This window comes from Ovis canadensis, chromosome 20, assembly GCF_042477335.2.
Source record: "Ovis canadensis isolate MfBH-ARS-UI-01 breed Bighorn chromosome 20, ARS-UI_OviCan_v2, whole genome shotgun sequence".
Classification (NCBI taxonomy): domain Eukaryota; kingdom Metazoa; phylum Chordata; class Mammalia; order Artiodactyla; family Bovidae; genus Ovis; species Ovis canadensis.
The window spans coordinates 40,367,759-40,438,988 of NC_091264.1; the positions used below are offsets into that span (position 1 = coordinate 40,367,759).

Here is a 71,230-nt window from a genome sequence, read left to right on the forward strand (position 1 = left end):
AGAATACTGAAGTGGTTTGCCATTCCCTTCTCCAGAGGACCACATTCTGTCAGACCTCTCCACCATGACCCACCCATCTTGGGTGGCCCCACATGGCATGGCTTAGTTTCATTAGGTTAGACAAGGCTGTGGTCTGTGTGATCAGATTGACTAGTTTTCTGTGATTATGGTTTCAGTGTGTCTGCCCTCTGATGCCCTCTCGCAACACCCATCATCTTACTTGGGTTTTCCTTACCTTGGACGAGGGGTATCTCCTCACGGATGCCCCTCCTGACCTTGAACGTGGAGTAGCTCCTCTCGGCCCTCCTGCGCCCGCACAGCTGCTGCTCCTTGGATATGGGGTTGCTCCTCTAGGCGGTTGCCCCTGACCTCAGACATGGGCTAGCTCCTCTTGGCCGTGGCCCCTGACCTTGGGCGAGGGGGAGCGCCTCTCAGACATGCTTCTGCGCGGTCCATCGCAGCTAGTGACGGACCTCAGATATGCAGATGACACCACCCTTATGGCAGAAAGTGAAGAGGAGCTAAAGAGCCTCTTGATGAAAGTGAAAAAGTTGGCTTAAAGCTCAACATTCAGAAAATGAAGATCATGGCATCTGGTCCCATCACTTCATGGGAAGTAGATGGGGAAACAGTGGAAGCAGTGTCTGACTTTATTTTTTTGGGCTCCAAAATCACTACAGATGGTGACTGCGGCCATGAAATTAAAAGACTCTTACTCCTTGGAAGGAAAGTTATGACCAACCTAGAGAGCATATTAAAAAGCAGAGACATTACTTTGCCGACTAAGGTCCGTCTAGTCAAGGCTATGGTTTTTCCAGTGGTCATGTATGGGTGTGAGAGTTGGACTGTGAAAAAAGCTGAGCGCTGAAGAATTGATGCTTTTGAACTGTGGGGTTGGAGAAGACTCTTGAGAGTCCCTGGAACTGCAAGGGGATCCAACCAGTCCATCCTAAAGGAGATCAGTCCTGGGTGTTCTTTGGAAGGACTGATGCTAATGCCAAAACTCCAATACTTTGGCCACCTTATGCAAAGAGTTGACTCATTGGAAAAGACTCTGATGCTGGGAGGGATTGGGGGCAGGAGGAGAAGGGGACAACAGAGGATGAGATGGCTGGATGGCATCACTGACTCAACGGACATGAGTTTGAGTAAACTCCGGGAGTTGGTGATGGACAGGGAGGCCTGGCGTGCTGAGATTCATGGGGTTGCAGAGTCAGAGACGACTGAGCGACAGAACTGAACTGAACTGAATTTTGTTTTATATATCAATTATTTCTAGTCCCATAAACTTTTTGTTACATAATGCATAGTTTTATTTGTTTTTATTTTTAAAATTTTATTTTTTAATTGTTGTTCACAATGTTATATTAGTTTCAGGTGTACAGAATAGTGATTTGAAATTTTTATAGGGTTATACTTCATTTAAAGTATCCAGCAGATTCATTCCAGGGTAAATATCTGAAGAAAAGAAAAAAAAAATCTAATTCAAAAAGGTATATACTCCCCAATGTTCACAGTAGCATTACTTATGATAGCCAAGATATGGGAGCAAACTAAGTGTTCAACAGATTAATGGTTAAAGAAGATGTGGTATGTGTGGTATGTGTGGTATGGAATATTATTCAGCATAGAAACGAATGAAGTTTTCCTTTTGCAACAGCACAGGTAGACCTGGAGTGTATTATTATGCTATGCTGAGTTCTTACCTTATGAATCATTGATACTTAAAATTTCTTACTCAAAATCCTATTGCCAAAATTCTTCTTAGTACACTTGTTCATAGGCAGGTGATCTATATTTTTTATACTGAAATTTTAATTTTATATGTTTAAGATAATAATTGCTGATATTTTCTTTCACTTAAAAATATATGTAGTATATTGATGCATATACATGGCATCTGAAAAAGTTGATTTAGACAATCTTATTTACAAAGCAGAAACAGAGACACAGATGTAGAGAAACAGATGTGTGGATATGGAGTCTGGGGGGGGGGAGGGGGATGAATTCGAAGAGTAACATTGACATATGTTCACTACCATGTGTGAAGTAACTAGCTAATGGGAACATGCTGTATAGCTCAGGGAACTGAGCTTGGTGCTCTGTGATGACCTAGATGGGTGGGATGGGGGTGGGGTGGGCAGGAAGTCCAAGAGGGAGGAATATATGTATACGTATAGCTGATTCACTTTGTTGTACAGAAGACACACAACATTGCAAAGCAATTATACCCCAATTTTAAAATTTCTAAGCTAAAAATAAAAGTAAACAATCTAAAAAAAAATACACTCTATTTTAGAGAAGTTTTAGGTTCACAGCAAAGTTAAGCAGAAGGTGAAGAGATTTCTCACATACCGTTGCTCCACTAACCATATCCTGTGCTACTATCAACATCTCCTGCATTTTTTTTTACACTAGATGAATTTACATTGACACATCATTATCACCCAAAGTTCATCATTTACTTTAGGGCTCACTCTTGATACGTATTCTATAGGACTGGACAAATGTATGACATGTATCTCCTACTACAGTTATCAGAGTAGTTTCAGTTCCCTAGAAATCCTCTGTGCTCTGTTACCTACATTTTCTTGATCACCTCTGGCTCAGATTTCCTGCATTTACTAATTCCTACTCTGCATTTTAAATTATTTTTTTATTTCTACCTTGCCGGGGTCCAGCCTTGGTGGATCCAGGGTAATTCGAAGGTGGGGACAGAATTGGCGTCCTAGGAAAAAACTTATCTAATTACAGATATAGAGAAAGATTAGAAACGGATAGTGTAGTAGGAAATATTAGTGGAGAAAAAGAGGCTGAATAACTTGGTTTATGTGGAATACCAGTCACCACCTATGTAGGCCACAGGCGTCTTTCCGTTCTCCCGGAGAGGAGGCACTGAGGCCTCCCCAGTCCTATCTTAGAAGCCCAGGCAAAATTAACAGGCTTGGTGAATACCCACATTCCAGATGGGAATTCAGCCAGAAAAATGGGGAGCAAGAAAGAAACGACATGGGGGAATCAGTCTTTCTAGAAACTGATCCGAATTTTTTATTTTTAGGTTTGCTTATATACCTTTTGTTACACATAGGGATGAATACAGAGTCACACGGGGGTCAGCAGTCCAGACCTTTATCAAAATCAGGTGCTTTACATAAAAAAAAGATCTTAGGGGTTTTACATTATCTTCTGGCCATGAGGCCTGCTGACATTTTACAACCCTTTCTTTCTGATAACCAAAAAACTTATTTTTTCCAAGAGTGTTTTTTCTTAAACCAGGCGCCACCCTCTGAAGGTAGCAGATAAAGTTGCATTGCTATGGCGTGAGGGTGTAATGGGTTACAACTAAGAAAGGAATTGATTTAACCTAAGGTTAACATGATTAATCTTAAAAGTTAATATTTATTTCTCCTATATGCTAGTTATATTCATTATAAGGGCAAGGAATATGGAGATTTAGCAGCAAACATCAGCCCAACAAATGAAAACCTTTCACCAATGTTCCCCTTAAGATCTATTTACTCTTAAGATAGTGATAAAGTTACATTTTTACATAGCAAGGACACAGTGATTTATAACAAAGTACAGTGATCTATAACAAAAGAGAAAATTCATTAACTCAAAAAGTCTAGTATTGCTAACATCAAAAACTACTATATTTCCTTTTCTATATTCCAAATACATCAATTAATATATTCCCAGGTGCCTAAGGATATGGAGGCCTGGCGGCAATCATTGACTCAACAATGAGAAAAGCCCTATGCTAATTAAGACTCTCAAAATACTCCAAACTCTCTGTGCTGTTTATGGTTGAGAGGTTGTCACACAAGCTAGTCTGTCAGCAGAGAGGTTTGATCTGAGACACCCTTGTCACACCCAGGGCAGGGAATTAACAGTAATTATTGGCACAACAAATGAAAAAACCCTTCACCAATATAATTCCTAACCAACCCACTATACTAATAATTTCTAACTTCCCAAAAGAATCTGCCTTTAGTAAGTCTAAAACATCTTGTGCCTCTCATGGTTGGGAGGCTGTAAACAATCACATATGGCCAGACGAACCTATACAGGCAGGCTAGATAACCTTCAGAGGAATTTGTAAGTTGAAACACTCTTGTCATGCCCAGGAATTTTTATTGACTTGGAGCTGCACGTTTACTCCTTCTCCAAGAGGACCGGTGGGGAACAGCCCCCCATAAAGTCAGAGGTGTAGGCGAGAGCATGAAACAGTAAAGCAGGTAGACTCTGGTTTTGGGGTAGATGCTCGGGAACAGGGGGTTTCCTGAGGCTTGATCATGCCTTTGCGTATGCTAAGCCTCCTTCCTTGTGACCTTTGCCATGGGCGGAGTTCCTCATGCTAGCTCCTGGCACTATCTCACAGCTAGCTTTTTCTCCTTGAATCTTCCCTACTCCTCCAAGTAAACATGCATAAATATCCATTTACATGTAACATAGCTCGACTAAAAATTATAGGTCATGGGAGAGTGGAACATATTTTTTGTTAGAGAGCTACAAATCCAAAATCAAATGTTACAATTTTCCTGAAGAGTTCTCTTAGCAACCCCTTCACCAATGATAGGTCATTGACAACTGGACCCTACTTATCCTCTCAGTCTAACTCAATCTCAGCTTCTCTCATTCTGGAAAAAAATAATTGTCCAACTAATATGTGAAAAAATTAATCCATACTCCATGTATGGAGTCTCTTAAATCATTAAAACAAATCTCTTAAAACATTAAAAGGCCCAGAAAAAGTGCTTTCTATATGATTTGATCTATTCTTTTTAATAAACTAATTGTGAATATAACTGGCAATGTTTTTCTTATGTATTTGTATACTATGTGTAAGACATTTCCTATGTAACAAGATTATTTGAATTCTGTCACTAGGCCTACAAGAAACATATCAACACCCCATATAATGGATGAAAAAACTACAGCTTGGAAATGTTAGATACTTTAGCCAGGGTTATAAAATATAAATACTAGGTATAAAGTACTGAGTCCTGAACCTGGATTTAGGTTTCTTTGTACCAAACTAAGCTGTACGATATTGTGTTGATATTGTGTCTTTTTTCACAATTACATTTTGAGCTCCCTGATGTAGGCATGGGCAGGGACAGTCTCATACATTTCATAGCTGTTCCATAATACCTTCCAAGATGCAATGCATAGACTCAATAATTGCAGAGTGGAAAGTCTGAGGCAATGTGCCTAAAACATTCTCAAAGGCACAATGATTCCAAGTCAAGTCACGCACACTCTCGAGAGTGACGTTTGGACACACTCGGGAAAGCCAGAGGATCCATTTGTTGATTCACTTCCTCCACACGGATTTCCACTGGAGACAGTGAATCTAGAGGAGAACATCGCACTCATAGATGCTGCTACATTACCTCAATGATGTTGTCTCTCCTGGGATTTCTCTCTCATAGATTCATGCTTTCCTTAGCCAGGAGCGTCATGGGCAGAGGGCTGGGGATATTGGGATATTTTGCTATTTCCAGGGCAAACAGGGATGCACAGGAATCCAGCGTGCCTGGCTTAGGCTTATCTGCCTGGAGACACCCTGCAGTCATATTCACTCTCCCATTCCTCACAGGCTATGTCAGGAAAGTCTGTGTGCTTATATAGCAGGAATTCACCTAGCAGGTGAGACAAACTACACCTGTCTTCTAGGGACCCTAAGTATGTCTGTGATTTCTACTCCCTCCCCTCTCCCATTAGGGTTACTAACCCTAAGTAAGGACAAGTTTTTGGTCCTCAAATATCCACATTATTATCTTATTCTAATCCTCTCCTAACTGACTTTCAGTTCTTTCTATATCTAGAGAATTCTTATCCCCTAAGGGTGAGAAGAGGAGACAATGCTTTTGCTGTTATAATGCAGTCCTCAAAATTTAAGGTATTGGAAACAAATTTTGACGTTTGATACCAAAAATTTGACTTTTGGTACTTTTGAGTTCAAAATTCTTTTCTCTAATTTTTGTCATAGCTTTATAAAGCTGTATTAAAATGGGTACAGAATTGGGAATTCCCTGGCATGCCAGTGTTTATGACCCAGTTTTCTTTGCTGTGGTTCTGAGTTCGATCCCAGTTTGGGGAACTAAGATCTCACAAGCTGGACAGTGCAGCCAAAAAAAAAAAAAAAAAACCAAACAGATGAGTACAGACTTCTCTCTTGGTTTTTGTATTTCTGCTATAAAAAATCTATACCAAGGGAAAAAGGTATATATTACTTTCACTGATGCCTGAATTAAGAGGTGGATGGCAATGCCAAGAGCCAAGAGTGGAAACAGTAGGAAGAGAGACATATTAACCATAGTGAAATACTGAAATATTATGATTTTATACAAGTTGCTCTTATGTTCCTTGGCATGAAACATGATCTGAGAAATGAAATGAAGGGGCCTAAAGCATAAGAGAATATGATCTTGGTTAGCCCTGAGATGAAAGACAGGAAAAATTTCTATTGAAGGGGAGTTTATTGCTTCCATGGTGATATGGGGTCGGGGTCACTAGGGAATAGGTAGCTGGGTGGAATACCCCAGTGATATCATGGTAGGCAACTATTGAGAACAGAAAAAATATCAGAAAGTTAGGGGAGAACTCTGAGGTATATGTGAGCTCTGAGATGATACAGCATCTTAAGTCCCAGAGAAGAGAGGAGGGGCAGAGTGTAGGGGGAGAGAGACTATATGATGAACTTGGCCAGAAAATAGTTCTAGGTCGTCTAGCGCGTCCACTCTTCTGCTCTCATAGATGGGCAGAGCACCTGCAACAGGAAAGGCATGAGACTGATGAGTCCTAGGGAGCTTCTGTGCTGTAGTCATGCTGGTTCCCAATTCTCCCACAACGTTTCAACCACGTTTGTGTCTGCAACTTCTTCCCGCTTCGCTTTCTCCTGAAGTGTGTCTGTGGCACTGACAAATATTGATCCTTACCTTCCTTTCTAGGGTGCGACTCACAAGGGACCCTGGTGTCTGGAGGCCCCACCTGAGCGCAGGCCTTGGATGATGAAGATGGTGCCCACCACGATGCCCACGAGGCCCATGGTCAACCCCAGGGCACAGACCACAGTCTCTGTCAGCTCTGACATAGGGGCTGGAATCTCAGGCTCTGGAAACGTGAAGTTATGAAAGTCAGAATACAGAGTGTTGGTTCATGTGCCTGTGTATGAGGTGGGTAGGAGTTGTGTTGTTCATGCTACAAAAACTCAGGGCACCAGGCTTAGGGAAGAGAATGAAGGTTTCTATAATTTTAGAAACCTTGAAGTGTGGAAAACCAGCTTTGGACTGTGAGATTGAGGGACCAAAACTCAGCGTGTTTTGTACTTGGTAGAAAAAGAGAGAGTACTGATAGGAGTGGAGCTTGTACATACCCCAGTGTTTGAGCAGTGGCTCCTCCAGGCCCCAGTGTTCCACTTTGCAGTCATAAACGTCATCATCAGAAGGGAGGAAGGTGAGATAACCAAACTTGAAGAAGGAATGATCATCCTTGGGGAGGAAGCTGGTCTCATAAACACCCTTCGTGACTGCATGCCCGTTCTTCAACCATGTAATGTTGATCACAGGGGGGAAAATGTTGTCCACGTGACAGATGAGGGTGTTGGGCTGACCCAGCATCACGGGAGACTTGGAAAACACAGTCACCTCAGGAACCTCTATGGTGAGGAAACAGCACAGATGTGAAATGGGAAAAGCTTGGCCCTGATTCTGCACTGCCTCCTGGGGGAGCCCGCCCACCAACGTTTCCCAGTCTGAGAGGAGGAGGAGCTCTTGTTTGCCTTCTGCTGGGAGATGCTATACTCTGCCCACGCTTTATCCCCGTGCTGTCTGTGGGCATGCTTGTTAAGGAGGGAGGCGTGTGGGACTCCTCCTTGAGGGATTCAAGGAATATGTTATGGGAGTAAGGGTCCTTATATTACATGGAAATATGTGATCTTTGAGATGGGAGAGGATGAGTGGTCAATAATTACTATGACACCTGGGGACCCTTGGAAAAGTTTCATAGAGTGGTGAAGGATATCCCTCCTTAGAGAAGAAGGGAGTGAAGCCTGATATGAAAGAATAGATTCAGGAAAGAGAAGTAGAATGGTGGACACTTACCATTGATAACTGGGGTAAAGTTGTACCATTTAGTCATGACATCCAAGTTGTGTTTCTCTGTAGCTATGTTACTCAGTGCAACTTGAATGTGAAAACCTGCAAACTGGCCAAACATAGGCAGCCGCCAGACAGTCTCTTTCTTCTCCAGGTCCACATAAAGCAGCTCGTCTTCGTCAAATTCCTGGGTGTACTCGCTAGAGGGACCATGAGATTGGTAGAATTCTGCGCCATAGGTGCCAACGTGGTCAGCTGATAAGTGAGGGTGAGAAGCAGGAAAGTGGAAAACAGAGAGAAAGAACATATTAAAAAAAGTAGAAGAGACTAACTTTCAAAGACTGCGGGGTTCATCTTTAGCACAAAGTCTCTAAGCAAAATTCCCAGTATCGGCTTCCTTCTCCCTCAGTGTTGGTAGCTGTCCTGTTAGAATCCTCGCTGTTTTTGCACTGTAACACGTGTGATTCTTGGGCTTCCTTTGTGGCCTGGTGGGTAAAGAATCTGTGTGCAATGCAGGAGACCTGGGTTCAGTCCCTGGGTTGGGAAGATCCCCTGGAGACGGGAAAGGCTACCCACTCCAGTATGCTGGCCTGGAGAATTCCATGGACTACAGTCCATGGGGTCGCAGAGTTGGACATGACTGAGCTGCGTTCACTTTCACTTTCATATGCTCACAAGGGCAGGATTTCACAGGCTTTGTTTACTGCTATTTCCTGCCTGCCCAGCTCAGTGCCTGGCACATTGTAGGTCTGTAATAAAGAATATAATGGAAAGAAAGAAGAAAGAAGGGAATGAATGAATTATCCTGGTATTAGCTTTCTTCTCGCTTCTTCAAAAGTTTTTTCTCTCACTTAATTTTTCATCAGATAAAAATACATTCATTGTGATTCTTCTCCCCTCAGGCTGACTCAGAGCAGAACATTTACTGCATAGAGATTCCTTCTTTTTTTTTTTTTAACCAAGGAGAAGCCCACATGATTTTACTAGTTTAAAAGAATATCCTCTTTTATAAGATATAAGAAACAGTATGACAAGGACAGTGGCAATGTAACAAAGCATATAAAGAATAAACAATGCTTCTAAGCTGTACATCTTGTTAACTGTAGTGATTCTTAAAGAAGAATGCCTGATTCTTTCTGAAATTAAAAAAATGGAAGTTTTATTTTGCATTTCTGACATTTCCTCCCCCTATTTTTTTTCTTTAAAGTGAAAGTCACTCAGTCGTGTCCGACTTTTTGCGACCTCATTGACTTGAGCCTGCCGGGTTCCTCTGTCAGTGGAATTCTCCAGGCAAGAATATTGTAGTGGGTAGGCTTTTCCTTCTCCTTCTCCAGGGGATCTTCCCAACCCAGGGATCAAACCCAGGTCTCCCGCATTGCAGGTGAATTCTTTACCATCTGAGCCATCAGGGAAGACCATTTTTTTTTTTTTTCTTTAAGGAGGTAATGAAACTTTTTCTGATTCAACACATACTTGTTGAAGACTCAGAGTGAATTATAACCCTTTTCTTCAAATGGACAATGTACTTTTCTGAGGATGCTAAAGAAAAATGGCAACCAACTCAGTTTGACTCTGCCAAAATCTGGACAGTTTTGTCCAGACACATATTAGTCTTTTAATATTTTCTCTTTCCCAGCTTCCTCATTTCATGAATATCAACAGGGTTTCAGACATTGGCAGAGACAAAGAATAAAACATCTATCAGGCATGTCTCTGTCAACAAGGAGTCTGTTGAGTAATGGGAGTCAGGTGAGAAAAGGACCAAGTGCTGTGTACTGATCAGTGTACTGTGATGGGTATATCCTATGTCCTCATCTGACCTCATCTGTCAATCAAACCAAATGAGATTTTCCTTTCATGTTCATTGGTCTTTTCAGGGGTCTGTTTTTCGCCCTTGGAATGAAATGATCTTTTAAGATTTTTTTGGACACCTCTAGCTCATTCCTGAAGTTTCTACTTAGTTATCAACTGTTTTAATCAAGTTCTCTCATTACACATTTAAAAAAATTGCATTATAATTTCCAATCTCCCCATTCCAATGTCCTGCTTTCAAGTTAGTCTATTGCTCATCCTTTACCCCCTTTCTGGATCAGTTATAATTAAAGGCCTTCTAACAAAATTTCTTTATCCTTGTAATGAATATTCTTGACTCCTTTTCAAACATGAATATATGCAATTATTCCTTTTCATCTGGTACTTGTCCTGGGTTGCCCACAGTGAACCGCATCATACTGCTGTGCCAACTGGAACCAATCACTTTTATAGCTTCACCCTCAGCTGGGTCCATTGCCCTGCTCAGCAATACTCCTGCTTTTCTACACCATTTTCTTAGCATGACTAATCTTAGCACTCCGAATGAGGCAGATAGCGTGTCTTTTCATTTTTGATTCCCCCAAAACTTAGCTTGCTATATGCTCAAAATTGTGTACAAAATGTCAATTACTATTCTTGAGGATCAAAGAAACTTTGGGGAAGACTTAAAGACACAGAGGTAGCAGAGCTATATGAAGGTCAGAATCAGCAGTGACCAGGGAAGCATTATGACTTGTGAGCCTTAAGCACTGTTGCTCAGGTGGGCCCACCTCCATAAAAATACTAAAGGCCATATTTTATGACCATATTGGCATAAAGACAAAAATAATACAGGCTAAACTAAAATTAAAACATTTTCTTCTACCATAAATTTTCACTTTTTCTAATTAAAATAATAAAGTATTTTCATGGGGCCTTATAAGCATTCAGGCCCTTGGCACTGTGCCCACTGTGCCTAATGGGTAAGTTGAGCTTGACCAGGACACTCTGGTGTGATGCTGAAGAAAGAAAATGTGGAAGTGCTCTGGAGAAGCAGGTGAAACTTGCTATCACACAAAATTAGAAAGGGAGCAGCCACGGCTAATAAAGTTGCTGAAGATTAGAGTAACCTCCTTTTCTCTTCCCCTTTGAACTATCTGGCCATTCTACTTTGGTTTTACAAACTCACTCTTCTTGTTCATAAACAACAGAGATGTGGGCAAGGGATGGATCTTGGAAGGAAAGGAAGATAAAGAAATGTATGAACAGAGGGTAGAAAGAGGGGGACAGCAAAGGCAGAGTGGCCTAAGGGACCAAAAAAATAACCTGTGCTTGCCCATTCTTCTTGAAGGACTTCTATAGATGGGGTGAAGAACAGGTAATTTGGACTGACAGTTTGAAAACAATACAATTTAATTCAGCAAGTTTTTTTTATCATAAAGTTCTCAATTTTAAAATAAAAAGGAACATTTTTACTTTGTTAAAGAAAAAAAATCAAGCTACACTTATAATGGTAATACTAAAAAATAAGAGTCATCTTTGACATTTGTGTATCTTAATTACTTAGAAAGCATGCCTCACAACTTTATTTGTGAGGTGACATATATGAAGTAACTGAGATCAAGTGATGCCCGTGTGGCAAAGTGCTTTATATAAAGGTACTCGACTGAGCTTGCTCATCTACCCGCTGTGCCAGATGCCAGCATGGCAATGTACGTAGATCTGAGACTAAGAAAAGGTCAACCGTCTTCATATCCACACAGTATTCATAATTCATGGAACTATTCACCCCAAGATAAACTTTAGAAGAAATATATAAAAAGCTTCCAAAGTTGTTCAGATAAATTTGGGAGCGATAGTTTATGGAATTTTTGGTAACAAGACGTCTACTTGTGATAACATCGCTAATCTTTCAGGCAATAAAAAATGAGCTCATTGCCCTAGAGCCTCCAGAACACATTCACTGGCTCCAGCATCAGAAACTGAGTGACGACCTTGGTGAACTCTGCAACAGCACAGGTAAGAAAGAGAGCGTGTCTGGACTCTGGTTTCCTGAAGGATAAACAACTGTAATTTTTAGATTTGCCTAATATTGAAAAGACTCTTGAGAGTCCCTTGGACTTCAAAGACATCAAACCAGTCGATCCTGAAGGAAATCAGTCCTGAATATTCATTGGAAGGACTGATGCTGAAGCTGAAGCTCCAATACTTTGGCCACCTGATGCGAAGAACTGACTCATTGGAAAAGACTCTAATGCTGGGCAAGATTAAAGGCAGGAGGAGAAGGGGTCGACACAGGATGAGATGGTTGGATGGCATCACCGACTCGATGGACATGAATTTGAGTAGGGTCCGGGAGTTGATGATGGACAGGGAAGCCTGGTGTGCTGCAGTCCATAGGATCGCAAAGAGTTGGAAACAACTGAGCGACTGAACTGACTGACTGAATATGGAGAAAGGTGTGAGGGTCTCTACTATTTCTAGGCCAATCTTTCTTGATTTTCCCTCTGATTCCCTGTTCCCCAATGCTAATCTCTACATCCCTCAACTGTGCACTCACCTACGATGTCTTCACCTCCACTGGGGCTCATCATGGTGGTCAGGGCGAGGGCCCCCAGAATCAGAGCTCTGTTCAGGACCATCCTCTTCTCACAGTGGACTCAACAGTGGCTGTTTTGAGTTGCAGAGCAATGATGAGGGCTGAGCTGAGAAGCAACTTTGAAGACACCCAAACCATACTCTGCCAGGTCAGGTTGTGGCCAATCAGAAAAATCCCCTTTGATGACACCTCAGTTGCTAGATGAAGGCTTTGTACTAAGAGGCCTGGAAGGAACTGGGAAATTCCCTGGTTCTGATGCAGCCTCCACTCAGACTGGACCAGAGGGATCTGTCTATGAATGGAGGGACAATATTAGATCAGAGTCTTTTCACATGTGTGTAAGCCCGCTCCTGACAAGAGGGGTGGGAATTTCAAAGAAACTTCATGGACAGATGAGGCCATCACTGATATGGTGTCCCAACAGGATTTTCTGGATTACAACTCCCAAGAACTCTCCCTTGAGTTGGTCCCCTCCCTGGGAGGCCCTGCCACCTCCCACCTCCCCTTTCCCCTGCCTCCATGCTGTGCTGTGCTTAATCTCTCAGTCATGTCTGACTCTTTGTGACTCTATGGACTGTAGCCCGCCAGGCTCCTCTGTCCATGGGGATTCTCCAGACAAGAATACTGGAGTTGATTGTCATGCTGTCTTTCAGGAAATCTTCCCAACCCAGGGATCGAACCCAGGTCTCCCACATTGCAGGCAGATTCTTTACCAGCTGAGCCACTAAGGAAGCCCAGGAATGCTGGAGTGGGCAGCCTATGCCGTTTCCAGGGGATCTTCCTGAGCTAGGAATCGAACCGGAGTCTCCTGTATTGCAGGCAGATTCTTTACCAGCTGAGTTACCAGGGAAGCCCAGTGCCTCCATATGTAGATTAACTGTCTTTCTCTTTGCTTCCATAGTGCAACGGAATTCTCTAAATATTGAGCTGACCCAGGGGAATTTTGTTAGTGGCAGCCAAGAAATACCATTGCCCATCCTCCACCCAGCAGCACTGGTTGGTCCTGGAAGTGCTTTCTGCCACCATGGATGACACAGGCTTGGTCTGAATGGAAGTCCCAGTGGTATAACATAAATGAAACAGACCAGAATAGCACTAAAGGGGATCCTAAAACAAAACTTTTTAGAACCACAGCTTGAAAATTAGGCCAGGAACAAGTGCCAAGATCAAGAAGAGTGTTGTTGTTCTGTCTCCAAGTCGTGTCTGACTGTTTGTAATACCATAGACTGTGGCACACACATCCTTCCTGTCCCTCACCATCTCCCGAAGTTTGCCCAAGTTCATGTCTATTGAACCCACTCACCCCAGTCATCCACCCCCAATGCATTCCAGCTGCCATCAGTCTCCTGATAAAAAAAAAATCAGAGTTCACCTGAATTACAGCCAAACTCTAGGTGTTGTGACATGCAAGGGATCTCTTAATATAGTCTTAATATAGTCCAAAATGACACATCCATACCTATTGGAGACAGATTCCTCAACTCTTAGAGTGATCCAGACCTGTAGACATTATTTACCAGAGACTCTATCTTGTGCTTATTTCTTCCACAAATCAACGCCAGAGAATCAACATTACTCATTATGATGGAGAACTAGTAGACAGCTTTGAGACAGTGAAGCTTTGAATAAAAGAAGCTCACCATGCCATGAATATCAAGTTGTTGTTGTTCAGTCACTAAGTCATGTCTGACTCTTTGTGACTCCATGAACTGCAGCACGCCAGGCTCCTCTGTCTTCCGCTATCTCCTGGAGTTTGCTCAAATTCACACCCATTGAGTCGGTGATGCCATCTAACCATCTCATCCTCTGCCCCCCACTTCTTCTTTTGCCTTCAATCTTTCCCAGCATGAGGGTCTTTTTCATTGAGTTGACTCTCTGCATCAGGTGGCCAAAGTATTGGAGCTTCAGCTTCAGCATCAGTCCTTCCAATGAGTATTTAGGGTTGATTTCCTCTAGAACTGGGTGACCATCAGCTAAAATAAGATATTTGAACTGAGTCCAGAGTTTCCTAACATAATAGCCAAAATGTCCAGGATATAATAAAATATTGCTCTTGTCATACCAAGAATCAGGAAGAGAACCTTGAATGAGAAATTACAATCAACTGATACCAAGACAGGTCAGATATCGGAAGTGTCTGAGAAGAAATTTAAAACATCTGTCAAAAAGTGCTTTGATTAGCAATTATAAATTATCTCAAAACTAATGAAAATCATAGAAAATTTAAGTAAAGAAGTAGAAGTTATAAAAAAAGAGCCAAGTAGAAATCACAGAACTAAAAAATAAATAAAATAATTGTCAAAAAGATTCAATAGTAGACTGGAGACAACAGAGAATAAAATCAGTGAACTTAAGGACAGATTAATAGAATTTACTCAATTTGAGCAATAGAGAGAAAACAAACTAAAAAATATAAACTGAGACTCTGAGACTTATGGATTAATAACAGAATACCTAACATTTTAATTATCAGAGCCCAGGAGAAGGGAAAGGGAGTATTGTTGAAAAGTAGTCAAAGAAATAACGGCTAAAGAATCCCCAAGTTTGGATAAAGACATAAGAATCCTACAGATTGAAGAATCTGAACAAAACTCAAATAGGTTATACCTAAAGAAATTCACACCAAGAGACATGGATTATTAAACTTCTGAAATTAAAGGGGAAAGAAGTCTTAAAATCTGTCAGAGAAAAATGATACATTATGATAAGGGAACATCAAATTTTATGACAGATGACCATGGATTTGTCACCTGAAGCCACAGTGCCCAGACAGATGTGACACAATGGTTTGCAAGAGTTGAAAGTAAGGAACTGCCAATCATGAATTTTTCTGTATCTGACAAGACTATCCTTCAGGAATTAAGGGGAAATAAAGACATTTCTAGACAAGAGAAAACTAAGAAAATGTTTTTGGTAGTAAATCTACCCTTAAACAATGGCTAAAGGAAGTTCTCCAAACAGAAAGAAAATGATAACAGAAGAAAGTTTGGAATTTCAGAACAGAGGCAACAAGTGAATGGATAGGAATGAATTATACCTGCTGGAGTCCAGCCCCGGTGGATCCAGGGTGATTTGAAGGGGAAACGGATAGGTGAGGAAAAACTTATTTACTTAGAAATATAAGATTAGGAAAAAATAGCATAGTAGGACAATTTAGTGGAGAAAAGAGGCTGAATAACTTGGTTTACATGGAGAACTAATAAAACTTCAGGATAAGAAGTTTGCACCATCTACGTTAGGCCACCGGCGCCAGTTTGAATATCGGAGGGTGCCCCGCCTTGGGCTCCCTCTGTCACGGATCTTAGAGGCCAGGGCAAGTAAGTAGACATGGTGAGCCTCCACGCCCCAGATGGGAATTCAGCCAGAAAATAAGGTAAAGAGGACACAGGGGAAACCAGTCTTTCCAATGACTTGCCCATCCTCTATTGTCCGGAAAGGCCTTTTATACCTTATTTTTTTGTACATAGAGATCAATGGATAATATAAAATTATGCAGCATCAGCAGCCCTGACTCTTATCGAGACCAGGCTTTCTCTCTGCATACCTAGTTGTATACACAAGTCTTAGGTGATTTACATCATCTTCTGGCCAGAAGGCCAATTAACATTTTACAGCCCTTTTCTGATAAGGGTTTGTCAACCAGAAGACTTATTTGTCCTAACAGTGTTGTTCTTCCCAAAGTCTGGTGCCACTCTCAGAAAGCACTAAATAAAGCTGCATTCTTACATAGCAAGGCTACAACAATTTTTAACAAGTAAAAGGAGTACAGTGATTTATAACAAAAGAAAAGTAATTAACTCAAAATCTAGTGTTGCTAATATCAAAACTACTATATTCCTTTTTCTATATCCCAATTGATTAATATTCTTCAGGTGTCTAAAAGATAAAGAATATGGAGGCTTGGCAGCAATCATTGATTCAACAGTGAAACCCATCACCAATATAATTTTTAGCTTTTTAGAAAAGGTTCTGTATCTTTAAGATGCTTTAAGCTTTGTGCCTCTCACGGTTGGGGGGCTGTAAACAATTCACAAGTTGTAAAAAGTCCTGGGGAACTTGTCAGGCAAGTTAGAGAGCCATCAGAAGGGTTTGAGCTGAAACACTCCATTTTTATTATATGCAGGAGACTGTTAACTGGAGCCCTGAGTTAACTCTTTCCAGAGAAAAGTGGTGGTGTGTGGAAAGCACAGTACAATAAGGCAGGCAGACCTCTGGTTTTGGGGGGTAGATGTTCAGGAAAACTCAGGTGGAACCCCTGAAGCCAGATCACGCCTTTGCGTTTTGTTGGGCTTCCTTCCTCATGACCATTGCCATGGGCGGGATTCCTCACACTGGCTCCCGGCATGTACCAACATCCAGCAAGTTTGGGAGAGGACCTTACCCTTTAGATGAGAATTGCAATCGCAGTTTGTGACTTCAGTATGGTGAGACCTTAAGCAGAGAGACTGGCATGCACTTCTGACCAAGAACACTGGATAATAAATGAGTATTCCTTAAACTGCTGAGTTTGAATTAATTTATGACAGTGGCTAAAAATAAATACAGCATTGCTGGCTCATTTAAGTTTTACATACTGAATCTTAAGCATTTCAAAAAGAATTATTTTATTGAAGTATAGTTAATTTATAATATCGTGTTGTTTCTGCTGTACTGCAGAGTGATTCAGAGAAGGCAATGGCAACCCACTCCAGTACTCTTGCCTGGAAAATCCCATGGGTGGAGGAGCCTGGTAGGCTGCAGTCCATGGGGTCGCTAAGAGTTGGACACGACTGAGGGACTTCACTTTCACTTTTCACTTTCATGCATTGGAGAAGGAAATGGCAACCCACTGCAGTGTTCTTGCCTGGAGAATCCCAGGGACGGGGGAGCCTGGCGGGCTGCCGTCTATGGGGTCTCACAGAGTCGGACACGACTGAAGTGACTTAGTAGTAGCAGCAGCAGCAGAGTGATTCAGTTATACACACACACACACACACACACACATATATATATATACATATGTTATTTTTCATATTTTTTTCCATTATGTTTTAAATACTTATTCAAAAACATAACTAGAAAACTAAATGATTGATATGTGTTTCACATAGTAATTCCTGATTTTTCATGTAACTTGTGGTCATATGATGACTTTTTTTCCTCAGAAACTATTTTTAATTAATTTTTATTGGACTGTAGTTACTTTACAGTGTTGTGTTAGTTTCCTGATGTATAGCAAAGTGAACCAGTCATATGTATACATATATCCACTCTTTCAGATTTCAACTTTTGAATGTAGAAATAAGAAGCTTTAAACATACAGTTGAACATTATTTTCTCTATAGTTTGTTTTTTGTTATTTAAAAGCATCCTACCACTTTAAAGAAAATAAATATTAACTTATACATATTTTTCTATATTTTGAGTTCCTTATTATTTTTCATTTGAACTTTTAATCCATCTTAATACTATTTCTGCTTTATTGACTATGCCAAAGCCTTTGACTCTGTGGATCACAATAAACTGTGGAAATTTCTTAAAGAGATAGGCATACCAGACCACCTGACCTGCCTCTTGAGAAACCTGTATGCAGGTCAGGAAGCAACAGTTAGAATTGGACATGGAATAACAGACTGGTTCCAAATAGGAAAAGGAATACTTCAAGGCTGTATATTGTCATTCTGCTTATTTAACTTACATGCAGGGTACATTATGAGAAATGCTGGGCTGGAAGAAGCACAAGCTGGAATCAAGATTGCTGGGAGAAATATCAATAACTTCAGATATGCAGATGACACCACTGTTATGGCAGAAAGTGAAGAGGAACTAAAAAGCCTCTTGATGAAAGTGAAAGAGGAGAGTGAAAAAGTTGGCTTAAAGCTCAACATTCAGAACACGAAGATCATGGCATCCGGTCCCATCATTTCATGGTAGATAGATGGGGAAACAGTGGAAACAGTGTCAGACTTTATTTTTATGGGCTCCAAAATCACTGCAGATGGTGACTGCAGCCATGAAATTAAAAGATGCTTACTCCTTGGAAGGAAAATTATGACCAACCTAGACAGCATATTAAAGAGCAGAGACATTACTTTGCCAACAAAGGTCCGTCTAGTTAAGGCTATGGTTTTTCCAGTAGTCACATATGGTTGTGAGAGTTGGACTGTGAAGAAAGCTGAGCACCGAAGAATTGATGCTTTTGAACTGTGGTGTTGGAGAACATTCTTGAGAGTCCCTTCGACTGCAAGGAGATTCAACCAGTCCATCCTAAAGGAGATCAGTCCTGGGTGTTCATTGAAAGGACTGATGTTGAAGCTGAAACTGGAATATTTTGGTCACCTGATGCAAAGAGTTGACTCATTGGAAAAGACCCTGATGTTGGGAAGGACTGGGGGCAGGAGGAGAAGGGGATGACAGAGGATGAGATGGCTGGATGGCATCATCGACTTGATGGACATGAGTTTGGGTGAACTCTGGGAGTTGGTGATGGACATGGAGGCCTGGTGTGCTGCAGTTCATGGGGTTGCAAAGAGTCAAACACGACTGAGCGACTGAACCGAACCGAATTGAATACCATCCGTGTGTTTGTTCACCTATAATAAAGCAATTGACAATGCCATTTTTAGCACATTTTCGTCACTCCATTGAATTAAAAAGATTTACTTTTTATTATGCTTATACTACTTTCTGAATTTATCCAACATCAAAGTAGGATAACTTGTTCTGCCTTGAAAGTAGTCCCCAGTGTAGAATTCTTTAAATAAGCAAGAGTAAATTTCCCTGCATATAATTAAAACACAGTTCAAACCTTTATTTTAGTCTCTTGAGGAATATCAAATTGAATTATATTTCTAACACCAAGAAGTATGATGTAAAATTCTTTTCAAATATCATCTTTCCCTAAGATCTTACACTAGAATTTCCTCACTCACTGCATTTCCTCACCACCATGCTGCTTTCATTTCCATTCCACCTGTAGGTGTCATGATGATCAAGCATATCTCAAAAGTCTCTCAAAAGACTTGTCTCCTGACCTCTCATACCCCACTGACTTCCTGTCCCCATGAGCTACTGCCCTTTATCTGACAGACCAGGACTGACTACAGGGGTGTAAAGTGGCTCCCTCTGTGCCATGAAAAAGTGGAGAACACAATCTATAATATGAAAGCTTCTGTTTCCTATCTTAAAATTTTCTCACAGAACTAAACGCTTCCTCAAAATACTGTAAATAAATTTTTCAATCTCATGAATCTTAATATAATTCAGTGCAATCAATCTTATTTGACAATTGTCTTTTTTTGGTAGCTCTACAAACATACTTTAATTATTTAACTTTATAATCACTTGTACACATCTACAGAAAAACTTGGGCTTCTCAGATGGCACAGTGATCAGAAATCTGCCTGCCAATGCATGAGACACAAGAGATGAGGGTTTGATCCCTGGGTCAGGAAGGTCCTCTGGAGTAGGAAACTGCAATCCACTCCAATATTCTTGCCTGGAAAATTCCATGGACAGAGGAGCCTGGTGGGCTACCATCCATGGGGTCAAAAAGAGTTGGACTGGACTGAACAACTGAGCACAGAGAAACTCATCCCACTTTTCTTATTAATAACTATTTTTGTAATAACTATTTTTGTAATGACTATTTTGTATTTATTATTACTGAAAAAAAATTTTGGTAAAAATCTATCTTATTGATATTTAGATTAAAGTAACTCCAAATCTATATCTTGTTTGGGAAATTGACAACAGCTTGCCTGTTCCAGATCATGGTATCTTTATTTATTTATTTGTTAAACTACTTTCTGTTCAACTCCTATTCTTTCCTTTAGACTGTACAAATGGCTGGTAGAGTTTATTGCTTTGATATTTTGTACATTTATTGCTCTTCTAAGTAAGTTGTTTTCTAGACCAGACTTAGTGACTTAGTCTGCCAGAGACAAGTGACGCTGCATTATTAGCTGGAAAGGAAAGTATTTAATGGTTTGATCTACATTGTTGATTTACAACTTCTGTAATTTTTTTTAAAAGCACCATTCCATATTTGGTTACTCTGTGGTGAAGTAACCACTTTATGCTGCCAAGGACACCATCCGCTGCTCCAAGAGCCAGGCATGTGATTAAAAAGAATCCTCTGTGGTCACTTAGCTATCGTTCCTCTTGTCCTAAGTGTTTGGGCTGCTAGTTTGATAAATTAATTTCTAACTAAAGCCTTTCTTCTCAACTTCATACAGTAACTTTGGATTCACAACTATTTCAAGCTGATCTACAGTGTAATAATTTCCCACAAGTGAGAAGAATATAGATATATGTAGTTTTGAAGTAATATCAAGTACAAGAGCATAGGACAGACTGCCCAGATTCAAATATAATTTTCAACAAAGTTGTCTTTCTATAAGGTGCTTTCAAAATAATAAAACATTGATTTGATCCATGTAGACTTAGGAGGTAATATGTCAATGAAAGGCAAACACTACGTTCTGATTCAGCACATGAGAAGATGAGAGGTCAGTGAGGAAAAGGATAGGATATGAAATGGGCAGGATTGACATGGTCTGAATTCTAGACACATACCCTAGCTGCTAATTTGGCATCATCAACTTGAATGTTTTTGTGACATCCTGTGTTACATCTCTAATAATTCTAAGATCCAAATTGAGAGTCATTTCATTGAAACCTGTCCATAGAAACCATTAAATGGTCATATTCTCCTTTATTTTTCTTCATGCTTTTCTTGGTTTGTTTTAAAATTCAACTTATTTTGAATAACTTATACACGTTCATAGCAAAAATTTGGAACAAAGAATCATTATAGTAGAAAATTCATCATCTATTTCCCCAACCCAAACAGAGTTATCAAGTGTCCCTCCGAGAAGGCAGTCATTGTTAGCCCTTTCTGGTTATCCTTCCAGAAATATTCTAAATATATGCAAGTAAAAAATCATTTATTCCATCTAGTATCTGAATATCTGTCTATAATTAACATTAAATCATAATCAGTTCAGTCCAGTTCAGTCGCTCAATTGTGTCTGACTCTTTGTAGCAGACCCCATGGACTGCAGCACACCAGGCCTCCCTGGCATTATATGTTATAGATATTTTGATTTTTCTAATTAATCATTTATCTTTAATGTGTTTTCATATCTGAACCTAAATATCTGCTTCGTTTTGAAAATAGCCACTTAGTTGTCTGATAGTGAGAGACAGTCATGTTGTTTTCTATCTTTGTTCTTTTAAACAATGATGCAATGAATAAATTCATAAATTCATTAATTTATACACCTTCAGATATATGAAGGATAAATTGTTAGAGGTAGAATTGCTAGGTCAAAGACTTCATATTTGAAATCTTGGTCATTAGTGCCAAATTTTCCTCCATTTGCAGCTCATCATCAATGTATGAGAGTTTATTAACACTTCTTGAGATTTGCTTATTCTACAAGTAAAAATTGACTGCCTCAAAATTTCCTCCTATATTAATTAGAGTGGGTCCAACTGCTGTAACAAATTCATGAATGTATGATGGCTTCAAATACAGAAGTTTGTATCTCACTAGATAACAACAGGCAGTTGATGTTGATGATTAGTAACTCCTCTAGGTGGCGATGCAGGGACCCAGGCTCCCATATTTCAACATGTCTCCTTCCATCTTTAAATGAAAATGAACACCTCAATTTTTCAAGAAGAGACATCAGGAAAGGTGGACAATTTTGATCTGGAAGACTAAATGAAGAAGGTTAGTGAGATTTGCAACAGTGTCCACTGCTACAATCAACCTTGTGACTGTAAGTAATCTTTATCATGTCTCTCCTTCACAAGCCATTCTTGATTCCCCCATCCTATGAATTTAGTCTAGATTATTTTTCTGATTTGATTATAGAGGCTACCATCCCATAAATGTCTGTATTCTTATTTATTCTCCACTTGTTGGATTATGATTGTTTTAGCATCTGTTGTCAGTTATTACCATACATAAAAGTACTAAAAGACTGTCAAGTAAAATTCATGGGTTGCAAATATATTTCTCCCTGTCCTTATTGGGTGTGAGCAACCTGCCTTCTATCACAATTAAGATTAGTTTCTTCATTCTGTACATTAACTCCTTTGTTTACCTCTTGGTCCACTGGCAAGCGATGGCAATCATAGTCAAATTTTATTAAAATCTTACTGTGTCATTTTGCAGAAGCATTTCTCTTCCAGGAATCAGGACATCTAAATTGGGAGAACCCAAGTTTATAGAACAGTTAGCATTAATTCCACAACTAAGTTTCATAGTAAGAGGAGTCACTCCATCTTGGTTTACATCCTTAGTTTAAGGCTGATATCACATCTTAGAGGACAGTGTCCTCCAGTCAACACTGTTCAATCATTCTATTGGGTAGATACATCTTTATAATGGGCCATGTTGCCCAATGCCTTTACTCCTTTGTTCTTAAATGGGTTCTGTGATCTGAGGCAATATTGTGGCTGGGTATTATGCCAATAAATATGATGTATCATGAATTCTTGGATGGTAATAATATTGGAGGCACTGTGGGCAAAAATAGTGAACCCATATGCGAAATACATACCAAATCTAGGAAGGAAAAATCACTTACCTACCAAGGTGGAAGGTTTTGATATAGTCAGTCTGCTGCCAATTAACTTGATCTTCCCAACGAATGATGCTATATTAAAAGTTCAGTGTCATTCTCTATTTTTGGTATGTTGGGACTCAGCTATGCCATTAACTAGATCACCCTTGTTGAGAAGAAGTCTATTAGTGAATGCATGTATATCTTTCTTCCCTGCTGTTATGGCCATGCTATTCATGGGCTCATTGCACAATCACTGCTGTGGCCAAGGAGAGAAGCAAGAGGATGTCTATAAGGTAAGTTCTCCTAGTCACGTTCAAGAATGATATTTGATGTAGGTGATTTCTGGTAAGACTTTATATGAAACACATTAAGTCTTAACAGAAAAAAATAACATAATAATAAAAAATAAATAACATTTGCTATCTTTCATAGAGATCCATTTATATACCTCTTTCACATTCCTCTGTCCTAGATCTACTAGGCTTGTTCCTTTTAGAAGTTTGATCACTCAGATGAACTATTCCCTACTGCCCAAGAGTGAGTATCTATACCTCAGGCCACATCTCCCGATATTCTAAGGTGGTAATCAACTCCTGGAGAGCCATCATCAAGTGAGTAGCAACAATCTACTTTCAAATAACGTCACTGTGCAATCCAACCCTTTTGGGAACTGAGTCAGAATTCTTTCTTCCTCCACTAGTTGTTTAAGCATAATCATCATGATGTAGGTTCAGGGAGAAATGATAGCTCAGTAGAAGTAGGTAACATGTGGGAGTTTAGACTGTTCATTCATTAATGTACCTTAGTGAAGTGAAGTCGCTCAGTTGTGTCTGACTTTTCGTGACCCCATGGACTGCAGCCTACCAGGCTCCTCTGTCCATGGGATTTTCCAGGCAAGAGTACTGGAGTGGGGTGTCATTGCCTTCTCCAAACGTACCTTGAATCTATTAAAATCTGGTTCCATATATATCACTCTAATTACACAATGGATTGTGGTTGTGTATGCCCAAACCTAAGACTCTATGACTCTTATAACATCCAGCATCAAGTCACATAGTGATTTAATATTCTAAGTGCTTAAGGGAAGAAGATGCACATTTGGTCTTATCTCTAGAGGATGTGAGTTCATGCAAACCTACTGTAACAGAAGTTTTCCAGTGGTCAAATTTTGGAACATGTGGTGTGATAAAAATGGTCAAAATTTTGAGCTAGGACTTTCACTTTAGGCCATGATAGAGTAATTAGTAACAGACATCACCTGCTGATGTTAACAACTAGAAAACAGGAAAAATATATAAGGTGATTGTTTTCAAATATTGGACAACAAACCCTATTGGATTGTGATTCCTGAAAAAGGGACATAAGCAAGAGGAACACTATGATTCATTTGGATTTCTGCCTGAAGTATGTTTTCAAAGCATGGCACACAGGAGGAAGTCTCAAGCGGAACAGAATGAATTTGATGAGCTGAAGAGAAAGTGATTTGAGTTTGGGAACGCTAAGAAGGATAAACTTTAAAAGGCAGATATCAGAGAAAAGCAAAAGCTGAAGAGCTCCAGAAATCTACATAGTGTCCCTTTGAGTCTGTAGCTTAATATCAAATGGAAATTCATTAACCACAAAGGGACGCTATGCTCTTTCTGATTAAAACTTCTGTTCCACTCAGTGTGTCCTCTAGGAACTCTTCAGATTATAGCTACTGGATTACTCTTTTCTAGACCTTGTAGTTTCACCCTATGAATTATTACCAAGCCCAGTATCAAGGATCTTACCACCTATGCTGTTTTCTAAGAATTTAATGGTTTCAGAACTTTAATCTGTTTTGAATTAATTTTTGAGTATGATGTAAAATAGTGGTTCAGTGTAATTTTTTTTTTTGCATATAGTTGTTAAGTTTTTGCAACACTTTGTTGTAGAGACTGTGATTTTTTTTGGTGTATATGTTTAGCTTCCTTTGTTGTAAATTAATTGACCCATAGAAGCTTGGGTTTAACTTTGGGTTCTCTATTCTGTTTCATTAATCTGTGTGTCTATTTTTATCTCAGTATCATACTGTTCTGATTACTATAAAATTAGTCAGGAAAACTATACTACAAACACAGTTTAAAAACATATCTATCTATCTATTTATTTGGCCACCTTGGGTCTCTGTTGTGTTATGCAGGATATTTGTTGCAGCTTATGGACACTAGTAGGAGAAGGCAATGGCACCCCACTCCAGTACTCCTGCCTGGAAAATCCCATGGACGGAGGAGCCTGGTAGGCTGTAGTCCATGGGGTCACTGAGGGTCGGACACAACTGAGTGACTTCACTTTGACTTTTCACTTTCATGCATTGGAGAAGGAAATGGCAACCCACTCCAGTGTTCTTGCCTGGAGAATCCCAGGGACGGGGGAGCCTGGTGGGTTGCCCTCCATGGGGTCGCACAGAGTCAGACACGACTGAAGTGACTTAGCAGCAGCAGCAGCATGGACACTAGTTCTGACCCATGGGATCAGTAGTGTGGCATGAAGGTTTAGTTGCTCTGAAACATGTGGGATCTTAGTTCCCTGACCAGGGATTGAACCCAAGTCCTCTGAATTGAAAGCTAGATTCTTAACCACTGACCCATCAGGGAAGTCCTCACAAATATATTAATAGTTTTAAAATATAGTTTGAAGTTAGGAATATGTGATACTTGTAACTTTGTTTCTTTCTCAAGATTGCTTTCACTATTTGGGGGTCTTCTGTGGTTCTATACACATTTCAGAATTATTTCTTCTGTATGTATGAAAAATGCCATTAAAATTTTGATAGGGATTGCACTGAATCAGGTAGGTTGCTTTGGGTAGTATGGACATTTTAACAATATTAATTCTTCCAATCCATGAACATAGAATATCTTTCCATTTATTTTTGTCTTCTTCAATTTCAAATGTGAACTGAATCTACTCTTGAATCATTTTTTTTCATTATTTAAACTCTTAAGGCATTCAATATTCAGATATTTTATAACTGAGAGAACATTTTCATCTCAATCCAGTGTAATTTGATTAGGACACCGTTCCAGGCATTAGATTCAGTTCAGTTCAGTTCAGTTCAGTCGCTCAGTAGTGTCCGACTATTTGCAACCCCATGAATCACAGCACGCCAGGCCTCCCTGTCCATCACCAACTCCCGGAGTTCACTCAGACTCATGCCCATCGAGTCCGTGATGTCATCCAGCCATCCCATCCTCGGTCGTCCCATTCTCCTCCTGCCCCCAATCCCTCCCAGCATCAGAGTCTTTTCCAATGAGTCAACTCTTTGCATGAGGTGGCCAAAGTACTGGAGTTTCAGCTTCAGCATCATTCCCTCCAAAGAAGTCCCAGGCATTAGATTAAGAACCTTCAAAAAAAAATGTCTACCCAGACACAGATGAAGTTTTTCAGCTCCACTGCTGATTGGTCCCTTTTCTAGGGACTCTCCAATCCTGTCATACATGGGAGCTCTCATAGGCTTTTATTCTGTGAAGTGAGTTCACCAGATCCACTGTGTTTGAGCTGTGTTGACTACCATTGCTTCTTCCTTTGTTCTCTATTATGTCTGGGATGGTGGCTTTGTGGATCCCCAGAGGCCTTTGGACGGCAGCTGTGATGGTGACCCTGGTGGTGCTGAGCACCCCAGGGGCTGAGAGTGGAGATTCGCCAAGTAAGTGCAGGGCAGCTGCTCCCCGGAGCCACCACTCTGGGGAGCAGGCTCCGAGGGACCCTTGGGCTGGGCTGTGATCTTGGGATACTGTCTTTTATCACACATTTCCTCCCTTTGGGAATGAGGGCTATGTTACATTCTCATTTCCACCCTCTAAAGATAAGGTGAGGACAATTCTCTTCCCACAGGTTTAACCCTGGGAACGTTATAATGGGGAGGAGGAGACATAGTGAGTATTTACTACAAGTGCCAGGACAAAGTGAGCATGGGTATTTTTTTTTAAAGATGTGACTTTCTCCAAAGAAGGCACTGCAGAATCTGTCATTTCAGGGTCCCCCAAGACCTTGTCTTGGAGAAGGAAATGGCAACCCACTCCAGTGTTCTTGCCTAGAGAGTCCCAGGGACGGGGGAGACTGGTGGGCTGCCATCTATGGGGTCACACAGAGTCGGACACGACTGAAGCGACTCAGCAGCAGCAGCAGGAAGACCTTGTCTGGACTTACTGCTGTGGGTTGGGGGTGTGTAGGGCAGCCATGGTCTCTGCAGGCTCAGCATTTGAGGGGAAGACTGTATATTCCTGACTCAGTGGAGGATTTGTGGAAGCAAACTTTTATTTCTTGAGTGGAGCTGCCTGGGTGACCACAGACAGAATTTAAGTTTCACTGATTTGTAGTCAACTGGTGAGTTGAGTGATATTCAGAAACTTGAGGATGGACAGGATTTAGGACAAAGGAGAACATAAAAAGAGAAATATATATACATATATATATATGATTATATATTAGCTCTAATTTAATTTGAAAGTCCATACTCTTTCTGTGAATAAACTGTCCTTTTTAGGACTGGGGGGTTGCTGGTCCCTTCAAACCACACAGGAGTCGGGTGCGGGTAGCAGAAACTCAAGAGTAAGCCAAGGCGTTGTAAGGACACTTTGCTGGGGACCAAGAGAATACACCTGTCAGGAGGAGGACAAGCTTGATTCTACAGGTCCTTTGCCATCCCGTGAACTCTCCTGCTCTCCTTTCTTTGTCTTTGAGGTTCCCAGGAGCTCAGGGTAAAATGGGATTTCATGTGAGAATCTTTAAGTACAGAGATGGATGCAAAATCAACCCGCCGCCCCCTTTACTTGGTTCTGAGCTTCTAGGGATCACAGGTCCTAGGGCTCCCTCAGCGACAGGCCTCCTCACGTCCTGGGAGCCTCAGAGGGGGCGGGAGGCCGGGGAGGAGCCGCGGGAGGACCCGGGTTCGCAGCGGGAGGCGCAGGGCCGGGCTGGAGCGGAACAGGGGCTGAGCGGCGGCGGGTTGCCGGTTTCGGGACCCCGCTGGCGGCGGCCGGCACCTCCCCATCTGGCCGAGCGGCCGCCGCGTGGGGCTATGGGGTTGAGCCTGACCGAGCGGCTGTCTCCCCGCAGAGGATTTCGTGGTCCAGTTTAAGGGCCTGTGTTACTTCACCAACGGGACGGAGCGGGTGCGGCATGTGACCAGATACATCTACAACCAGGAGGAGTTCGTGCGCTTCGACAGCGACTGGGACGAGTACCGGGCGGTGACGCCGCTGGGGCGGCCGGACGCCGAGTACTGGAACAGCCAGAAGGACATCATGGAGCGGACGCGGGCCGAGGCGGACACGGTGTGCAGACACAACTACCAGAACGAGCTCATCACATCCTTGCAGCGGCGAGGTGAGTGCCGGCCGCCCTCCGCAGGGCCGCCCTCCACCCGCCAGGACTCCGCGCAGGAGGGGCTGAGTCTTCCGGGGCGGGGTCCCCAGACCCACGGATGGGACAGAGAGGCGCTGAGGTCCCCTGACCGAGGGCACAGCGTGAGGGTGGGGGTGGGTATCGAGTTTGGCAGCCCTGGAGCCTTCCCTGCAGAGGCGGCCCGGCCTGCCCGGTGTGGGTCACCTCTCGAAGGCCCTGCCCTGCGCTGTTGTTTCCACTCATTCTGCGCCTCCCCGCCTGGTGCCTTTGGCGTATTTGCTTCCTGGAGGCCTGACAGCGCAGCCTGGTGGCCTTAGGGTTACTTCGGGTACTCTCAGGGCACCTTGAACTCGTGATGATGTATTACAGTCATGAAATAATACAGTTTATCTTTTTTGTTTCAAATTATTATTCACCGTAATCCTGGTTTCTTAAGTGGACATCACTATTTCACTGGCCCGGGACCTCTTTCAGACAAGGGGCTGTCTTAATTATCTCTGTGTGCCTAGTCTGACACACTGGCGGGTAGTATGAACTCCATAAAACTTTCTTAAAGTAATGAATAAATGTACTTGGTTGCCCATCCACTTAGGCGCAAGAGAAACATAAAGGTAAATAGGGCCTTAAAACTGACTTTATAAATTATGCTTTACTATTATGCTTAATGCTTTAAAGTAAATTCTTATTGACTTGAATGGCTTTAGAATTTGTGAATGCAAAATTAGCAATTTAGAATTTGTGAATGCAAAGTCTGAGGGAAAAAGTGTTTGCTAAAAAAGCCCCCAGCACTTGAATGGTATTGTAAGAGAGAGTTTTAATTTCTTAGAAAAGCTCAACAAATGGCATAGTAGAAAGACTGAACTTTTGGGATAAATAATGTCATTAAATTACTGAAAAAAAATTAGTTTTAGTTTCTTTTGGTCTAAACCCTGCCTTTGCACCCTTCCTCTCCCCCCTCCCAATATTTCTATCCACTTCAGGAATTATACCCATTTAATAAGCAGCTGCTGCTGCTGCTAAGTCACTTCAGTCATGTTTGACTCGGTGCGACCCCAGAGATGGCAGCCTACCAGGCTCCCCCGTCCCTGGGATTCTCCAGGCAAGAGTACTGGAGTGGGGTGCCATTGCCTTCTCCGTAATCAGCAGCTCAGTTCAGTTCAGTTCAGTCGCTCAGTCACGTCTGACTCTTTGCGATCCCATGAACTGCAGCAGGCCAGGCCTCCCTGTCCATCACCAACTACTGGAGTTCACTCAAACTCATGTCCATCGAGTCAGTGATGCCATCCAGCCATCTCATCCTCTGTCCTCCCCTTCTCCTCCTGCCCCCAATCCCTCCCAGCATCAGAGTCTTTTCCAATGAGTCAACTCTTCGCATGAGGTGGCCAAAGTACTGGAGTTTCAGCTTTAGCATCAGTCCTTCCAAAGAACACCCAGGACTGATCTCCTTTAGAATGGACTGGTTGGATCTCTTTGCAGTCCAAGGGACTCTCAAGAGTCTTCTCCAATACCACAGTTTTAAAGCATCAGTTCTTCAGTGCTCAGCTTTCTTCACAGTCTAACTCTCACATCCATACATGACCACTAGAAAAACCATAGCCTTGACTCGATGGACCTTTGTTGGCAAAGTAATATCTCTGCTTTTCAATATGCTATCTAGGTTGGTCATAACTTTCCTTCCAAGGAGTAAGCATCTTTTAATTTCATGGCTGCAGTCACCATCTGCAGTGATTTTGGAGCCAAAAAACTAAAGTCTGACACTGTTTCCCCATCTATCTACCATGAAGTGATGGGACTGGATGTCATGATCTTTGTTTTCTGAATGTTGAACTTTAAGCCAACTTTTTCACTCTCCTCTTTCACTTTCATCAAGAGGCTTTTTAGTTCCTCTTTACTTTCTGCCATAAGGGTGGTGTCATCTGCATATCTGAGGCTATTGATATTTCTCCTGACAATCTTAATTCCAGCTTATGCTTCATCCAGTCCAGCGTTTCTCATGATGTACTCTGCATATAAGTTAAATAAGCAGGGGCTAGTTCTAGACAGTTATCTTACCGAACACCATCTATATTATTCTACTTCATTCCACAACTCCCTTAGCAAATAGCATCACCACTTTATATACACTAATCGTTGTTGTTCAGTCACTCAGTCATATCTGATTCTTTGTGACCCCATGGACTAATATTGGGACATAATAAACAGCTTAAGCAATTGCATCATAGTTATTCGCTAAGTTGTAGAGTGTCCCCCAAATACAGAACAGTTATCATGCTCTTTACCATGTGTATAGCATCTAACAGAAGCAAAGCCTCCATTAAAGCCAGTTATGACCAGAAGCAGCAGTATGAGTCTGTTTCTGCCTAGTTTCAGTGCTAGTGCGATGAAATGATATATTCAAGGGGCTGAAAACTCACTGACCCCAGTGTTATCTATACATGTTCATATAACTTTTAGCTTGCTTTACAGTCTTGCCTTCTTCTTTATCCTAATGTCACTGAGTACTTGAGGGCAGAGGGTGAAATGGTTAGATGACATCACTGACTCAATGGACATGAGTTTGAGTAAATTCTGGGAGATAGTGAAGGATTAACTGAAGCCTGGCGCTGCAGTCCATGGGGTCGCAGAGTTGGACGTGACTTAGCAAGGGAACAGCAACTTATATTTTTGTTATTTCAGTTCTTTTTCATAAAAAATTATTCTAACATTTTTCTCTTGAACTTCTGCCCTCTACTTTTACTCCCAATCTATTTAAGATGAGCAGATTTTATAAGTCCACATAGTTGACTATGACTTCAGTCAGAGCCCAGGAAGAAGAGCCTGATCAAGAGTTAAAGTCCAAACTAAAAGCGTGCTTCCTTTGAGATGATGGTTCATGAGTGATATGTAATTGGGGTGATGAGACTGCCTGCTGACCTCAGCAAGTCACAGTTACGTATTTACATAACATTCTCATTAACTCAGGCCGACTGCTGCAAGAATCTCTATAGAGAATATATGACATAATGTCTGATTTCAGAACGAGACAGTTATTCTTAATAGCAGGGGAATGGAGTAGGATAGGGAGCCAGCAGTTAAACTCACTTGAATATTAAAAGAAAAATAGGAAAAAAAGAGGAAATGAGAGAACTTATCATATTATCAAAAAACTAAACCAGACTTGAAATATTTACTATGGTTTCAGACTAAGAGAATGAGGGAGATTCAGTACAATGCCAAAAGAAGTAAAGGATAAGGTGTGTTAAAGAAGTTGGGAGGTAATGTTGCATTTGATGATGGGTAGCAATCTGAGAAGATAAAGGAATTGAGTCATAGTCAAACATAGTGTTTTATTGTCATTACTTGTTTTTAAAGTCCCTTTTCCTTTACTTCAAAAATTACAAGCTTTTAAAACAACATTGTTTGTTTGTTTCTGTTACTAGATTGCAAGTTCTGTGAAGTCAGGGGGCATGTTCTTGTATATCTTTGGATTCCTTCTGCCTGTCAAATTTATGTTTGTTGATTGGATTAATAAATGAATCAAGGAATGAATAAAGTATAGGTGGCAAATATGATGTGGAGATGGAAGCTCATATATCTTTTAAAATTATATATGTAGCTCATTTTATTTATCATTATTATGTTTGGCTACCCCGGGTCTTCATTGCAGTGCTCGGGTTCAGTAGTTGCAGAAAGTGAGATCTTAGTTGCCCCACCACAGATGGAACCTGTGGCCCTTGCACTGAGAGTGTTGAATCTTATCCACTGGACCACCAGGGAAGTCCCTGAAAGTTTATGTATCTTGATGTAAGTTCTGTGTGTGTGTGGGTGGGAAGTTCATTGTAGCATGGCATCTGAGCTAAGGTTAGGCTAAAAGATGAGAGAGATGCTTTGTTGACTGGCAACATGTAAGAAGTGCTTTTGCTCTCAAATTTTGTTAGTATTGCAGGCTAAGAATTATAGAATATAACTTGTTTGAGAAGCATTACTTGTAGGAAGGATGGAATAGTCATTGTTGTCCTGCTTTGCTGGACATAGAAATGTCTATACTTTAATTCTCAGTCCGTGTTGCTGTCCCTGAGGCCATGACTAATGCTGAAAATCTCAGCCCGCAGGTGGGCGTCAAAGCTGCTGGATTTTCTCTGCTGCGGGGAGCACAGGGACTAGCAGAAAACGGTATCACTGTCCCAGCACAGGTCACCAGTGCTGATCCTGATGGTCGCCTTTAATATGTGGGGGAGAAAACAGGTCTAGGTGTTTTATTTTAAAAAATTTCACAGATAGTGGTATGATATAGTTATTTATAATTTTAAAATGCTCCATTATCTAATTAGTGTTGCCAGAATTAATCTCATAGAGTAATTACAGTGATCCCTCGAGACTGAAAAGTAAACTGACCAATGTGTTTATTTAAGATAATAAAGTGGCCCAGTTCAGTTCAGTTCAGTCACTCGGTCCTGTCCGTCTCTTTGCAACCCCATGAACCACAGCATGCCAGGCCTCCCTGTCCATCACCAACTCCCGGAGTCCACCCAAACCCATGTCTATAGAGTCGATGATGCCATCCAGCCATCTCACTCTCTGACATCCCCTTCTCCTCCTGCCCTCAATCTTTCCCAGCATCAGGGTCTTTTCCATGAGTCAGTTCTTTGCATGTGGTGGCCAAAGGATTGGAGTTTCAACTTCAACATCAGTCCTTCCAATGAACACCAGGAATAATCTCCTTTAGGATGGACTGATTGGATCTCCTTGCAGTCCAGGGGACTCTCAAGAGTCTTCTCCAACACCACAGTTCAAAAGCATCAATTTTTCGGTGCTCAGTTTTCTTTACAGTCCAACTCTCACATCCATACTTGACCACAGGAAAAACCATGGCCACGGCTAGATGGACCTTTGTCGGAAAAGTAATGTCTCTGCTTTTTAATATGCAATCTAGGTTGGTCATAACTTTTCTTCCAATGAGTAAGCGTCTTTTAATTTCATGGCTACAGTCACCATCAGCAGTGATTTTGGAGCCCAGAAAAATAAAGTCTGACACTGTTTCCACTCTTTCCCCATCTATCTATCGTGAAGTGCTGGGACCGGATGCCGTGATCTTAGCTTTCTGAATGTTGAGCTTTACGCCAGCTTTTTAACTCTCCTCTTTCACTTTCATCAAGAGGCTCTTTAGTTCTTCTTCACTTTCTGCCGTAAGGGTGGTACCTCATCTGGATATCTGAGGTTATTGATATTTCTTCCGGTAATCTTGATTTTAGCTTGCACTTCATCCAGCCCAGCATTTCTCATGATGTACTCTGGATATAAGTTAAATAAGCAGGGTGACAATATACAGCCTTGACGTACTCCTTTTCCTATTTGGAACTAGTCTGTTGTTCCATGTCCAGTTCTAACTGTTGCTTCCTGACCTGCATATAGGTTTCTCAAGAGGCAGGTCAGGTGGTCTGGTATTCCCATCTCTTTCAGAATTTCCCACAGTTTATTGTGATCCACACAGTCAAAGGCTTTGGTGTACACAATAAAGCAGAAATAGATGTTTTTCTGGAACTCTCTGCTTTTTCGATTATCCATCAAATGTTGGCAATTTGATCTCTGGTTCCCCTGTCTTATCTAAAACCAGCTTGAACATCTGGAAGTTCATGGTTCACGTACTGCTGAAGCCTGGCTTGCAGAATTTTGAGCATTACTTTACTAGCATGTGAGATGAGTGCAATTGTGCAGTAGTTTGAGCATTCTTTGGCATTGCCTTTCTTTGGGATTGGAATGAAAACGGACCTTTTCCAGTCCTGTGGCCACTGCTGAGTTTTCCAAATTTGCTGGCATATTGAGTGCAGCACTTTCACAGCATCATCTTTCAGGATTTGAAATAGCTCCACTGGAATTCCATCACCTCCACTAGCTTTGTTCGTAGCGATGCTTTCTAAGGCCCACTTGACTTCACATTCCAGGATGTCTGGCTCTAGGTGAGTGATCATACCATCATGATTATCCGGGTCGTGAAGATCCTTTTTGTACAGTTCTTCTGTGTATTCTTGCCACCTCTTAATATCTTCTGCTTCTGTTAGGTCCAGACCATTTCTGTCCTTTTTTGAGCCCATCTTTGCATAAAATGTTCCCTTGGTATCTCTAATTTTCTTGAAGAGATCTCTAGTCTTTCCCATTCTGTTCTTTTCCTCTATTTCTTTGCATTGATCACTGAGGAAGACTTTCTTATCTCTCCTTGCTATTCTTTGGAACTCTGCGTTTAAATGGGTATATCTTTCCTTTTCTCCTTTGCTTTTCGCTTCCCGTCTTTTCACAGTTATTTGTAAGGCCTCCTCAGACAGCCATTTTGCTTTTTTGCATTTCTTTTTCTTGGGGATGGTCTTGATTCCTGTCTCCTGTACAATGTCATGAACCTCTATCCATAGTTCATCAGGCACTATGTCTATCAGATCTAGTCCCTTAAATCTATTTCTCACTTCCACTGTGTAGTCATAAGGGATTTGATTTAGGTCATACCTGAATGGTCTAGTGGTTTTCTCCACTTTTTTCAATTTCAGTCTGAATTTGGCAATAAGGAGTTCATGATCTGAGCCACAGTCAGCTCCCGGTGTTGTTTTTGCTGACTGTATAGAGCTTCTCCATCTTTGGCTGCAAAGAATAGAATCAATCTGATTTTCGTGTTGACCATCTGGTGATGTCCATGTGTAGAGTCTTCTCTTGTGTTGTTGGAAGTGGGTATTTGCTATGACCTGTGTGTTCTCTTGGCAGAACTCTATTAGCCTTTGCACTGCTTCATTCTGTATTACAAGGCCAAATTTGCCTGCTACCCCAGGTGTTTCTTGACTTCCTACTTTTGCATTCCAGTCCCCTATAATGAAAAGGACATCTTTTTTGGGTGTTCATTCTAGAAGGTCTTGTAGGTCTTCATAGAACTGTTCAACTTCTTTGGTGTTACTGGTCAGAGCATAGACTTGAATTACTGTGATATTGAATGGTTTGCCTTGGAAACGAACAGAGACCATTCTGTCGTTTTTGAGATTGCATCCAAGTACTGCATTTCGGACTCTTTTGTTGACCATGATGGCTACTCCATTTCTTTTAAGGGATTCCTGCCCGCAGTAGTAGATATAATGGTCATCTGAGTTAAATTCACCCTTTCCAGTCCATTTTAGTTCACTGATTCCTAGAATGTCGACGTTCACTCTTTTCATCTCCTGTTCGACCACTTCCAATTTGCCTTGATTCATGGACCTAACATTCCAGGTTCCTATGCAGTATTGCTCTTTACAGCATCGAATCTTGCTTCTATCACCAGTCCCATTCACAACTGGGTGTTGTTTTTGCTTTGGCTCCATCCCTTCATTCTTTCATGGAGTTATTTCTCCACTGATCTCCAGTAGCATATTGGGCACCTACTGACCTGGGGAGTTCATCTTTCAGTGTCATATCTCCTTGTCTTTTCATACTGTTCATGGGGTTCTCAAAGCAAGAATACTGAAGTGGTTTGCCATTCCCTTCTCCAGTGGACCACATTCTGTCAGACCTCTCCACCATGACCCATCCATTTTAGGTGGCCCAGGTCTAACTCAATGAAGTGGCCCAGCATGAATCTAAATCCAGGGCTTGGAATGCAAGGATCTTCCCACTCTGGTACCAAGGAAGGACCCCTGCCTGTGGGAGATGTGCTGTGTGGTCTCATGTCTCACTGTGTCTTTTCCTGTCTGTTCCTCCCTCAGTGGAACCTACAGTGACCGTTTCCCCGTCCAGGACTGAGGCTCTAAACCACCACAACCTGCTGGTCTGCTCGGTGACAGATTTCTATCCAGGCCAGATCAAGGTTCGGTGGTTCCGGAATGACCAGGAGGAGACAGCTGGAGTTGTGTCCACACCTCTTATTAGGAATGGAGACTGGACCTTCCAGATCCTCGTGATGCTGGAGATGAACCCCCAGCGAGGAGATGTCTACACCTGCCGCGTGGAGCACCCCAGCCTCCAGAGCCCCATCACGGTGGAGTGGCGTAAGGGCACTTGGTTTCCTTTCACTGTGGGTCCTACAGGTCAGGGCAGACAGAGCTTCCCCAGTCCATGCCCTCTCATCCCTTGTCCCCACCATCACTACTGAACTGGAAATCACAGGACACAAGAGTGCTCGTGCCTCCCAGCACAGGCATCAGAAGAGCCAAATCACATTGTCTTTTCACATACAGGGAGCTCACTGTACACATCGTGGCCCCAGAGCCCAGCCTGGTAGCTCCGTAGAACTGACTGTTGACCACAATCTTAAGGTCTAAAGTTATAGAAGTGTCCCTGAGAGCAGGGATCCACTTTCACCTTCTCTCACCTGCCCACTGTGTCCAAAGATCTGTTGGTGAGTCCTTCCCCTGGGGGTGGTCAGAATGGAAAGCCAGGTTCCCCTGACACCTCCACCTCCTGTATCTCAGACTAGACCTCAAGCTTCCAAAAGGGATACTGTGAGATGTGGGGACAAACGCTGACACTCAGGCTCTGCTCCCCAGGGGCACAGTCTGAATCTGCCCAGAGCAAGATGCTGAGTGGTGTTGGAGGCTTCGTGCTGGGGCTGATCTTCCTTGGGCTGGGCCTCATCATCCATCACAGGAGCCAGAAGGGTAAGGAACTCTGGGGAAATGGGAAGATGGGCTATGATGGCAACCCTCTGTTCAGGGCAGCCTCTGCCTCTGGATGTAGCTCTTTCTTCCTGACCCTGAAAGGGGGAGGCAGGGCTGGGGGTGGGAGGAAATGAACAACCTGGAAAGACATTGTAGTCTGACTTTACTGGTTGAAAGGGTAGCCCTGCCATGGAGATGACAGGTGGAATTTATTCTAAGGCTTCCTTAAAGTTCATCATTGTCTCATGGGTTCCTTTCTGAAAACTTCCTCCATTAAGAGGGTCAGAACACTGGTTTCTTTTCCTTCTAGTGACAGTTTCATTCATTTGGGGGAATCTTAGCTTAGGGCAGTTAAGGCCTTGTAGTTGATGGATAAAGAAATACGTTTCCCCTTGAGTTGCTTATCTCATTTCCCTTTGGGGTGAGTAAGGCAGTGGCTGTTTGTGTCATGAGAGTTTTTGGGACATTGTGGGCCCCTACCAGCAGGTGCTCTATTTCTGTTCTGTGTCAGTGGGGATTATGGGGAATAGATAAAGGAGGGAAGGGTGTGAGACGAGTGTACCTGGGTACAGTGTCTCATTCATGACCTGTTCCCTGCTATGGAATCAAGAGTTAGGGAAGAAGTTTCTATAGGAAGTTCTATAGAAAGCTCCTGAAGTTGTTCCCCAGAACCAGGCCATAACTTTGATGGCATCTTTCTGTGGCACTTGGAGCCAGAGCTCTGGTTTGAAAGATGGACACCAGGATGGTGCCTACTTTGTGCCACATGTTGGTAGCTACTGCCTGTGGGCATTTATAAGTGACTGAATGTGGTAAAAAGAAGGTGAGCTATCATTAAATTTACTAAAAAATGGAAATCTTCATATCCCCCAGAAGGACAAGAGCTGCTCCCCTGCTTCCCATGCCTCCTTGTCAGGTTGAAGTGTGGGTCCTGTGTGCTGATCACTCTCTCTCTTCTACAGGGCTCATGCGCTGACTCTTGAGGATACTTTGAGATTGGTGTTTGCTCTTCTATAATGCGTGTCTGTCCTTGCCCGGAATTCCCAGATGCCTGTCAGCCTATCCCACTCTGAGATCAGAGTCGGTCACCAGGACATTTCCCGTGGCCATCCCCCAACCAAGGATCTGGCTGTGATGCTGCTTCCTCCACTGACGCTGGAACCTCTGCCTGTGCATCGTCAGCTGCATCTACTCAGACCCCAAGAGCTTCCTCTGTTCCCATTTTTACCCAACAGAGTGTGCAAAAGAAGCACATTTCAATCATTTACTGGGCTGTAGAGTTTTTTTTTCCTTTAATCATAATTAAACATGATTATGAGTTTTCTGTACTCTGAACCTCCTTAAATGAGTAGAGGTAGGAACCACTGCAGAATGAAGAAAACTGTTTTGAGGTGAACCAGCCAACTAAGGACCAGAAGGAGACCAGAAGCACCACTGTGTGCCTTGTAGGGGTGGGTGGACAGAAGAAAAAGAGAATCAACTTTTCTCTGTCTACACCTTTGCCGTTCTTTATCTGCATCTCTCTTACATCTCATATCACATCTCTGTTTCTGTTTGTGTGTATGACCCTATCTCTGTTGTATGTTTCTGGATTGTCTTCCAGAGTTTTAATTATTCTAGGAAAGATTCTGTCTGGCCCAGCCTTGGTAACATGCACACCTTTCAGGAACATCATCCTGTACCTGGCATGCAGACTCCTGGCATTGAGCCTATCCCCCTGATTAGGAAATGACTTCCCAACATGGAGATGTTTGCATCTGTCAAACGGAGTATTCCAGTCTACAGAGCCTCCTTAGTGTGGAGTGGCTTAAGGGGAGTTTGTTTCTTGTTGACCCCGAAATACAAATGGCAGAGTTCCCTCCAGCTCTAGGGTCTCTCATTGGAGGTACTGACTCACATTCATCCCAACCCGCGTGTCCTGCACAGTCATCTGATGGCACTGCTGAGGTGAAATTCTCAGAAGATAGAGCTCCCCTGTCAATTCGTGATGAGACTTTCTTCTCAGGTCACTGTACCTGGTGGCTCTGAAGACGTTGATCCAATGCTAAAAGCTAGTCTTCATCTCAGTCCCTGGGATTAATTACTAAGATGGGTGGCTGAGTGCTTATCTTTGAGGTTATGGACAGCTATGCCTCTGAGGACCAGACATCCCCTTTCCTCTGATCCCTCATCCACTCACTGTACCCGAAGAGGCAATGGCAGGTCATTCCCTCTCCTGGGAAGTCCAGGCTTTCTTGAGATCTTTATCTATTGTACCCCAGGATGCACTCCAGGTCATCAGCCAGGGACATGGTGGAGTGTGGAGACTCCAGATTCTGCTTCCCAGGGAGGTCATATTCTGAATCTGCCCAGAGCAAGATGCTGAGTGGAGTCAGAGGTTTTGTGCTGACTTTGCATCTTCCTTAGGGTGGACATTGACATTCATAATAGGAGTAAAGAGAGAGTGATATTATGGGGGAATTGGGAGGGCTTGTGTGGGGTGTCCAGGGAAACTTGGGCTCAGTATGTAGCTCTTAGATTTTGATCCTGCAAAAGCAAGAGGCAGGACTGGAGACTGAACCAGATTCACAGTTTAGGGAGACATTGAGATCTGACTTTTCTAGTTGAAACATAAGACCTATTACAGGAGTGAAAAGAGGAGTGTATTCTGTGACATTCTTACAGTTCAACTTTGTCACGCAGGCCCCATGCAGGAAGATTCCTTCTTAATGAGAGGTCAATATTTTCTTTAGTTCCTGCCTGTGACAGTTTCATAGAAATATATATATATATATATATATATATATATATATATATATATATATATATATTTGCATCCAGATTTCATTAGGAAATGTAATCCTTTATTGATCATTTAATTTAAAATAACAAGTACGTTTCTGGGGAGGTGAAGTAGAAAAAATAGTTTTACTGCTTTGCCAGGCAAAGGGGCCACAGCAGGCTCCTGCCTTTGAAACAGCATATCTTTTATAAACAAGTTTGCTGGCCAAAAAATCTCAAGTCTTAGTAAACATGTAGCTTGGAGAGAAGTGCATGTACTAGAGAACTACCTGTTTGTCATGAGCATTTGGCCTTATCATCAATTACATCAGTCAGTATGTCTTTCAGGGACAGTGGTGTTCAACAATATTCCGTGAGCTTCTGTACATTTCCCAACCTCCTCTGCAGTTAGGTTGCAGTCATGTGACTGGCACCAGCCAATGAAACTTAAAAGTCAGTGTAAGTTCTGCATGCTCTCCCTGTTATTGCAAGCCTGGAAGCCATTGTTGAGGTGATGGTGTACAAGATGTTGGAAACCGTATAATATGAATTCCTTGAATGACGGCGGAATGGAGTCCCTTTTAGTGAGCTAAGCCACTGAGATTAAATTTTTACTGCAGTTTAACATCTTACTGTAACATAACTTTGCTTGACTATAATGGAATGCTTACCTGAAGAATAAAGTTCTTAAGTTAGAAGATGAGCCAGTGGAGTTAATGGAAGTTAAGAGATGATGGATTTTTAAAAACATTTATTTGTTAGTTTGTTTTCTTCTACCTTACAGTATAAGTATTCCCAGTGACTAGAACAGTGCTTCTGCAGGGTATGCTGTTGAGAGGGTAACAGGTAGGAAAGCCAAGGGTCTCCAAATGGAGGAAATAGGCTGCAAGTGTCTCTTAAAATTCTGTGTTGCCATGAGGATACCTGGTTCCACCAGAACTTAACTTTTCTCAAACCTTGGGCTGATAATAGCTCAACAAACCAGTATTCATATCAATTGTTTTATGGCTGGGGGATGACACACCTCGTGCCATCCTATCTCAAAAATGCATATTGTGGGAGGGGGCCTGGTGAAACTCCATCATCCTTGAGGTGTCTCTCTTATCTGATTAATAGCTTTCTAAACATCTGGCACTAGTAAAGTAATGCTCAAAATTCTCCAAGCCAGGCTTCAGCAATACGTGAACTGTGAACTTCCTGATGTTCAAGCTGGTTTTAGAAAAGGCAGAGGAACCAGAGATCAAATTGCCAACATCTGCTGGATCATCGAAAAAGCAAGAGAATTCCAGAAAAACATCTATTTCTGCTTTATTGACTATGCCAAAGCCTTTGACTGTGTGGTTCACAATAAACTGTGGAAAATTCTGAAAGAGGTGGGAATACCAGACCACCTGACTGGCCTCTTGAGAAACCTATATGCAGGTCAGGAAGCAACAGTTAGAACTGGACATGGAACAACAGACTGGTTCCAAATAGGAAAAGGAGTACATCAAGGCTGTATATTGTCACCCTGTTTATTTAACATATATGCAGAGTACATAATGAGAAACACTGGGCTGGAAGAAGCACAAGCTGGAATCAAGATTGCTGGGAGAAATATCAAGAACCTCAGATATGCAGATAATACCACCCTTATGGGAGAAAGTGAAGAGGAACTAAAAAGCCTCTTGATGAAAGTGAAAGTGGAGAGTGAAAAAGTTGACTTAAAGCTCAACATTCAGAAAACGAAGATCATGGCATCTGGTCCCATCACTTCATGGCAAATAGATGGGGAAACAGTGGAAATGGTGGCAAACTTTATTTTTTTGGGCTCCAAAATCACTGCAGATGGCGATTGCAGCCATGAAATTAAAAGATGCTTACTCCTTGGAAGGAAAGTTATGACCAACCTAGATAGCATATTCGAAAGCAGAGACATTGTTTTGCCATCAAATGTCCATCTAGTCAAGGGTATGGTTTTTCCAGTAGTCGTGTATGGATGTGAGAGTTGGACTGTGAAGAAAGCTGAGGGCTGAAGAATTGATGCTTTTGAACTGTGGTGTTGGAGAAGACTCTTGAGAGTCCCTTGGACTGCAAGGAGATCCAACTAGTCCATTCTGAAGGAGATCAGCCCTGGGATTTCTTTGGAAGGAATGATGCTAAAACTGAAGCTCCAGTACTTTGGCCACCTCATGTGAAGAGTTGACTCATTGGAAAAGACTCTGATGCTGGGAGGGATTGGGGGCAGGAGGAGAAGGGGATGACAGAGGATGAGATGGCTGGACAGCATCACTGACTCGATGGACGTGAGTTTGAGTGAACTCCAGGAGTTGGTGATGGACAGGGAGGCTTGGCATGCTGCAATTCATGGGATCACAAAGAGTCAGACACGACTGAGCGACTGAACTGAACTGAAACATCTGGCTAAGGACTAGTGGCTGGGGGCACTCTCTGTCCCCCTTCTGATGTCTATGTCAGAAACTTTGTCCCTTTTCATACTTTAATAAAACTCTGCTATACAAAAGCTCTTGAGTGATCAAGCCTGGCCCCTGGTCCCGAAGCTACATCTTCAGAGATCAAGAATCCCACACCGTTCACCGTAAGCTAGCACTGCCCTGAACCACCTAGTCTCCACCCTTTGGGAATGAAGGGTTTATTCCCTCAGTTGTTGGGAATGTTCCTGACTGATACTTCTCAGCTGTTTGTCCTCCTTTGGAATTTCTTTAGGTGAGGAGAGCTGTCTATCCAGTTTTGTACCACTTCCCAAAGGAATTCACTTCCAATGGCAGCTCACTGCAGGGCTATAAAGGCCCTGAGTCTTGCCTTAACTTGGGTCAACTCTGAAGGACTCTTATAGCTTTGGAACTCCCTGGGGTTAAGCTGAGGACATTTTCTTGACTGCATAATGGCCTAGCTTCTAAAATCAAGAGTCATCTTATGTAATTCTTGTTTTAGTTTCTATTATAATTTTAATATATTTATTTTTGTGTCTTCTTCCCTTCAATATGACCAGTGTTTTTATCACTCTTCTTCGAAGATGAAGGTATTGGTATCACTATGCTTTCCTTCACCTCTTCCTTATGCTTCCACTTGCCAAATTGTGGTGTCAGGTCTTTTAAAAAATATATTGTCAATGCTGAAAATATTGGCATTCTTCTGTAATAGTAATTGTCTTTGGTCTTTGCTCATAGCTTAATTTTAAAAGTTGGGTGGGGGGAAGTTCTTTATCACTTTTAAAACAACTTTATGTAATCATCTTAGGCTTGTCTTGGAGCTTCAGTAGTATGATTTCTTTTCTTGTCCTGGGTTGAATCCACTGTTTCTTGGATTCCTTGCTTTCCTATTTTCTGAATAACAGCCTCACTTTTCCAAGTCATATTCTTAATAAACAAGTCATGATTTTAATCAACAATCAGTAAAACTATGTGTGGTAGGCAAATTTATATCCTTTCATTTCTAACACTTTTTATTCTTTCTTCATGCCTGATCATGATTTTGAAAAGGTACACATTTGTTAATAGAAAACTAACAAGTTCGTTTAGAACTTCTAGACCTTTCTACTTATCTTAATTATATACTTATAGTAGTATAGTATAATTAATTATGGTAGTATCTGGCAATCTGATTTTTGTCTGTTGTAAGTTTATTTTTTCCACCGCCAGGATGCTTTATGGTCTTCTTTTAAGCCTTGGTGAAGGTGAAGGTGAAGGTGAAGGCGAAGTCGCTCAGTCGTGTCCGACTCTTTGCAACCCCATGGACTGTAGCCTACCAGGCTCCTCCGTCCAGGGGATTCTCTAGGTAAGAATACTGGAGTGGGTTGCCATGAGGTCCTGAAAAACTTTAAATGATGTATTTAGGAATGTCTTTTCCCACTAATTTTACTAAATATATGATAGTCCCCTTCCATGCAGAGAGTTAGGTTCTTCATATCTGGAAAATTTCCCATTGCTATTTGTTTTGGTAATGCTGCTGCTGCTGCTAAGTCGCTTCAGTCATATCTGATTCTGTGCAACCCTACAGGTAGCAGTCCACCAGGCTCCCTCGTCCCTGGGATTCTCCAGGCAAGAGAACTGGAGTGGGGTGTCATTGCCTTCTCCATGTTTTGGTAATATTTTATCTTAATTTTTTGTTCCTCTCTCTAGCTCTGTTACTTGATGTAACAATAGACTTTCCTGAATGTATTCTCTATGTCTTATCTTTTCTTCTATATATTACTTTTCTTTTTTTAGTTTCAGAGAGATTTTCTTGGTTAATTTTCCAAGCTTTATGTTAAATTCTTCATTTTTAGCCCCCATTATTAACTTTATATTGGTAAAGAACCCACCTGCCAGTGCAGGAGACATAAAAGACATGGGTTTCATCCCTGTGTCAGGAAGATCCCCTGAAGTAGGAAATGGCAACTCCAGTATTCTTGCCTGGAAAATTTCATCAACAGAGGAGCCTGGTGGACTACAGTAAAGGGGGTCGCAAACAGACATGACTGAGCACACACAAGCAAGCAAACATTACTTTTATTAGATGCAGTATCTTTTTTCTTTCTGATAATTCTAATTAGAAAGGTTTTAAAGTTTGTTTAAACAATTTTGTTTGCTCTTTTTTTTTTCAGTTTATTTGTTCTTACATTGAACTTTCTTTACTAAGTATGTGATGATTTTTATTCTCATCTTTTATTTCATGTTGTAAGATTTTCTCAAATATTTGCTCTGCCCTCCTTAACTTTGTTCTTTACCTACTATGCACCATCTTATTTCATCTCAAAATGCATTTCTTCAAGTCTCTTCTAAACTCTACCAAATTTTACGTGGTGTCTGTGCAATACTCTTTTGTGTTACATTTTATTTTTCGTTAAATTTTTCAGAGCTTCTGATTATATCTTTGTGGAATTATTTCATGTGTGTATATTTCTTTGCCTGGAGTGTAAATTCTTTGAAGACAATGAACATATCTGTTTTCACATTATTTAATATACTGAGAACATAGAATTGTATGTGTGATAACATTGGTACTCAATAACCATTTTTGCATTACTAATTAAATTAATCATCAGGTTACCAGAGTTTGGGGATTAATTCAGCCAATAATAAAGGGAAAATTACTTTGCTTACCTTTACTATTATTCTTTGTTGCATATATATATATATCTTTAGGGTTACATTTCTGAGAGGTTCCTGTAGTCTGGATTAGCATTTGTATACGCCAAGTTTCCTAAGTATGATAAAACTGAAGAAAATTTAAAAAATGACAAAAGTTTAAATAGAATGCCCCTCTGCCTACTTTTTTTGCTTTCACTAAATTTTTTTTAAAAACTTTGTATTATGGAAAATTTCAACTATATACCATAGTAGGGAGCATAGTATCAGGTATCAGCAATCCAACTTTAACAATTATCAACTCATAGGGAATTTTGTAAACCCATCTACTTAATTTTATATGCAGACTTGGAAAATAATCTCAGAATATCATTTCATTCCTAAATATTTTACTACAAAAATATAAAATGTAATGAGTTTTTAGAAATAATAATGCCATGAGCATACCTAAAATTAGATACATAATTCCTTAGTGTTTTTAGTGTTCCAGTTTTTCTGATTGTCTCACAAGAATTTTTTAAGTTATTTTATTTGTATATGAATCCAAACAAAGCTTAGCATTTGGTCCATATATATTTTTTAATGTATAGTTTATCTGTTCTTTATTTTTCCTAGCAAATTATTTGCTGAAGAAATGGAATTATTTGTCCAGTAGAACTTCCCATGTGCTTAATCTTGGTTGCATCCTTCTGACATAATTTACCATGAGATTTATGGTTTGGGTTCCAGAAAATAACAATAACACAAATTGTTAACATCTGTTGACTGCTTAGTATGTGTCAACTATGTGTGAAGTGCCTGATTTGTATATTAAATCCTTCAAAATCCTTGTCTGTATGTGGTAAGTACAAACTTGATATATTTTTATGTGATTTTTAATTTATAAATTTAAAATAGCGTATTGAATATTAAAGTCTTATTTTATGCATGTACTCTGAAATAATTCAAATAATTATTCAATAATCATACAATTTGAAATCATGAGGACTGATTTCCATCTTTGTTCATAGTAATGTCATATAGTGGCTGATAGAAATAAATATTTGCTCTTATTTTTTGGAATTAATTTCATTTCTGTTTAACTTACACAAAGACTTAATGAATGAATCCCTTCAATAAAATGCAACTGCCATGAAATTTGTTTTCTTTAGTATCTCTTTGGGAAGGAGTAAAGCATATGTCCATTTCCAGGACACTGATAGTAATGCTATACAATATAACCCTATATTATGATAACACATATAATGTAAACACACACACTACCTCCAATATTCTGGGTTGTTAGCTGATGAATCATTATATTTACATAACATTTACTTGAAATTCTATTGCCAAAAATTCTCAGCCTATTTATGTATTTTTAGGTGACCTACATTTCTTTCCATATTAAAACTGTTATTTTATATATTTGAGATGATAATTACCAATCTAATTTTATTTAATCAATCATTTTAGAGTAGGTTTATTTTCATAGCAAAATTAAATGGAAGGCAAAGAGTCGGACACGACTGAGCGACTGAACTGAACTGAGCTGAAAGAGATTTCCGTATATCTCCTGCCCTTATTGTAACTTCCCTCTTATAAACCTCTCCTAACAGTGGTACATTTCTTACAAATGATGAACCTACATTGACACATTGTTAGCATGCAAAGTCAATAGTTTACATTAGGATTCACTCTTAATGTACATTCTATGGCTTTGTATGACATGTATGTACTATTGTAGCATCATACAGAGTAGTTTCATTGCCCTATCGCCTATATTTTCATGACCAGCTCCGGTTCAGATTCCCTGCATTTACTAATCCCTTGTCTGGACTTTAAATTTTTCTCTTGCTTCTACCTCACAGGTAGCTTTTAATTCTACTTCCCACTTTTCCTCAAAATAAGCATGGATAAAGATCTGTTGCATATACCGTAGCTTGACTAAAAATTCATAGGCCATAGGGAGGAGACATATCTTTTATTTAAGAGTAAAAACACAAAGTCAAATATTACAACTTGCCCTGAGTTCTCTTAGCAACCCCTTCATCAGTGATGTGTCACTAACCACTTTACCCTGTGTTCTCTAAGCCTAACCCAGTCCTACCTCTGCTCATTTTGGAGAGGAAAAAAAATTCTCCAATAACATATGAAAAGAAATTCATCTATAGCTCCAAGTTTGAATCTCCTAAATCATTAAAGGGCTCAGAAATACGATTTTCGTATAACATAATCCATTCTTTTAAATAAAATATGGATATAACTAACAACGTTTTCTTCTGTATTTCTATACTATGTATAAGGTATTCTATATAACAATATTATTCAAATTCTGTCAGTAACTCTGCAAAGAAAGTATTACCACTCCTACTTTATGAATGGGAAAATAAGATTCAGAAATGCTAGATACTTTGCCTAATGTTATAATTTAAAATCCTAGCTGTAAAGTGCTGAGTCTTGTATTTGGATTTAGGTTGCTTTGCATTAAAATCTACTCTATCAGTTACTGTGTTCACAGTGTGTCTTTTTTTCCCAGACACATTTTTTTAATATTTTTTTGATTTAAATATATTAAAAAAAATCTTTACAAGGTAAGTCAGAAAGAGAAAAACAAACAGTATATTAACACATACATATGGAATCGAGAAAAATGATATGATGAACCTATTTGCAGGGAAAGAATGAAGACACATTCTTTCAAGGAATGGATTTGTGTTCCAATCACATTTTAAGCTCAGTGATGCAGATGGCCTGGGCAAGGACAGTTTCATACATTTCGCAGTTGTTCCATAAAATAATCTGCAATGCAACGTATGGACTTAGTAATTGCAGAGTGGAAAGACTGAGGCAATGAACCTATATAATTTTCAAGGGCAAAATGACTCCAAGTAAGTCACATACATTCCCAAGAGTGAGGCCTTGGACACACTGAGGACAGCCAGAGAATCTCATCTGTTGATCCATCCCCACTTCAGGGACTTCGAGACTGTGAGTCTAGAAGAGGATATGGCACCCAAAGCTGCTGCCACATTATCTCTTCCATGCTGTTCCTCCAGAGATTTCTCTCTTGTAAGCTTATATTTCCCTTTTCCAGGAAGGGTGAGGGGCAGGAGCTAAGAATACTGGTGGATTATCTCCAGGACAAATAGGGATGCACTGAGATTCGGTGAGCCTGACTTAGGCTTATCTGCCTAGGAGCATCCTGGAGCCATACTCACTCTATTGTTCCACACATGCCATGTCAGGAAAAGTCTACATGGTTTTCTAGCAGGGATTCGCACAGGACATGAAGCAAACTACGGCTGTGTTCTTAAATATGTCTGTGGTTTCTACATCCATCCATTTTCCCATTGCTTCTAACCTTAAATAAGGACAAAGTATTTGGTCCTTCTCAGATACCTGCTTTATTGTCTTATTCTAATGTTTTCCTAACAAACATATTTCTTTTCCTACCTAGATAATTCTTATCTCTTCAAGTGTGAGAGGGAGAGAAGATAGTTTTTCTTATCACCACTAATTCTTTGAGAACTAAAAGTTCTGAAAACTAATTTTGACTCTTGGTACTTTAGAGATTCAAAATTCCTTTTTCCCAACTTATTTCTCTGTCAAAAATTTTAAAGTGATATTAAAATAAGTATCACTTTACTTCTTGGTTTTTGTATTTTTGTTTTAACAAATCTGCACCAAAGGCAGAGAGTATATATTACCTTCACTGACGTCTGAATTTGGGGTGTGTGGCAGTGGTTAAGGATGGAAAAAAAGGAAGACAGAAATATTAACTCCAGCTAAGATACCAAAATATTATCAGTCTCTACAAGCTGCTCCTGTGTTGCTAGACATGAAACATAATCTGGGAAATGAGGTTAAATGGGCCTGAAGCAGAAGAAGCCATAGTTCTAATCAGCCCTGAAATGAAAGATGGGAAAAAGTAAAGACCTCATAAAGGCATTTATTTCTTCCAAGGATATATTAGTTTAAGGTCATTGGTGGATTAGGTAGCTGGGTGGGATATCTCAGGGATCCCATAATAGGTAACAACAGAGAAAAGGAAAAATTAGAAGGTCAGGGGGAGAATCCCAAATGTATGTGAGCTCTGAGATTATACAGCACTTTAAGTCACAGAGAAGTATGAGGAGGAGGGCAGGAGGAGAGAAGGTACATGATGGACTTGGCCAGAAAATAACTAGGTCATCTAGCAAGTCCGTTTTTCTGTTCTTGAAGATGGACAGTGCACCTGCAACGGGAAAGACACGAGATGAGCGGGCTCAGGGGCCTCCTGTGCCACTGCCATGCTGTTTCCCAGTCCAGCAACTTTCAGCCACATTTGTGTCCACAACCTCCTCCCACTTGCCCTTGTCTGTACTATGTCCCCAGATCTAACAGATCTGAATTCTTACCTTCCTTCTGGAGTGTGACTCACAACGGCCCCTGGTGTCTGGAGGGGCCACCAGAGCGCAGACCTCGGATGATGAGGACGGTGCCCACCACAATGCCCACGAGGCCCACAGTCAACCCCAGGGCACAGACCACAGTCTCTGTCAGCTCTGACATAGGGGCTGGAATCTCAGGCTCTGTGAAAGTGAAGTTGTGGAACTCAGAATACAGAACGTTTCTGTGCATGTGGGTGGGATGGGGCAAGGAAGGGGTATGGAGCTTAGGGAAGAGAGTGAGATCTGTCATTAGAAACCCTTGGAATGTGAAGTTTAGGGACATGAGATTTAGCAGATAACAGTAAGGGTGTTCTGGACTTGACAGAGAAAATAATGTTCCAAAATGGTGGAACTCGTACATACCCCAGTGTTTTAGCAGCGGCTTATCCAGGCCCCAGTGCTCCACTTTGCAGTCATAAACATCATCATCAGAAGGGAGGAAGGTGAGGTAACTGATCTTGGAGAAGGAATGATCATCCTTGGAGAGGAAGCTGGTCTCAGAAACACCCTCTACAACCGAGTGTCCATTCCTCAGCCATGTGATGCTGATCACAGGAGGAAAGATGTTGTCCACGTGACAGATGAGGGTGTTGGGCTGACCCAACATCATGGGAGACTTGGAAAACACAGTCACCTCAGGAACCTCTGTGGTGAGGAAACAGCACAGATGTGAAACGGGAATATCACTGCCCATTGCCTCTGGAGGAACCCTCCCAGCAATGTCTCCCAGTCTAATAGTGGAGGAGCTCTTGTTTCACTTCTGTTTGGGAGGCACCATATGTTGCTTCTGCTTTATCCCTGTCCCCCTGTTTTTGATGACCTGCCTGTCAAGTGGGAGGTCTGTGGGATCTCTCCATGAAATATTCAAAGACTGCATTATGGGAGTAGGGATCTTTCTATCATATGGAAATACATGAGTTGGAAGAAAGCAGAGGATGAGGGTTCAGCTATTACCATGAGAAAATGTGGTGTCCTTGGAAAGGAGAGAGTTTTATAAAGCGGTGAAGGGTATCTATCCCTAGAGAAAAAGGGAGTGAAGCTGGCATGAAGGGGTAGATTAATAAAGAGAGGCAGAATGGCGAACACTTACTGTTGGTAGCAGCAGTAGAGTTGGACCTTTGAATCAAGATCTCCAAAGACTGTTTCCCCACAGCGATGTTTCTCAGTGCACCCTGAGGATCAAACCTTCTAAATTGACTAAACACAGGCAGACGCCAGACAGTCTCCCTCTTTTCCAGGTCCACGTAGAACTCTTCATCTCCATCAAATTCATGGGTATAGTAGCCAGAGGGACCATATGAGTGGTAGACATTTATGCCATAGGCGGCAATGTGGTCAGCTGAGTCGGAGTGAGGAGCAAGAAAGGGAAAAATAGAGAAAATATCCTCATTAAGCAAGTGAAAGAAGAAATTGACTATTAAACATTGTGGGCTTCATTTGTGGCCCACTTTCTAGACAAAATTCCCAGTACCTGCTCCTTCTTCGCTCTGTGTTGGTAGTTGTCCAGTTAGTTAAAAAGCCTTGCGACAAAGCCTCCTAATCTTTGCAATGCATCTTGACTCCTTTTCCAGACAGGAATATATGTAATATCCTTTTCATCTGGTACTTGTTCTGGGCTACCAACTGTTGCTGAAGAACATCACTCCAGTGTGTCAGTTGGAACTAATTCACTTTTACAGTTTTAGCCTCAGCTGGATCCCTGGTCCTGCTCAGGAGTGGTCCTTCTGCTTTCCTGCATAATTTCTTTTCATTGCTAATCTGTATACCCTCTAGGGGACAGAAATCACGTCTTTTCGTCTTTGAATCCCCAAAATTTAGCTTGCTGTGTTCTCAAAAATGTGTATTAAACATCAATTGTTATTCTTGAGAATTACAGAGATTTGGGGGAAGACTAACAGACATAGGGAGCAGAACCATACAGAAGTCAGAATCAGCAGTGACCAGAGCTGCATTATGACTTACACTGTGGCTTTCGTGAGTGCCTCCTTTTATAAAAATATAAAAAATGTATATTATAGCCATATTATACAAAGACAAACATAATTCAGGTTGGATTAAAATTTAAAGCATTTCCCCCTACTCTAAAAGTTTGTTTTTCTTCTAATTAAAAAAAAAATTTATGAGGCCTACAAGCAGTGTAGGCCCTTGGCACTGTGCCCACTGTGCCTAATGTGTAAATCAAGCCTGACAAGGATGCTCTGGTGCGATGAGGAAGAGAGGAAAATTGGAAGTGCTCTGGAGAAGCAGGTGAAACTTGCAGTACCATACAAAATTAGAGTGGTAGCTGCCATGGTTAATAAAGTTGCTGAAGATTAGAGTAACCTTTCTTTCACCTCCCCTTTAAACCATTTGGCTTTTCTACTTTGGTTTTTAGAAACCCACTTTTCCTGTCTATGAAACAACATGAGCCAGGGATGGATCCTGGAAGGAAAGGAAGATGAAGAAATGTATGAAGAGAGGGTGGAAAGAGGGGGACAGCAAGGCAGAGGGTCCTAAGGGACCATGTAATTAACTTGTGCTTGCCCAGTTTCCCTACACAGGTCTTCATTACATGAAGTGAAAATAGGCAATTTGGGCTGACAAATTGTGAATAATATAATTTAATTCTTCAAATTTTTCTTCAAAAAGTTCTTAATTTTAAATAAAATTAAATATATCCTCTACTTTGTTTTAGAAAAATATGACATTATACTTGCAATAGTAATAATTTAAAAATAAGAATAATCATTGGTATTTATGTGTCTTCATTACTTGGAAAGCATTTCTACATGCCTTTTTATTTGATTATTTGTGAGGTGACAGAAATAAAGTAACTGAGATTAAGTGAGAACCATGTAATAAAATGCTTTGTCTAAAGACATTCAGCTGGGCTTGCACACCTAGCTGTGCCAGAATGCCAGCACAGAAATGTATGTAGATCTGAAACCAAGTAAAGGTTACCTTTTTTTATATCCACACAGTATTCATAATTCATGAAACTATATACCCCAATATAAACTTTAGGAGAAATACATAAAAAGCTTCAAAAGTTATTCAGAAAATTTGGGAGCAATAGCTCATGAAATTTTTTGTAACAAAACATCTTCTTGTGAAAACATTGCTAATCTTTGAGATAATTGTGAGTGAATGCCCTGGAGCCCTCCAGAACATATTCACTGGATCCAGTATCAGAAACAGAGCATGCAACAGCACGGGTAACAGAGAGGGCGGGTCTGGACTCTGATTTCCTGAAGGTGCAATGATGGTAACTTTTAGATTTGCTTAATATTGAAAATGCTTCCAGGAGTCTCTATTTCTAGGCCAATTCGCTCCCCCCCTCCGCCCCGCCAACCCCTCCAATTCCCTGCTCGCTAACTTCAGTCTCCGTATCCTTCAACCATGCACTCACCCACAATGTCTTCACTCCCAGAGGGACTCATCATGGCGGTCAGGGCGAGGGCCCCCAGAATCAGGGCTCTGTTCAGGATCATCCTGTTCTCAAAGTGGTCTCAGAAGTTGCTGTTCTGAGTTGCAGAGCAATGATGTGGGCTGAGTTGAGAGGGAATTCTAACGAGCCAAGCCACACTCTGTCAGGTTAGCTTTTAGCCAATCAGAAATACCCTCTGTGATGACACCTCAGTTGCCAGATGAAGACTTTGTACTAAGAGGCCTGGAAGGGACTGGGAAATCCCCAAGTTCTGGTGCAGGCTCCACTCAGAGTGGACTTGACGGCTTTTTCTATGAAAGGAGTTCAGTTCAGCTCAGTCGCTCAGTCGTGTCCGACTCTTTGCGACCCCATGAATTGCAGCACACCAGGCCTCCCTGTCCATCACCAACTCCTGGAGTTCTCACTCAGACTTACGTCCATCGAGTCAGTAATGCCATCCAGCCATCTCATCCTCTGTCGTCCCCTTCTCCTCCTGCCCCCAATCCCTCCAAGCATCAGAGTCTTTTCCAATGAGTCAACTCTTCGCATGAGGTGGTCAAGGTACTGGAATTTCAGCTTCAGCATCATTCCCTCCAAAGAAATTCCAGGGTTGATCTCCTTCAGAATGGACTGGTTGGATCTCCTTGCAGCCCAAGGGACTCTCAAGAGTATTCTACAACACCACAGTTCGAAAGCATCAATTCTTTGGTGCTCAGCTTTCTTCACAGTCCAACTCTCACATCCATACATGACCACTGGAAAAACCATAGCCTTGACTAGATGGACCTTAGTTGGCAAAGTAATGTCTCTGCTTTTGAATATGCTATCTAGGTTGGTCATAACTTTTCTTCCAAGGAGTATGTGTCTTTTAATTTCATGGTTGAAGTCACCATCTGCAGTGATTTTGGAGCCCCCCAAAATGAAGTCTGACATTGTTTCCACTGTTTTCCCATCTATTTTCCATGAAGTGAGGGGACCAGATGCCATGATCTTAGTTTTCTGAATGTTGAGCTTTAAGCCAAATTTTTTACTCTCCTCTTTCACTTTCATCAAGAGGCTTTTTAGTACCTCTTAATTTTCTGCCATAAGGGTGGTGTCATCTGCACATCTGAGGTTATTGATATTTCTCCCAGCAATCTGGATTCCAGCTTGTGTTTCTTCCAGTCCAGCGTTTCTCATGATGTACTCTGCAGAGAAGTTAAATAAGCAGGGTGACAATATACAGCCTTGACGTACTCCTTTTCCTATTTGGAACCAGTCTGTTGTTCCATGTCCAGTTCTAACTGTGGCTTCCTGACCTGCATACAGATTTCTGAAGAGACAGATCAGGTGGTCTGGTATTCCCATCTCTTTCAGAATTTCCCACAATTTATTGTGATCCACACAGTCAAAGGCTTTGGCATAGTCAATAAAGCAGAAATAGATGTTTTTCTGGAACTCTCTTGCTTTTTCCAAGATCCAGCAGATGTTGGCAATTTGATCTCTGGTTCCTCTGCCTTTTCTAAAACCAGCTTGAACATCAGGGAGTTCACGGTTCACGTATTGCTGAAGCCTGGCTTGGAGAATTTTGAGCATTACTTTACTAGCATGTGAGATGAGTGCAATTGTGCAGTAGTTTGAGCATTCTTTGGCATTGCCTTTCTTTGGGATTGGAATGAAAATGGACCTTTCCCAGTCCTGTGGCCACTGCTCAGTTTTCCAAATTTGCTGGCATATTGATTGAGTGCAGCACTTTCACAGCATCATCTTTCAGGATTTGAAACAGCTCAACTGGAATTCCATCACCTCCACTAGCTTTGTTCATAGTGATGCTTTCTTTCTTTCTTTTTTTTGATCACATAGGGTTATTTATTTATTTATTTAAAAAAATTTTATTTTTACTTTATTTTACTTTACAATACTGTATTGGTTTTGCCTGGCCCACTTGACTTCATATTCCAGGATATCTGGCTCTAGATGAGTGATCACACCATCATGATTATCTGGGTCGTGAAGACCTTTTTTGTACAGTTCTTCTGTGTATTCTTGCCACCTCTTCTTAATATCTTCTGCTTCTGTTAGGTCCAGACCATTTCTGTCCTTTATCGAGCCCATCTTTGCATGAAATGTTCCCTTGGTATCTGTAATTTTCTTGAAGAGATCTCTAGTCTTTCCCATTCTGTTCTTTTCCTCTATTTCTTTGCATTGATCACTGAAAAAGGCTTTCTTATCTCTTCTTGCTATTCTCTGGAACTCTGCATTCAGATGCTTATATCTTTACTTTTCTCCTTTGCTTTTCACCTCTCTTCTTTTCACAGCTATTTGTAAGGCCTCCCCAGACAGCCATTTTGCTTTTTTGCATTTCTTTTCCATGGGGATGGTCTTGATCCCTGTCTCCTGTACAATGTCACAAATCTCATTCCATAGTTCATCAGGCACTCTGTCTATCAGATCTAGGCCCTTAAATCTATTTCTCACTTCCACTGTATAATCATAAGGGATTTGATTTAGGTCATACCTGAATGGTCTAGCTGTTTTCCCTACTTTCTTCAATTTGAGTCTGAATTTGGTAATAAGGAGTTCATGATCTGAGCCACAGTCAGCTATTGGTCTTGTTTTTGCTGACTGTATAGAGCTTCTCCATCTTTGGCTACAAAGAATATAATCAATCTGATTTCGGTGTTGACCATCTGGTGATGTCCGTGTGTAGAGTCTTCTCTTGTGTTGTTGGAAGAGGGTGTTTGCTATGACCAGTGCATTTTCTTGGCAAAATTCTATTAGTCTTTGTCCTGCTTCATTCCACATTCCAAGGCCAAATTTGCATGTTACTCCAGGTGTTTCTTGACTTCCTACTTTTGCATTCCAGTCCCCTATAATGAAAAGGACATCCTTTTTGGGTGTTAGTTCTAAAAGGTCTTGTAGGTCTTCATAGAACCATTCAACTTCAGCTTCTTCAGCATTACTGGTTGGGGCATAGACTTGGATAACTGTGATATTGAATGGTTTGCCTTGGAAACGAACAGAGATCATTCTGTCATTTTTGAGATTGTATCCAGGTACTGCATTTTGGACTCTTGTTGACCATGATGGCTACTCCATTTCTTCTGAGGGATTCCTGCCCGCAGTAGTATATATAATGGTCATCTGAGTTAAATTCACCCATTCCAGTCCATCTTAGTTCACTGATTCCTAGAATGTCGACGTTCACCCTTGCCGTCTCTCTTATTTGACCACTTCCAATTTGCCTTGATTCATGAACCTGACATTCCAGGTTTTAATGCAATATTGCTCTTTACAGCGCCGGACCTTGCTTCTATCACCAGTCACATCCACAGCTGGGTATTGTTTTTGCTTTGGCTCCATCCCTTCATTCTTTCTGGAGTTATTTCTCCACTGATCTCCAGTAGCATTTGGGCACCTACTGACCCGGGGAGTTCCTCTTTCAGTATCCTATCATTTTGCTTTCTGGTACTGTTCATGGGGTTCTCAAGGCAAGAATACTGAAGTGGTTTGCCATTCCCTTCTCCAGTGGACCACATTCTGTCAGACCTCTCCACCATGACCCGCCCGTCTTGGGTGGCCCCATGGGCATGGCTTAGTTTCATTGAGTTAGATAAGGCTGTGGTCCTAGTGTGATTAGATTGACTAGTTTTCTGTGATTATGGTTTCAGCGTGTCTGCCCTCTGTTGCTGTCTTGCAACACCTACCATCTTACTTGTGTTTCTCTTACCTTGGATGAGGGGTATCTCCTCACTGCCGTCCTTCCTGACCTTCAACCTGGGATAGCTCCTCTAGGCCTCCTGCGCCTGCGCAGCCACCGCTCCTTGGACATCGGGTTGCTTCTCCCGGCCTCTGCCCCTGGCCTCAGATTTGGGTAGCTCCTCTTGGCCGTTCCTGCACCATCGCAGCCTGGCATTCTCTGCCGCTGCCCCTGACCTCAGACGTGGGGTTACTCCTCTTGGCCACTGCCCTTCGGGCATGGGTGTTAAGGGACCAGACCTGAGCCATGACAGGCTCAACAAGCTACAGTAGGCCTAAGTTTCAGGTTCTTGTAGACCTGAGTCATGATTTCGGGAAGCTACATCCAAGCCTATCAGGAAAGTCCCACTCATGCCAAACTTGAGCCAATCCGGATAGGGAGGCGGGATATAAAATTCTCGCGCCCGCCTGTGTATAGCTTAGCCAATCATTACCCACCAGCTATGCTGTTGCAGAGACAAAGAACTGCCTGTATAAAAGCAGCTGTGATTCAGAGCTCGGGGCTCTCGTCAAGACTCCACTACGCTGGATGAGACTTGAGCCCTAGCTCGAGCTAGCAATAAAACCCCTTTATGCTTTTGCATTGCTGTGGACGTCTTATTCTCTCAATTTTGGGGACTCGGACTTTGTGCATAACAGTGGGGTCCTCCCGGCTTCTGCCCCTGACCTCGGACGTGGGTTAGCTCCTCTCGGCTATGCTTAGTGTGCCAGTCACAGTTGCCCACAGCTGCTTAGTGCAATGGTTTTTCCAGTGGTCATTAAAGATGTGAGAGATGAACCATAGAGAAGGCCGAGAGCTGAAGAATTAATGCTTCTGAACTGTGGTGTTGGAGAAGACTCTTGAGAATCCCTTGGACTGCAAGGAGATCAAACCAGTCAATCCCAAAGGAAATCAATCCTGAATTTTCACTGGAAGGACTGATGCTGAAGCTGAAGCTCCAATATTTTGGCCACTTGATGCGAAGAGCTGACTCACTGGAGATGACGCTGATGCACTGGAGATTGAAGGCAGGAGGAGAAGGGGATAAGAGAGGATGAGATAGTTAGATAGCATTACTGACTCAATGGACATGAATCTGAGCAAGCTCCAGAAGATTGTGAAGGACAAGGAAGACTGGTGTGCTGTAGTCCATGGGGGTAGCAAAGAGTTGGACAGGACTTAGCAGCTGAACAACAACTCCTTGTATGTTGAAATGATAGTATTTTGTATATATTGGATTAAAGTATATTATTACAATAAAGAAGACAACTTAGTAGTAGCATAAGATTCAGTTCAGTTCAGTCACTCACTCGTGTCTGACTCTTTGTGACGCCATGGATTGCTGCATGCCAGGCTTTCTTGTCCATCACCAGCTCCTGGAGCTTACTTAAACTCATGTCCATTGAGTTAGTGATGTCATCCAACCATCTAATCTGTTGTCCCCTTCTGCCTTCAATCTTACCCAGCAATAGGGTCTTCTCAAATGAGTCAGTTCTTCACATCAGGTGGACAAAGGATTGGAATTTCAGCTTCAGCATCAGTCCTTCCAATGAATATTCAGGACTGATTTCCTTTAGGATGGACTGGTTGGATCTCCTTGCAGTCCAAGGGACTCTCAAGCGTTTTCTCCAACACTATAGTTCAAAAGCATCAATTCTTTGGTGCTCAGCTTTCTTCTCCAACTCTCATATCCATACATGACCACTGGAAAAACCATAGCCTTGACTAGATGGACCTTTGTTGGCAAAGTAATGTCTCTGATTTTGAACATGCTGTCTAGGTTGGTCATAACTTTCCTTCCAAGGAGTAAGCATCTTTTCATGGCTGCAATCACCATCTTCAGTGATTTGGAAGCCCCCCCAAATAAAGTCTGACACTGTTTCCACTGTTTCCCCATTGATTTCCCATGAGGTGATGGGACCAGATGCCATGATCTTCGTTTTCTCAATGTTGAGCTTTAAGCCAACTTTTTCACTCTCATCTTTCACTTTCATCAAGAGGCTCTTTTGTTCCTCTTCACTTTTTGCCATAAGGGTGGTGTCATCTGCATATCTGAGGTTATTGATATTTCTCCCGGCAATCTTGATTCCAGCTTGTGCTTCTTCTAGCCTAATGTTTCTAATGATGTACTCTGCATGTAAGTTAAATAAGCAGGGTGACAATATAGGTACCTGATAATTTAATAGTGGAAGACTGATCATTTCAATATATGGTAATATATAAGTTAATATCTGTACAGAAAAATGAATCCTGACTCCTAATGTATACAAAAATTAATTCAAAATTGTCTCAAATTTATTAGCTAAAACTTTGAAGTGTGTAGAAGAAAACAGGACAATATCCTTGGATCTGAGGTGGCAGTGACTTAGAATGCAAAATCACTAACCATAAAAGATTGATTTATTGCATTTCATGGGAATTGAAAACTTCTTAAGAAACACTTGCAAACATTGAAATGCAAGCTACATAATAAGGGAAAATACTTGCATCATATATCTGATAAACTGTATCCAAACTATTTCAAGAATTCCAATAATTCAGTAATAAATAGACAAAGATGTCAATGATAATAAAAAGTGAAATATTTCATAAAAGACTTTAGGTACCTTGCCAACAGATGAATAACAAATGTTCAACACCTTTAGTCATCAAAGACAAGCAATTGGTATTGTCCCTCCTCCTGTCTTTCCCAGAGTAGCATACAATATGATCCTTTCTTGAAAGTGAAAGTATTAGTCGCTCATTCATGTCTATTTGCAACCCCATGGACTGTAGCACACCAGGCTCCTCTGTCCATGGAATTCTCCAGACAAGAATACCAGAGTGGGTTGCCATATCCTCCTCCAGGGGATCTTCCTGACCCAAAGATCAAAACGGTGTCTCCTGAATTACAGGCAGATTCTTTACCAACTGAACCACTCAGGAAGCCTTACATGCAGATTAATGCAGACAATTATTTACTCTGAGTTTCTGGAACAAATGAATTAGGGAGAGGATTTGCTGAGGTGTTATTTTTAGTATTTTGAAATTAGACTTTGTGATCAGGCTGTCTGTCTCAGCCACCTGAGCCTGAGGTCAGTGTTCTCTCCTTCTTTCTTTCCTGTAGTTCCATCTTTGACTCTGCACCTGCACTAACACCAGATGCCTCACCCTTTGTGTTTCCTAATGTGCTCACTTGGATTCCAGAGTCTGTAGCTCAGGAGTATTTCCTCCCATTGTGACTGATTGTAAAGTAGACTGATTGTAAAGCTTTAGTGATGAGGTTCTCAGCCAGCTGGGTGTAAGAATTACCTGGGAGATTTTAAAATATGCTTGAGCTCTACTCTCATGTATTCTCATTTAACTTGCTAGGAAGGAGGCTGAGCATCAGATGATTTTTATGTGCAGCTCTGTTTGAGACCACTGCTATGAAGCAGGGTTTCTAGAACTTTATTGTACATTCAAATCATTTGGGGATATTGTTCAAGTACAGATTCTTATTTACTAGGTCTGGATGGGTCCTGAGATTCAGCTTTTCCAACAAACTCCCAAAGTCTACAGATCCCTCTTTCAGGGGCAAGGCTCTGCAATAGGATTTCTAATCTCTGCACTATTTTATTTAATTATAATTTAGTTTTAAACATTTATTTTATTAAAACTACTCACACTAGGTGCAGTATAATTGTTTGTTGTTAGGAGACTGTTTTGTGCTTTGTAGAAAGTTTAGCAGCATCCCCTAGAGCCATCCAGATCTTTGGATGTTGTTGAAAACCAAAAATGCCTCCTGTGTTGTCAAATATCCTCTTGGCAGAGAGTGAAGGGGATTGTCTTGAGAATCACTGCTCTATAGTACTAACCCCCCGAGTTGGCTGTATCCTGGCATCATCTGGAGACCTTTAAAGATACTGATGTTTGGGTCACAGATCCTCTCTCATAGATTTTGAGTTAATTGATCTAGGGTTCATCTGGGCATCACAGGCTGAATCTCCTTTGCACAGTGGAAACTCCAGGATGCTCTTATATTTCATTTTCTTAAAGAGCGGATTGATGGAGGGATATACTGGTGGTGGCTTGCAGGAGATGATAGTTCTAGTTTGCATAGTGATAATCAGTCAGTCCTAAAGAAAATCAACCCTGAATATTCATTGGAAAGACTGAACCTGAAGCTCCAATACTTTGGCCACCTGATGCGAAGAGCAGACTCATTGAAAAAGACCCAAAGGATCGAAGGCAAAAGGAGGAGAAGGTGGCAGAGGATGAGAGGGTTGGATAGCATCACCAACTCAATGGACATGAATTTGAGCAAACTCTGGAAGATAGTGGAGTACAGCCTGGCATGCTGCAGTCCATGGTGTCACAGAGTCAGACACGTTTTAGTGACTGAACAACAACTTGATATTCAAGGCATAGTAGGCTTCTTTTATCCAACGCTTCATTGCCTCAAAACTGTTTGCTACTTCAAGTTTCCCCTCATAATGAGTAACATAGATTCTCTGGTTTAGTTGATTAGTGCAAGAAATAAGTACAAAATTACAGTCTCTGGTCAATAATATACATGTCTCCAATATATATGAATGTGTCAGGCTGGACTGTTAAGAGATGCCTTGCCGTTCACAACACCTAGAGTGTGGCTGGAGTGCAGGTGAACTCTGATTCTTTATTGGGAGACTGATGGCAACCAGACTGGGTTGGGGGTGCGTGAGTGGGGTGAGGGGGTGGGAAGGGTGTTTGTCAAGCTGTTGAAATTCAAAATAAAATACTAGTAGCCTATGAAACTGATGTCTCTGATATTTTTGAGAGGTTTGTCAAGTGAACTGCAATCACTTTACTTGTAGAGTCATCTAGATACCTAAACATAGAGGCTGTGCTTTAGGACCTGTAGATCTAATTTTTGTTAAGTGGGCAAAGTCTGGACAAGAGACATGCACAAGTCTGGAGCTCAGATTCAACTAACCATGTCTATCAGGTACACAGTTTTCCTTCTCCTACTCCTGCCAACTTGGTTTTCTTCTTTCTGAGTCTAGAAGGTCAAGGGACCTGTAAGTCATGAGCTTTTAGAATATGGTAGTGAACAGCCGAATTAGCAATGAGTCAGTGTCCTTGGTGCTATAATCACATTAAAAAGATGATGTTGCAACTACTCTTTTATAATATGTAAATTGGTTTTCTCACTCCCCACCCCATGGATTACTATAGTGAATAAAAAGAGCATCTGTTTTCCTTAGACCCATTCAGATCTTTGCGGCTGAAAAGGAGAGATTCTTGGTCCTTCAGAAAGCTGAACACAAGCTGTCATAAACCTGGAAAAGTTTACTTCTTTAAAATACCTTGGTGGGACTTCCCTGGTGGTCCAGTGGTTAAGACTTCACTTTCCAACACAGGGAGTATGGGTTTGATCCCTTGTCGGGGAGCTAAGATCCTATATGCCTCATGGCCAAAATACCAAAATATAAAGCAATATTGTAACAAATTCAATAAGGACTTTTACAAAAATGGTCCACATCAAAAAAAAAAAAAAAAAAAAACTAAAAAAAAACCACCCAAGCAATAGAGTTTGAAAGACTGATGAGACAAGTTTTTGAAGGGGACAGCCTGAGCATCTGGTACGGAAAGGGTAGATATGTTTGTGAAGGTCCCTCCTCCAGGCTGCAAGCATATGAGGCAGTCATAGACTTAGAAAAATGTATTTATGTATTAGACTCTGTGGGGTCTTAGTTGTGGCACGTGGGATCTTCACTGTTTCATGTGTGATATTTTGTTATGATGCATGGACTCTCTAGTTGTGGCACAAGGGTTGTGGAGTGTATGGACTCAGTAGTTGTGGTTCATGGGCTTAGCTGCTTCGTGGCATGTGGGATCTTAATTCCCTTACCAGTGATTGAACCCATGTCCCCTGAATTGCAAGGTGGAGTCTTTACCACTGGACCATCAGGGAAGTTGCAAGCATAGACTGTTGAGAAGGCTTTTTTCCAGCCTTGTATTTCTCAGATACCTTGCATACACCATTGACATTACAGGTTGGCTGTGAGGTGACAAAAGATTGTCAGTTTACAGTTAGAATGAAGGTGAAATTCACTATTCAAGTGTCCAGCTCACTTCCATGATAAATGCAGACACCACGAAGTCCCATCTGCCTTTGTTTTATCGTGTAGGGCTGGAGAGTTAGTTCATACCTGTGTGTCCCTTCCAACTACTGACTTTAGGAAAAGTTTCATCCCCTCAAAATACAGAAATATTTGAGAAGTTATTGTCTCCTTAAGAAAAGAGAATGCATGCTCAAAAAGGAAACATTTTTGAAAATTAGTGTAGTTAAGTTTATTTTACAAACCAAATGGTAAAGTTAATAAAGTGTTCATTGGTCTAACCTAGTTACCATGCCTACTGACTTTTAGAATCACATTGTTAATTTTACAGTTTAATGTGACATTTGATTTATATTGTGTCTCTTCAGCTCTTTATGTTACATTAAATACATTAGTAAAGTTCTGTTACATTCTTTGCTTCTTACATATTACATTGTGTTGTTATTGTGAAGATGAACACTTTTTCTGTATACCCTAGCTTTATTACTGTGAGTTCTCTGGATAACTTCCTTTTCCAGAGACAAGTGATGTTGCCCTACACTTGATCCTCATTGGCTGGAGAGAACATGTTCAATGCCACATTGCTGTTCCACTTAAATACAATTTTTGCATATGCTATTTGTCAGCTTTAGCTTATGCTCTCTTTGTGGGCAAGGGGTGGTGATGGGGTGGGATTTGAGCTGAGCAAGACAAGGCTGTAAGGCCACTCTGGATGTGTTTTTTCTTTCCCTCTGGTAATTTGAATTTGTCTCTAGGATTTATTTCTGTTGGCCCAAACTATAATTACTAATATGGTGATTAGAGATAATGGAGTAAGTCATCTCCATATAGCAAAAACAAAATAATACAAAAAAGAAGCAGCACTTTTGAAAATTAAGCACTATAGTAGAGAAGAAAGCTAATTATCTTATTAAAAATTGCTCAATAGAATAGCTGCTGCTGCTAAATCGCTTCAGTCGTGTCTGACTCTGTGCTACCCCATAGACGGCAGCCCACCAGGCTCCTCTGTCCCTGGGATTCTCCAGGCAAGAACACTGGAGTGGGTTGCCATTACCTTCTCCAGTGCATGAAAGTGAAAAGTGAAAGTGAAGTCACTCAGTCGTATCCGACTCTTAGTGACCCCATGGACTGCAGCCTACCAGGCTCCTCCATCCATGGGATTTTCCAGGCAAGAGTACTGGAGTGGGGTGCCATTGCCTTCTCCGCAACAGAGTAGCAACCTTGTATAAATAGCTACTTTTTAATATTGATTTTTGAAAGTGCAATATCCCATGTAGCTTTTGATGGAAACATCATTAAGTCTATATGTTATATTCCTTTCTCCCTTGCTTATTCATCTTCTTTTGTGGTCTCAGAAAAGTTCTGTAATATTTTCACTAATGACTCCTTGTTAAATGTATGACTTTTGCCCTCATTATTGTTGTTGTTCAGTCGCTCAGTTGTGTCCGACTCTTTCCGACCCCATGAACTGTAGCATTTGCCCTCATTAATGGATACTCTTTTCTTTTTAAACAAATTTTAAAAATTAATTAACCAATTAATTTACTGGCTGCACTGGGTCTTCATTGCTGCTTACGGGCTTCTCACGATGGTGGCTTCTCTTGTCACAGAGCACAGGCAGGCTCTAGGTATGCAGGCTTAGATAGTTGCGTTACATGGGGCTCAGCAGTTGTGGCACTCGGGCTCTAAAGTGTGGACTTAGTGGCCCTTGGGCTTAGTTGCATGTGGGATCTTCTTGGACCAGGGTTCAAACCCATGTCCCTTGCATTGACAGGCAGATTCTTAACCATTGTACCCCCAGTGAAGTCCTTCTTTTTCTAGTACTACTTTTTCTTATAGTCTTTCATGGTTTAGTCTGCCAGAGACAAGTGATGCTGCCTCTCATATGATTTTAATTTGCCTGAAAGGCAATTTTCAATGTCTCATTTTGGTTTCACTTAAACCCAACTTCTGCAAAGTTTGTCACCAAAGCGTGGCTAGAGAGGAGAGGCATTGTGGAGACTGGGGGAGACTGGGGGTGAGGAAATGTAGTTAGCACTTACACCATGGGTGTGCCTTCTAGGGTGCTCTGCTTCTCTGTCTAGAAAAGTGTACCAGGTGAAAAGAGAAGAGATGGGCTTAGCAGTCAGCTGAGGGAACACGTATTGTATTGCCCTTATAATGTAGGTCACGATCAAGTGCTGGAATTTAAACCAAGAATGGGCTCTTACCCATGCACCTGTAGAGAAATGACAACTGTAAATATGAATATCTTAAAGTGTTTCTACTTCTGGAAATGCTGAGGATAGTTCATTTCATTATGTCCACTCAGTTCTAAGTGAGTTTCATGGTATGCAAATTAGGTCTCATGGTGTAGGTTCCTGTTTACTAAACTGTATTTGCTCAGACATATACAGTTAAGTATATGAATAACTGTATTTATAGTTCACAGTTTAAGACTGTTGGAGAAGACTATTGAGAGTCCCTTGGGCAACAAGGAGATCAAACCAGTCAACCCCAAAGGAAATCAACCCTGAATATTCATTGGAAGGATTGATGCTGAAGCTGAAGCCCCGATTGCTTTGGCCACCTGAAGCGAAGAGCCGAGTTTTTGGAAAAGACCTTGATGCTGGGAAAGATAGAACATAATAAGAGAAGGGGATGACAGAGACGAGATGATTTGGATGGCATCATCGATTCAATGGACATGAGTTTGAGCAAGCTCCAGGAGGTGGTGAAGGACAGGGAAGCCTGTCGTGCTGCAGTCCATGGGCTCGCAAAGAATCAGAGGCTACTGAGCGACTGAACAAACAAATATGCTGATAAAATAAACTGTGAATTTGACCCACTGATATGACAGTGACATTCTTTGGCATTGCCTTTCTTTGGGATTGGAATGAAAACTGATTTTTTCCAGTCCTGGGGCCACTGCTGAGTTTTCCAAATTTGCTGGCATATTGAGTGCAACACTTTAAAAGCATCATCTTTTAGGATTTTAAATAGCTCAACTAGAATTCTACTTCAATTAAAAAAAGGCCAAAAGTATGTAAAAGGATACAAAGTGTGTCTGAGAGCTCACTAAGACTTGAAATTTACATATTTATGGCCACAGTTCCAGGGGAACCATGAATGCCTGTGGGAGAAGAAAGACAATAGACACAGTGGGGATGGTGTGGGTAGATAGCTTCACAGAAATTCTACATAATGCTCCTTATTCGAATTTTCCTTATAATAATTTCACTAAAGTGAGATGTAAATGGAATTTCTTTCCCCTCATCCCTGCCCCACCACCATGACTTTGAGTGTGACTTTTGAACACTTTAGTCTGCCAGAGACAAATGATGCTGCCTTCCTTTCTTCATCCTATTAGCTAGAAAAGAAAGTATTTTATAATACATCACGATTCATGTAAATGTGGTTTATGCAAAGATTTATGTCAATATCCTTCCTCTTCAAACCCAGCCCTGGCCTAATATCCACTTCCTAAATATCTCCTCTCTTCCTACAAGTATCAGATAGATTATTAGTTTCTCCAAGGTTTTTCAATGTAAGTTTTCAATAGTGATATAGTCTTTGATCAATCCTCCAACAATCTTCACATAAGATGTAAAAAATATAAGAAACTATTAATAAGGAAGTGAATCAAAGGGATGTAGGTTAAGGCTCTTAATTGTGAAGGAAATTTTCACTAAGACTATATTTTATAGGGTACTTTCTGAGCATATGAATCCAACATATCAGTAATAACATTGTAGAAGCATCTCCAAAAGAAAAAAAAAGCATTTAGGAAACCCATTGCAGTAAGAAGGATCTGGAATTGGCATGATAGTGAGAGCTGTGTCCAGCTCTCGGTCGAACAGAATTAGGGCCCCTGTTTCAGTATCTGACAGAGGCAGGTTTTGAATGGTGAGGACTGCATTATCCAGGGGGCAGGATCTACGCAGTTCACAGTTGAACAGAGGTTGAAACAAGGCTGACTGCCAGCTCTGGGGCCCAGGCCATGGAAAAAGCTCCCTGCTGGAGGCCAAACCTCAAATTCTGTGCAAATGTTGGACCATAGTAAGGTACAAGTATATTTTCTGGAACAGTGAACCCTTCAGTGTCTGCATTAAATTAGCCAACACCCTCTCTCCCTTCACCCCACCCAATGGTAAATCTGGTAAAGCAACCCTAATTTGCTTTGTATTACAGGGCTTGCTAAATGTGATGGCTGATATTTTGAGTCAAATAGCTATTACTACTGATTCAAGAACAGTGTATAGTGGTAACTTGAGTATAAGAATAGAATTATCCATTGATATAAAAATTTACCTGATAGCTCAGTTGGTAAAGAATCCATCTGCAATGCAGCAGGCCCTAGTTCAATTCCTGGGTTGGAAAGATTTGCTGGAGAAGGGATAGGCTACCTGCTCCAGTATTCTTCGGCTTCCCTTGTGGCTCAGCTGATAAAGAATCTGCCTGCAATGTGGGAGATTTGGGTTCGATCCCTGGGTTGGGGATATCCCCTGGAGAAGGGAAAGGCTATCCCCTCCAGTACTCTGGCCTGGAGAATTCCATGGACTCTATAGTCCATTGGGTGGCAAAGAGTCAGACATGACTGAGCGACTTTCACTATGCACTATAACCTCTGGAGAGATGACCAGTGTAGTTTCTTGCTTTATAAATGTGGTGTTGCCAGGATGGATTGGGTGACATTTGCAAGTTCCCCCAGGGTTAGGTAGCAGCCACTCCTAATCATCCTTCTCCCTATTGCTACAGGCACTGGGCCCCAGTAGTCCATGGGGTCGCAAAGAGTTGGACATGACTGAGCAACTTTCACATACAAATTTACGAGTGACAAATAATCTGTCTCACCGCCTACACTTATACCTGTTCTTTTTGAGTGTTGAATAAAGATATACATAATTTTAAACAGAGGGACATGGCTTGGGCTTCTCTGGTAGCTCAGCTGGTAAAGAATCCACCTGCAATGCAGGAGACCCCGGGTTGATTCCTGGGTCTGAAATATCCCCTGGAGAAGGGATAGGCTACCCACTCCAGTATTCTTGGGCTTCCCTTGTGGCTCAGCTGGTAAAGAATCCTCCTGCAATGAGGGAAACCTGGGCTCAAGCCCTGGGCAAGGAAGATCCGCTGGAGAAGGGAACAGCTACCCACTCCAGTATGCTGACCTAGAGAATTCCATGGACTATATGGTCCATGGGATCATAAAGAGTTGGACACGGCTGAGTGACTTTCACTTTTCACTTTCACTGTAACAACATTGGTACCACAAAATGCTCATTTTTAGCTTCCTTGGGTTTTCTCTCTTGTAGTTTGTTCTATCTTTCTTACTTCTACTGAGGCATTCTCAACTAAGCTTGTAAATTTTGTAGCTTCTTTCTTCCAGTAATTTCCTATATCTAAATTTTAAGACTAGTAATCCTTTCTGACACCAGGACACCAAAAGGCAGCATCTCTCTCTTCCCTTTACTTACCAGTCTTCCTATGAGCTGGTGAGTCTGGAGGTCACCAATACAACATGGCAACAGTAAGTTTCTCTGCTAGTTATCTTCACTGTTGAGATCTCCTTAATATGGGAGTCCTCACTATGTCCCTCGGGGAAAATGGAGGAATGACTGGCTTTGTGGGGTCGGTCATGGGAGATCAGCTGCACCGCGTCAAGTAGTTCAGTGAAAGGCACTGGTGTGTTCCCCTACTCTGAGTGTTTTGATCTGATTGACTTCATATCAAGCCTCTGAGGATCCCTATAAATGGTAAAAAGATTCTGAGAATGTTTCTGAGAACCTTTTCCATAACAGAATTCTGATTATTTCAATTTTTTTTTTCATTTGTTGTAATCATCTTTGCCTCTCTGAGCATCCTGGCATGTCTCCTGGTCCATGAGTGTAAGTTGTTTACAGCATGTGTAAGGATAGAATTTCCATGCATTGTATGTGTATTTATACTTTTACTAAATTTAACTGCTAGCTGTATGAATTTACACCTCCACTACCAGTGTATAACTAATCCCATAATGGACTTTCTTGCCAATAGTTGGTATTTTCAGACTTTTTCATTTTGTCCATCTCTTGAGTATTAAATGGTGACTATTGCTGGTTTCAGAATGCATTTTACTGATTACTAATAAGGTTGTGAATCCTCACATGTGTATTAGGCTGCTAATTTCCTTTTTATAATCTAACTCTAGATGTTCCAGTGATATTGTTTCTTATTATTTTTATAAATATAAAAATAGACACATATCTAGATAGAAATAAGTTTATAGGATTTAGTTTAGTTTTTTCAATCTCGATTTTCTATATAAGATCTATGTATTAAAATAATTTCTCCCAAGTTGTTACATATTTCAAAAACTGCCTTACAGTTGATATAATTTTAAAAAGCATGTAATAAAGTCAATTTATCAATATTTTGCAATGTTTTTGCCATTGTGTTCCTGTTAAGAAATGCTTCTTTACCTAAGCTCATAAAAGTAGACGTCTAACTTTTTACTGGGAGTTAAAATTTTTTCTTCTTCACATTTAAGTATTTATTCTGCATGACATTGACTTTTGTTATGTGAGTGTTGAGTGTTCCCTCTGTGGCCAACTCTCACAGGATGATATATGAAAAACTGCATTATTTCCTAAGTGAATTCCAACGCTGACTCCAGTATGAATGGGTTGATTCTGGCCCTTGTTTGTGTCTATTTGCCTGTCCCTGGACCAATCTCACTCTCTTATTTATACTTGTTTAATGTCATTTTGGTCAGAGTAAAAATTTAAGAGTTGCTTTGTGATGTAAACATATGGTCTATCCTGGAGAATGTTCTGTGTGTGCTTGAGAAGAACATGTATTCTGCTGCTTTTGGATGTTCTATTTATGTCCATTAGAGCCATTTAATCTAAATTGTCATTCAAGTCCATTCTTTCTTATTAATTTTTTATATGATGATCTATTTATTGTTGAAAGTGGGTTATTGCAGTCTCCTACTCTTGTTACATTGTTGTTTGTTTCTCCTTTCTGATCCATTAATAATTGTGTTTTAATCAAATATATTGAGATGCTATAACAGCCATTGCTGAAGCCTGGCTTGGAGAATTTTGAGCATTACTTCACTAGCATGTGAGATGAGCGCAATAGTTTGAGCATTCATTGGCATTGCTTTTCTTTGGGATTGGAATGAAAACTGACCTTTTCCAGTACTGTGGCCACTGCTGAGTTTTCCAAATTTGCTAGCATATTGAGTGCAGCGCTTTGACAGCATCATCTTTCAGGATTTGAAATAGCTCCACTGGAATTCCATCATCTCCACTAGCTTTGTTCATAGTGACACTTCCTAAGGCCCACTTGACTTCACATTCCAGGATGTCTGGCTCTAGATGAGTGATCACACCATCGTGATTATCTGGGTCATGAAGATCTTTTTTGTCAGGTATTCTGTGTATTCTTGCCACCTCTTCTTAATATCTTCTGCTTCTGTTAGATCCATACCATTTCTGTCCTTTATTGAGCCCATCTTTGCATGAAATGTTCCCTTGGTATCTCTACTCTTTCCCGTTCTGTTGTTTTCCTCTATTTGTTTGCATTGATCACTGAGGAAGGCTTTCTTATCTCTCCTTGCTATTCTTTGGAACTCTGCATTCAAATGGGAATATCTTTCCTTTTCTCCTTTGCTTTTTGCCTCTCTTCTTTTCACAGCTATTTGTAAGGCCTCCTCAGACAGCCATTATGCTTTTTTACATTTCTTTTCCATGGGGATGGTCTTGATCCCTGTCTCCCGTACAATGTCACGAACCTCCACCCATAGTTCATCAGGCACTCTATCCATCAGATCTCAGTTCAGTCGCTCAGTTGTGTCCGACTCTTTGCGACCCCATGAATCGCAGCATGCCAGGCCTCCCTGTTCATCACCATCTCCCGGAGTTCACTCAGACTCATGTCCATCGAGTCCATGATACCATCCAGCCATCTCATCCTCTGTCATCCCTTTCTCCTACTGCCCCCAATCCCTCCCAGCATCAGAGTCTTTTCCAGTGAGTCAACTCTTCACATGAAGTGGCCAAAGTACTGGAGTTTCAGCTTCAGCATCATTCCCTCCAAAGAAATCCCAGGGTTGATCTCCTTCAGAATGGACTGGTTAGATCTCCTTGCAGTCCAAGGGACTCTCAAGAGTCTTCTCCAACACCACAGTTCAAAAGCATCAATTCTTCAGCATTCAGCCTTCTTCACAGTCCAACTCTCACATCCATACATGACCACAGGAAAAACCATAGCCTTGACTAGACAGACCTTAGTCTGCAAAGTAATGTCCCTGCTTTTGAATATACTATCTAGGTTGGTCATATCAGATCTAGGCCCTTAAATCTATTTCTCACTTCCACTGTATAATCATGAGGGATTTGATTTAGGTCATACCTGAATGGTCTAGTCGTTTTCCCCACTTTCTTCAATTTAAGTCTGAATTTGGCAATAAGGAGTTCATGATCTGAGCCACAGTCAACTCCTGGTCTTGTTTTTGTTGACTGTGTAGAGCTTCTCCATATTTGGCTGCAAAGAATATAATCAATCTGATTTCGGTGTTGACCATCTGGTGATGTCCATGTGTAGAGTCTTCTCTTGTGTTGTTGGAAGAGGGTGTTTGCTATGACCAGTGCATTTTCTTGGCAAAACTCTATTAGTCTTTGCCCTGTTTCATTCTGCACTCCAAGGCCAAATTTGCCTGTTACTCCAGGGGTTTCTTGACTTCCTACTTTTGCATTCCAGTCCCCTATAACGCAAAGGACATCCTTTTTGGGTGTTAATTCTAAAAGGTCTTGTAGGTCTTCATAGAACTGTT

General features: G+C 41.2%; 3 protein-coding genes and 1 long non-coding RNA gene across 7 annotated transcripts; 2 read left to right on the forward strand and 2 right to left on the reverse strand.

Annotated features, from left to right (window-relative positions):
* Positions 1–1,307: 1,307 nt before the first annotated feature.
* LOC138425236 (HLA class II histocompatibility antigen, DQ alpha 2 chain-like) lies at positions 1,308–12,782 on the reverse strand. 4 transcript variants are annotated; one of them, XM_069562857.1, is made up of 5 exons: positions 12,454–12,782; positions 8,109–8,357; positions 7,382–7,663; positions 6,945–7,119; positions 1,308–1,458 (listed from the first exon to the last, which is right to left on the reverse strand). In XM_069562857.1, the coding sequence occupies exons 1-4, from the start codon at positions 12,533–12,535 to the stop codon at positions 6,965–6,967; spliced, it is 768 nt and encodes a 255-aa protein (XP_069418958.1). In that variant the 5' UTR covers positions 12,536–12,782; the 3' UTR covers positions 1,308–1,458; positions 6,945–6,964. The 4 variants fall into 4 exon arrangements, with proteins under 4 accessions (XP_069418958.1, XP_069418957.1, XP_069418960.1 ...); XM_069562856.1 differs by lacking the exon at positions 1,308–1,458 and adding an exon at positions 6,467–6,775 and having other exon boundaries at positions 12,454–12,688; XM_069562859.1 differs by lacking the exon at positions 1,308–1,458 and adding an exon at positions 6,467–6,775 and having other exon boundaries at positions 8,109–8,603; positions 9,464–12,585.
* Positions 12,783–26,508: 13,726 nt separating this feature from the next.
* Positions 26,509–38,334, forward strand: LOC138425234 (boLa class II histocompatibility antigen, DQB*0101 beta chain). Its single transcript, XM_069562853.1, has 5 exons — positions 26,509–26,721; positions 28,134–28,403; positions 36,116–36,397; positions 36,896–37,006; positions 37,969–38,334. Exons 1-5 carry the CDS (start codon positions 26,613–26,615, stop codon positions 37,980–37,982), a joined length of 786 nt encoding a protein of 261 aa, XP_069418954.1. The 5' UTR covers positions 26,509–26,612; the 3' UTR covers positions 37,983–38,334.
* A 4,447-nt stretch (positions 38,335–42,781) lies between these two features.
* Positions 42,782–45,972, forward strand: LOC138425238 (uncharacterized). The gene is made up of 2 exons (XR_011251134.1): positions 42,782–43,543; positions 45,451–45,972. It is a non-coding gene; the product is annotated as an uncharacterized lncRNA (long non-coding RNA).
* Positions 45,973–48,746: 2,774 nt separating this feature from the next.
* LOC138425235 (SLA class II histocompatibility antigen, DQ haplotype D alpha chain-like) lies at positions 48,747–53,032 on the reverse strand. Its single transcript, XM_069562854.1, has 5 exons — positions 52,636–53,032; positions 50,338–50,586; positions 49,611–49,892; positions 49,215–49,388; positions 48,747–49,051 (listed from the first exon to the last, which is right to left on the reverse strand). Exons 1-4 carry the CDS (start codon positions 52,715–52,717, stop codon positions 49,234–49,236), a joined length of 768 nt encoding a protein of 255 aa, XP_069418955.1. The 5' UTR covers positions 52,718–53,032; the 3' UTR covers positions 48,747–49,051; positions 49,215–49,233.
* Positions 53,033–71,230: the final 18,198 nt, after the last annotated feature.

Bases quoted from the DNA above. Each gene is read 5' to 3' on its own strand.
- LOC138425236 (XM_069562857.1), bottom strand. From the start codon at position 12,535: ATGGTCCTGAACAGAGCTCTGATTCTGGGGGCCCTCGCCCTGACCACC. The intron at 7,664-8,108 runs GTAAGTGTCCAC...TCCTCACCATAG, and splicing joins CTTTACCCCAGTTATCAATG to AGGTTCCTGAGGTGACTGTG. The intron at 7,120-7,381 runs GTATGTACAAGC...TCACGTTTCCAG, and splicing joins GCCACTGCTCAAACACTGGG to AGCCTGAGATTCCAGCCCCT.
- LOC138425234 (XM_069562853.1), top strand. From the start codon at position 26,613: ATGTCTGGGATGGTGGCTTTGTGGATCCCCAGAGGCCTTTGGACGGCA. The intron at 26,722-28,133 runs GTAAGTGCAGGG...GTCTCCCCGCAG, and splicing joins TGAGAGTGGAGATTCGCCAA to AGGATTTCGTGGTCCAGTTT. The intron at 36,398-36,895 runs GTAAGGGCACTT...TCTGCTCCCCAG, and splicing joins CCCCATCACGGTGGAGTGGC to GGGCACAGTCTGAATCTGCC.
- LOC138425235 (XM_069562854.1), bottom strand. From the start codon at position 52,717: ATGATCCTGAACAGAGCCCTGATTCTGGGGGCCCTCGCCCTGACCGCC. The intron at 50,587-52,635 runs GTGAGTGCATGG...ACTCCGACTCAG, and splicing joins TGGGAGTGAAGACATTGTGG to CTGACCACATTGCCGCCTAT. The intron at 49,893-50,337 runs GTAAGTGTTCGC...TCCTCACCACAG, and splicing joins CTCTACTGCTGCTACCAACA to AGGTTCCTGAGGTGACTGTG.